Genomic DNA, 72,089 nt, shown 5'->3' on the forward strand with positions numbered 1-72,089 from the left:
CAATCGATTATACGGCTAGTAATGTCTGGTTACCTAGTACATAAATAATGGTCCAAAGAAACTCACAACAATTTAAAGAGTGATCCAGAGAATCATTAACCCTGTGGGGCCCAACAAAGTTAGGAGATGAGAACATCTTGTTATCTAAATGACACCACTCAACTCCTGAAGTAATTATGTATAAGAGAACACGATCTCCAAATTCTAATGCATAATTACTGATAACTAAAATGAGATAAACTAATTTTTAGTCTACCAAACAAGGCCCCAAGTTCTACATACATATCCTTGTAATTGGAACAAACGTTCTGTTTGGGTGTGATTAATCTAGGAAAAGGTTTCACAAAAAAAAAAAAAAAAAAAAAAATGATCCATGGGCCCACCAAAATTGGTATTGAGACTTAACCTGGGATCCTCTAAATTCTTGAGACCTGTAATCTGCCATCAGCCCACTAAACTTGCAATTCTTGTTGGAGCTATTTTGAATTGGCAAATTTCAAAGTACAAGTATGAAAAAAAGATTAAATAGAGAGATTAACAATTAAAAAAAAAAAAAAAGTAAATACAATGGCCAATCAATTACTTAACATAAACATAGCACATGAAACTCATATAATTACTTGTAACAAGCATAACAGTCAGACTACGGATCTGTTTTACATGCATTCCAAAATACATACAATCTCTATTTCTGCCTCTACTTAAACATCCATTTATAATTTAGCCTTCTAAACTCAACATAAAAATAGAGCTACAAACAGCTAGTAAAGTGATCATTGCTTCCTGAAACTTACTCATGAAGCATATCAGCTGATAAACTTGCAAGCAATGAGGACCATCCATGCTTGATCTGAAGAATCCCGTTTGAACACCAGATTTCCCACCCTTGACATAGAATTTGAGAGGCCTATTGCTTCATTTTCAATTTGGAGCCTGCCCTTACCTCAGAAGGTCTACTGCTTGATTGGGCCTGCATGGCTCATGGGTGGATCATCTGGTATGTTAATCTTATAAGCCCTATGGTGATAGGCAATTGTATAAATATCACATCAATTGGAAAATCCTATCCGTCTGAGTAAGAGCCTCCAAGCAAACGGGTGACGACAAAAATCAGCCATTTTTTATACAAACTGTATAAATATCACATTCAACAGAGAAAATTGGGCAGCTAGGATTCTCCTATCCACATGTTTTTTGTACAATCACCCACAAACAGTAGGTGTGTGTATATGCTGGTCTTCATGATCTGACTGCAACTGAAATAGGGTAGAATGGATTCTCCGTCTTCTGTACAATCACCCACAACGGTAGGGGCGAGCAGATGGATGGTGGTCTTGATGATTTGTCCATGCAGTCTAGTGGGCCACATCCATGAATGTATGAAGCCAAAGAGCCTCAATTGCAATGTAGACAACCTTTACTTCGACTTGCATCCCCCTTTCCCTCAAATACTTGAACATGGAAGGGACGAAAGGTATCAGGTCTGGCTTCTCTAATCCAAGCTATTGTATCAGATGGAAGTTTCATCGAATCTGTTCATAGAATGGTATTTTGTTGGAAGGTGCAAAATTGTAGCTGGGTCATCGATAGGAAGATTGGAGATCAAGATTCAACATGTATCTGAAACTTCAAGTACGTGGCATCTCTGCAACATAACAGTAACTTTCGATTAAATATTTTACCCCCAAACTATGAATGAATTAGTCATTATTCATGTAAACTAAGAAAACCATGTATGTACCGTTGAGCCATTGAAAAGTTGAGATCTTCACTAGCTCCCATATATTGCCATGATTAGTTAACTGCCAACAGTGATGTCTCTGTAGATGCTGCTAAACATTTCAGAACTATTTCTACTAATATTACCATTTGAGTTACTATAAAATCAAAACCAATAGATCCTATAGCCTTGATGGGAAGGAATGATGCATATCTTTGTATAAATAGATTGTTCTCCATTTTGATTATGGAGAATCTAATACAAGGAGATGCAAAGGCTCACAAATATATTATCATCATAATCTTTTTAGCCTTTGTCCCAGTGCGAGCTATAGCATACAGATCTTGAAAACAAAGAAAGCAGAATTACCTAGTGTTCTCGATGTGAATAAAGAGATTTCATCAGAGATTCTTCCATTACTCTGAATTGGGCTGCACTATTGACATTTCCTGACACGGTTCAACAGCTGCCAAAATAAATAAATTAAAGTTAAAATTAAAAATGCAATACCATGCAAAGTTTCATTATTCTGTTCTCATGCCAAGTAGATAAGGGATGGTCGGTAAAAAACACTTCATGCTCACACAAACATGTAGGCTACAAGTGTTCTACAAGTGTTCGCTTGTATGCATGAAATACAAACACAAACAATGCCACAACTCTGAAGACCAAGAAACTATAGCTATAGACAAAACTCCACCTCAATCTATACTTCTCATCTGTGACCATTTCTTGCAAAAGCTGTAACCAATTTTGCAAATCCTGCACATATCAATGATGCTATAACTGTTAACTGAGCTTCTAGAGAATGTTATGTTTACAATACATCAGTAGATACATTCCCATGAACATACCCCAGTTCTTTGGCTGTTGTGGAGATATTACATAAATAAAGTAAACATAGGATTGAAAACACTAGCAAGTGGATAGAAATTTTACATTTGAAGGAGTTAGTCCTTCTTGTGGATGCATTTCTACAGAGGACAAATATAAGGACCCTCACGTGTGCCAGTGTGGCATATGCATATGAGATCCATTCCATTCATGAGGTCTACCCATTGATGAAAGTGTCCCAGCGTAAAAGTTCGGCCAGTCCACTAATTTGGTGAATTAGTGGTCCACTCATGTACCATTAGTTATCATCTTATCAATCTTTTAAGCATCCACTTTCTCAATATAAGTGTGGCTCACCTGATGAATGGGCAAAACTGATAATAAGTGAAGACACATTCATCATGAGGCCAGTGTGATGAAGGGCTTGGATCACCAACATGTGTTTCAAGTTTTGACTTTCCGTGAGACAGTTGTATTGGGCATCTGCAGATGCATGCCTGCAAGTGGCATGCCTCTTGGGTTAGTGATTAAATATAACTCTACCTTTCATCAGAAAAAAGATTTTACATTAATCTTGTGATCCTACCTTCTGAATGATTTCTGCAGAATTGCCAGTCAAGAGATCCACACAACCACAACATTAGGCAAGGAATCATAAGGGAAAATAAGAAGCAAAGGACTATATAAAACACACCAACATATGTATACTCCTGATGGTCAAGAAAGCACAATCTTGATCTTATTTTCAGAATTCTATCATTCCTGTTGCAAGTAACTGAAAATATTTCAATATTCATGAATGCATTTCATTGGACAATTAAATGATAACAATTATGTTGCTTGTTGCAAATAAGATAAACACGTCACCTTTTTGCACTTTCTCGGGTACTTGATCCCCGAATATCAAGGACTACTCAAATCACTGAAAGAAGACAACCATAAAAGAGTAAAAAGAGTAAGCATTCCATTAGAACAAATCTTACACATTTTTAAAAATACAGGATTTAAAGAGGGCCAGTCAATATAACCAGAAAGCAATGTTGCGACACTGCAACATCAACATGCATATGTATACCTATTTTGGACATGGACAGCAGTGTGTTTTTGTTTTGGACAAGGAAATAAGTAGAAACAAGGTCCTGGAAAACCCACCACTCCCACATATCTGTGCAGATGTATAATGACATATGAAAGTTGTTTTATTAGAAATAGCTCATATAAGATCAATTTGGAACCAAGAATAGATATCCTAATAAAAACAAGCTGATAGACATCCACAGTTATCGCCACATTGGCGTGCATATTGTGTTTTGTGTGTGTGTGTGTGTGTGTGTGTGTGTGTGTGTGTCTGTGCGTGGAGAAGAGAGCATGATATTTCACCAATATACATTTTACCAAAAAGTAAAGAAACGTCTCTACCATGGCATTTAATAATGCATGTCAATAAGAGTATGTTTTTAAAACATATATTCTCTCTTGGTTCCAAACACCATATACATAAGAAACAGGAAAATGTATTCTAGTAGCAAAACTATGACCTAAACAAAATGTATATAAACGTTGCCAGAAATGGGTGTCAAATAATGCAGGTTTCTAGAAAATATAAACATACATATTTTTAAAATAATCAAAATGAAAGGAAACCCTGAACACTAATGAAGTATGGGTAGATAGAGGATTGGTTGATACTAAAAACTTCTATATGGGAAAAAAAAAGAAGTTTCCCTATAACTAGTCAAGATCTTGAAGGATCCTTCCATGGTGGGGCTCAATAAACAAATCATTTCGGATAACTAAGCCATGGACACCACTTTTACAAGCTAATGATCCGAGTATTCTCCTGAGTTAATTAGTAAAACTCAAGATATTCTCTGGCAATATTTTTCTTTTCCTTTTTGATAAAATGAGAAAATATATACTAATGAACAGCTTGGATCTCGCACATATGTGACTTGAATCTCTGCCTCTTCCGTCTGCCTGCACACGAATCGCCTTAGCATTTATCTATAGTTTTACTTTGCATGTGGTAGAAAAGATCATCTAACTGAAATCCATATAGGCCTTGCCAGAAGACTGCCTTCCAGCAGACATAACAGAACTTGGGAAGCTTGATGAGATTTTTCAATCGGATGGATGCCAACAGGGACAAAAAGGTCACGTTCGATGAGTTTAAATCTGCAGAGAGATAGTTCCTCCAAGATGTAGTACTCTCCTCCTTGTGGCCATAGGTGAGAAAGCTCTGCAAAGACATGTCCATAAGATAGATGGTCACCAAGGATATCTAATAGGCCTGTTGAACATATATAACAAGCATTTTATTTTGGTTACAACTCACATTGGGTGTGGGCAGCATTGCCATAGATTCAACTTTTCATGTACAAATAAGCTTGTTCATAGATGCTTCTATCCTTGGTGTTGACATTCACCAGCTATTGTTGCTTCTCATCTAAGGCATTCTAAGTGTCCGGTTCCTGCATGATGATATATCAACACTTGAACAACTTGGTGAGTCAGTTCAATATTAGATAAATATAAGAGAACTTACACATGTCATTAAAAAATGCAATTCGAATGGAAGTTCCTGGCATTAATGCTCCAATTGCAACCAAGCATGGAATATGAGAATAGGACAAAAAGATGAAGAGAGAATGAAATTGGTACCCAATGCAAGTCAAGAGAGCTTTCTTCAATGTGGAAAGATCTTTCTATGGTCATTCTCCATTGTGGGGATGCTGGCTGTCCTCGGACAATCATTGCTTCCCTCTTTTGGCCCATTCCTTTAATATTAGAACAGAGAGATGGATGCCTGATGTGGCTCACCAACATCATATCATATTTTTTGCTCATCATCAGCTGCGTATACAATGCCTCATTTACTTCATCAGTCAACTCAACCAAAACACATTTTGGGAAACTATCTTCATAATAAAGAAAAATACAAGAAAAGAATGCCAATTTTTGTCATAGATGCCTTGGATGTGAATTAGGCAAACTATAGCAATCTGATGGAATGTAAAAGGTAAGATTAAAATCTTGTATTCAAATACATTGTAGAAAAGATAAACCATGACTATAGAAGGGTGCTACTGTGCTTCTTGCACTCAAAACAGGGGAACCTTCTCTCTTTTTTCTTTTTCTTTTTTTAAAAAACAAAGGAGTGATCAACTTTTTGTTTTTTTGTTTTGGTTTACAGAGAAATGCTCTCTGCTGAGTATAGAAACACCTAGCAAACATGTTTCTGTATTATGTTCATAAACAGCCCATACAATGAATACAATTAGATGAACACTGCTCGAGGTGCACAGGAAGCAAAGCATGATAGGTAAAGGCACACTATGCTAATGCTCATGCCCAAAAATCATACTAGCCTACTATATAGGCAGGCCACACTTGTATGAGAAAAATGGACCATTGGAAAAAATGACCAGTGGTCCATATTCAATGTACATGCACGGCTTATCTGATGAGTCGACCAGCCTAATGTTTGTGTTAGTGCTTGATGATAGTGTTCCCTACCAGATGAATGCCCATGTCTATAACACATACCCTAAGTTGGCATGCGTGCTACGGCCAACCTACATCCATCACACATGACTGGCCAAGAAGTTAACTGCATAACAAGAAAAAAAAAATGAAATAATAAGACATTTAACCTTATTTAGGAGAAAAGTTATGGCTCCATAAAAAGCAATGCAACAAAATAGTGTCGATGTATCTATGAAAATATCTTACTCATGAAGGAAAAAGGAATTTTGGGAGCAGACCGAACCTTTTGCATTGTTCATTTTGCCTTTATTGTTATGAGTGGGAGGAGAGGAAAGCTTCATGGAAGAATGATGCAGCTCACTCACATCTTTGTACTGTCATGTAGATCAACAGTAGTTCAGGGGTCCCTCCTGATCTCTCCTCCTTTCCCCTCCCCTAAGCTGCATGCCCAGTTTATAGCTCGGTTCTTTCTTCAAAAAAATTCAAGCTATCTTGCAAAATAAATAAGAATATATCAGTAGTAGACATGTACCATCAGAACCAAAGTCAGATAATGCTAACGACTAGCCCTTCTTTCATAAAGTCAAAGTATTATAATAGATATGTTAAATGATAAATGCATCACTATGGCTAAAAACTGTAACAAGTTGTGAAGAAGAAAGGATAAAGATGTCAGCCAAGCATGAAGCCTCTGTTAACAAATAACAAAAACCATGCATGTATTTGATGTTGATCAAGGCTCACATGCCAAATTAACCTTTTTTTTCATTTTAATTGTGCATTAGATATCCACCAACCAGTCACTTAGGACATCAGACATCAGTTCCATATAGTTTATGGTTTATCACACATCTAAAGTAGGGCCTACAATTTGGATGATTTGATTTTGAGTCATACATGCATAAGAACCATCACACTCGTGCTATATTATGACCATTTTTCTCACAAAACAAACCCAAGTGACAAATAGCATATACAATTGTAAGCATAGTTCTAAAGGCAGTATTGGTAAAATCATATATTATAAAGCAAAGATAAGGATGAACAAGAAGTGATGCTTACAATTGGATGGCTATCCAATCTGAATATCTGGGATGTGTGCTATCTTGTGCCAATCGTCACCTTTCTTCTTCTTGCATCGCTTCTATAAATGGGGACAGCCAGAGATTTGTAGACATTCAAAGTTTGTTAAGTCGCAACCTGGATGGCAAACACTCCACTTACATTGGTTGCACCACATTTGTAACACAAAAATAAAAAGCTTGCAAAGAAAATAAATATTGATTGACATTCAATGTAAGCTTGTTTCTCACCTGATAAGCAGGCCGGCCTGATTTTTAGTTCAACCACCATGCTGCCCTTTGCACGTTCTCCTACAACTGTACAAGGATAGCACATGTGCTGCTAGGCCCCTTCTTCATCTCATTTGCTTGAGTCCCACTTTCATTCCTTGATTAAATTATGGTGCTTAAATGTTCTGTTTGCCAAACAAATCAGCCAACCATAGAAAGCAATTCAGTAACCATACAACACATCTAACAAAAAAGGAGGTGGTTGACAACGCCCTAACAGAATATATATATATGCTATGTACAGGTTTTCAATTTGCATAAATAGACCCATAGTTCTTTGGAATTTACTTCATTATATGGTAGGTATGTATAATCAAGATAAGTGTACTATTGAATAAAAACATCCTTCAATGTATGATTGTTGAGCTTGCAATTTTGGATCATCCAACAACCTCTACAAGGATGATCTGCTTGCCTGTTTGGATTGGTGGAATCCAAAAATGTATGTGCAGAAAAGGAGTTTTCCGCTGATGTGATGTTTTCCGCTGATTGTGCCAATAAAGTGACATCTTGGGAATTATTTTCCTTTCCAAAATTTTCCTTGAAAAAGGTATTTTCTTTTTCCTCCAAAAACCTTGATAATCCAATTTTCCATACTTTCTAAGAAACAATATCATTTTTAATTAGACCATTGATCATTTCACATTTCCTTAAAAATCATAAAGATTAAAAGAAACAACCTTTTCATAATTCTTTTATAGGTGTTTCCTTGTTTATGTATTCATGAGATGAGACATTTTCCTTTTCCAATTTATATTTTAGATTCCACCAAATTCAAACAGGTCATAAAATACAACTTCTAGCTATAAAACCATGATTGACCTACATGATAATATGATCAAATCATATAAAATAAAAAATAGTGAATTCAAGCATCGTAGAACCTACATGTGTGTGTATTATATCGAGGGTGTGAAATAGATGAATCCCACCATAATGTTCTACAAACAATAAATCATGAGTGTAACTATTGGACGCGTTGGATGTGATCCGCAGGAGTGGATTAGGTGTTACCTGGGTAACACTTTATTGGGTGTTACCCTTACCATGTGGGGCCCAACTTGATGAATACATTGTATATCCACGCTGCCTGTCCGTTGTTTCATCTCATTTTAGGACGTCATCCCAAAATTTAAGTAGATCCAAGTCTCTGGTGGACCACACCACTGTAAAAAGTGGCGAATGACCATTAAAAACTTATTGAAAGCTACAAAGTTTTGGATCAATCTGATCTTTGTATTTTTCCCTTCATACAAGTCTGATTGACCTTAACAACAGGTTGGATTGAAAATAAACATTACGGATCTGCTTATATGGGCTTGGGAAGTTTTTGATGGTGGGTGTTCAATCACCACTGTTTCCTGTGGTGTGGTCCACCTGAGATTTGGATCTACTAATTAATTTTTTGGATTACTTCCTAAAATGGGCGGGAAAATGGATGGATAGATTGGATATAGAACACATCATGAAGGTGGGCTCCACAGTAAGGGTAACCCATCCATTAAGTTGTTATCCGGGTAACACCTAATCCGCGGCTAACACAGATAGGGTTGAGTGAATGAAGTACTACTTACAATTGGAAGAAGAGGTAGGAAGGAGAGCGTTGATGCATTTCCTCTTCAACTCCAGCAGACGTCCACACCATTCGCCTTCTCTCCGGAATCGAGATTTGGGATATCCAATTTCAATATATGGGATGTGTGATATGTAGTGCCAATCCTTGCCTTTATCCTTCTTGCATCGCTTCTCTAATTGGGGACAGCTTATGATTGTTAGACGTTCCAGATTTGTTAGGAGTTGCAACCCGGATGGCAAACACTCCAATTTATCACAATTCCAAATTTCCAAATATCGAAGCGAGGAGAGGTTTCCAATCCACTCCGGCAGAGCCGTTAGACTTGGCCAACCCCCGATTTGTAGGTGTTGCAGGTTTGTTAGGAGTTGCAACCCTGATGGCAAACACGTCAATTTATCACAACCTATAAACTCCAAACGTCGAAGCGAGGACAGGTTTCCTATCCACTCCGGCGGAGTCATTCCATTGATTGATAGAGCTTCCAGTGTTGTGACATGTCGTAGCCCTTCCGGCAAACATGTCAACTTCTCACAGCTCCAGATGTTGAGTATTCGAAGGGAAGTAAGATGTTGCATATCCTCTGGTAAATATGCCAGCTCCGGACAATTATAAATGAGCAAGTCTTGTAAGGCAGTGAGGTGTTGCAGTCCCCCTATCAAACTCGTTAAGCTTTGACACGTGTCGATGTTTAGACGATTAAGAGAGCTCAAGCCTTGTAGTCTCAAGGACGTTAGACCATTGCAGTTATGAAAATGCAGCCGATGGAGAGAGGTGAGGTTTTGTAACTCCTCTGGCAACAATGCCAGCTCATCACACCCATAAATAGACGGAGACTTTAGAGCAGCAAGGTTTCCAAGCTCCCTAGATACAGACTCTAGCTTTGGGCATTCCCTAATACTTATGCTCGAGAGATGGGTATGGTTTTCAAACAACCCATCTGGCAGCGACCTTAGCTCCCTGAAACCTTGAACCTCGAGGGAAGAAAGTGAGGATAGGTTTCCCACTGAACCTAACAACATCTCATTACCATCCGTCAATTCCAATTCTTTTAGAGATGGCAGGCATGGAAGTGTTGTTAACTTTGGACATCCCCAGACAGTTAATCGGTTAAGGCAGGGGAGTACTCTTCCATTGGATCCTGACCACTCCTCTAAATTAGGCATATCTTGGATGGTGAGTTCTTTCAGTGATGGGAATGCCTCTGTGACATCGTCGCCATAGAAATGCTTTCCAATAGACTTCACAGCATCCATTCCACGTATCACAAGAACCTTCAGGAATGGCAAGTGGCTGAGCGGGGGGAGCTGTTCGCATCTTCTGCAATTAATCACTGAAACTTGAATCAGATTTGGAAGCGATGAAGAACACATCCAATAGGGAAATCTGACACCCATGTACTCTTCCACAGTCAACCTTTTGAGATTTCGATGTGGTCGGAGACCTTCAAGGGTTTGCTCGACATTTCCTTCCAACTGAAGATCAATATCCTGACCCCATGAAAAGCGTAACATACAAAGGTTTGGCTTATTCTTCAAGTTTGCTTCCTGGGCATCTGCTGCACACATCACATTCTCGAGGTTTCGAATAGTCAAGTTTCCTCCAAGGTTTAGACCTTGCAGCTCTCTTATATCACATCCGTTATCCTTACCTACTATGAATATTGTCAAGGTCTGAAGGAACTTTAATTCTCCCATATTAGCTGGCATATGGGTCAATTTATTATTATACGCATCTATTTCAAGATGTCTTAGGCTAGTCATTTTGCTCATGTCCCTGGGTAATTCTGCAAGATCAAAACACCCCGAGAGTATCAAGGTTTGCAAATGGTGAAGGGTGCTAATGGATTCATGAAGGGCTCGTATTCGACGACAAGAGATGTTGAGGTATCTTACATGCTTCAAACTGCTAATTGAAACCAACATCTCCGTAGTGACACGCGCTAAACTTAAATCTAACACCCGTAAGCACATGAAATGTGTTAAAAGATTACGAGGGATGCTAAAAGTCTGTCTTCCACCCAGAAGCAGTGCTCGCAAATGGTTTGCTTTCCTTGAGGCCTTTGGGACTGTTAGGACCCATTCATAATGCTCACCCAACATGAACAAACGGCGATGTATGTCGGGGATACTCACTGCATTCTTCACCTGTACAACTGAACATTCGTTCCCTGCAACAGAGCATGCAAGATCATGCACAAGGTCATGCATCTTGCACCATAATATATTCCCATCTTCATCTTTCTCAACATCCTGAAAGAAGGACCGCCATAATAGATTATTGAAATACTCTCCCCCGATATCTTCCATTTGTTTACTTCCATCAGATGGTTGAATGAAACCTTCTGCCATCCATAATAGGATTAGTTTCTTCTTATCGATTATATGATCTTTCGGAAATATTGAGCAGTATGCAAAGCATTGCTTCAAATGTGATGGAAGATGAAAATAACTCAATCTCAGAGCAGGTAAAATGCCACTCTCTTCTTCAGGTATATTCCAAATTTCACTTTCTTTGACAAACAGCCACTCTCTTTCATCTGTTTTAAAGCGCATCAAGCCGCCCAATGCCTTCGCTGCCAAAGGGACGCCCCCGCACTTCTTTACAATTTCCTTCGCATGCATTACGAGGTTTGGAGGTTCTTGTCTTCCATGCCCAAAGGCTCGCTGCATGAACAGAGACAAACAATCATCCTCTGAGAGTCTTGGCAAATGGTGCGGAGGGAGAGTGCCCATGATCGAAGCAACTTTTTCACTACGGGTAGTTACTATGATTTTACTACCCCTCGCACCTCCTCTGAGAAATTGTTTCAACTGATCCCAGTTCTCGGGATTTTCATCCCACACGTCATCCAACACAAGTAAAAACTTCTTCCCACGTAGCTTTTCTTGGAGGCGGCGCTGCAGTAAATCCAATTCTAGGAGATCATGTTTCCCATCCGTAGCAGACTCTAAAATTGTTTTTATTAGCCTCCTCACTTCGAAGTCATTCGAAACACAGACCCACATTCTCAGCTCGAAATGCTTTGCTACCCTCTCGTCATTGTAAGCGAATTGAGCAAGTGTGGTCTTCCCAAGGCCCCCCATACCGACTATGGGGATGATCGAGACATCTTCTTGAGTACTGACATGAATCAACGACTCTACTATTTTCTCCTTCTCTTCGTCTCTACCATAAACTTCTGACTCAATCACAAAAGAGGCGGTTTGTAGTCTCCCTTCAGTATTGCCTGGCCGATCTACAACTCCCTCTCTCAAATGGAACTTCAACCTCTCCGCTGCAATCCCATCTAATCTCTCCCCAATTTCCTTTATCCTACTCCCCATCCTCAGGAAAAATACAAGTGAGTTTGGAAAAGAAAAGAAGTTGCGTACCCGATTCACCGTAGCAGACTGAGTCCTCACTTTCCGCCGAAAAGCTTCTATTGCAAACTCATCTATCAAGTCATCTGCAACATAGGTTGCGTCCTTAAGCTTCTTTAGCCAATTCTTCACTGCCTCGTTCTTCACTTGCTGCTCCTCTGCATCTTGAAGCACCGCATGGATCGTTGACAACGTGCTCTCGAGCTTCCCCAACTCTTTCTTGACACCCCACGCTGATCCAAACTCTTGCAGAAGTAGAGAATTCAAGTTCCCCAATACTGTTTTAACAAAAGCAGAGAGAATTGCTTCTGCCGCCATCTTTTCTTGGTATTGCAGAGATGCTGAAGAACTCAAAATGGTGATAATGTAGAATGGAAGATAATGAAACTGTGAACTATGTGCTATTTTTCATGAAGTGGGAGGAGTTACCAGGGAAGGATAAAGAAAGAACAAGGAAAGCATCGAGAAGCTGCCAGTGCTGTTATTTTCATAACATGAATGTGGTGGGCCACCTTCGTTGACAATGCGGGATACTTGTTACTGCTCATATTTAAGTGGGAAAGGAATCTCTCCCTCAAGGACGGCTCAAATTGCGTTCACTATAATCTCCACCACAGACATTGCAACTGTCAATAAATGGGCCCATCTGGTTTGGTTTTTGTGCCATGGATTTGGTGATGGAACACAGTTAGAGGTACCACCATAGACATGCATGCTTCATCTCATGTGCGCCGTCAGGGAATGGGCCATGACCCAAAAGCTTCAATGATCAAATAATCCATTATCCAGCCTCTCCTTAACATAAATGGGTAATTGTCTTGCATGTGGCACATCTGTGGTGATTAAGATTGTTGGTTTGGTGGGCCACTATGTAGAGGTCCTAATTGGGTGATACGTGTAATTTTTCACTTAAGGAAGCTGCTGGTGATTTTCTCAAGTGGTGACTTGATGATCTTGACAAAATCTCATTCTATTTGCATTTTTTTCTTAAAGGAAGTTGCTGGTGATTTCTTTAAAGTATGCTCAAAAGGGCACGTTGACTTGACTTGCTGTCCTTTACTTGAAAGTATGAACGATCAAAATACCTCAAAAATCTCCCTTCCGTGATTCCTAGTCCACTTGCAACAATTTAAATAATGAGCTAGATAGCCATTAACCCCACGGGGCCCGGCCCACCGCAGTTGGGAGATGAAAATATCTTCCTAGCTGGATGAAACCACACCTTTGCCTCCTGCTGTTTCTAACATCACATAATGACTTTTACACATTTCTTGCCGATCGGTGCATTCCACCAGATGGACAGACTAGATCAATGCATGCATGTCAAGTAATTGAACAAAGACCTTGCAAGTTCCAACATTTCCAATAGATGAATGGCACCAGTGCCCAAGTCCAGGGGGCCCATCATGTTTTAATTACAAAATTTACTCTGCTAATTAAATTTTATGCTTGATGTTAAGTCTTGAGGTTAAAATAAATAAATAAATAAATCAACTAGATCGACAAATCAGATGGGCCACACCACATGGAATAATGTAAATGGGATGTAAACCATATATAGGTTTGTTTGTGGGCCACCATGTGGTATATCTTTCATCAACCCCGTTAATCAGGTTCACATTTCAAGGAATCTCTCTCTCAAATTGTGTTCAATCCAATCTCCACCATAGATATGCATGTCATCTTGATCGCAACTGGTTACTTGATGGGGGGCAATCTGGTTAGGTTTTCTTGCCATGAGTTTGGGACACAATTTAAGGTATCACCATAGATATGTATGGTTCAACTCAGGTTCCATCCCAAGGATTGGGCCATGGCCCAACTCTCTTCAGCATAAACAGCTAATTGTCTTAAATGTGGCACATAAATCTGGGTGGGGCCCACTGTTTTGTTTGTGAGAAATCTACTCCGTCCATACATTTTTTGAGATCATATTAGGTTACAAGGACAAAAATGAGCCGGATCCAATACTCAAGTGTGCTGAAAACATGAGGATTGAACATCCACGGTTGAAATATTTGTGGGGCCATAGAAGTTTTGAATCAAGCTAATACTCACGTTTTCAGCTCATCCCAGTAGGAATGGCGTTATGAACAGTATGGATGGCATTTAAACATCACTATCGACTCCAAGGAGGTTTCAAAGGTAGAAATTTCCCTACCCACCTTTTCCCTTAGTGTGGCCCACTTGAGTCTTGGATCTTACTAACCGTTGGCTTTAAAGTCCTAAAATTAGCTCGCAAAATGGATGGACAAGGTGGATTTGTCACGAAAACCACGGTGGACCCCACCCAGTTTTCAGCCTAGGAACTTCCGGCAACGGCTTTGGTAGGAAATCCGCGTCCCTTGACTACCGGCGCGGTGGGCCCCACAGTCAAGAATCCACCTAAGCCATGTCCATTGTGCCTTTTTATCTTTTAGGAAGTTGCTGAAGATTTTCTGGAAGTTTGGCTGGCCTAAAAGGACGTGTTCTTGACTTGACTTGGGGACCTTTGCATGAAAGGATAAACTTTTTTTTTTTTTAGAACTTAGAAAATTAAATTTTAAAATAAATGAATAAAAAAAAAAAACTACCTTCCCATCTAGGTACATAAATAATGGTCTAATTGCAACAATTCAAGTAGTGGTACAAGCAGCAACCAACCTGTAGGGCCCACCGAAGTTGGGAAATGAAAATATCTTGCTAGCTGCTGGCTCCTAAAATATCTCATACTTGTGATGACTACTATACATTTTTGTCCATCAGCATGGTCCACCAGATGGACAGATTGGATCACCCCATGCACATTTAGCACCGGAACAAGGACCTTGTAAGTTACAACATTTGGGATAGATGCCACCACCTGAACCATTCACTCATACATTTAGGAACAAGCCATGGTGTAATAATCACACTAGTCGGATGATCCTAACCCTTTGAATGGAGCCAATTTGCTAACAACCATCCATTGTTTACTAGCGATAATTCACATTGTTAGAATCATCAAATTGAAGTGTTCCTTTAAGATTATAATAAATAAAAAGTGGGATCCATCCACTAAATGTTTCAAGAAGATGATTGGACCTATTTTGTTTCTCCAATTAATTTGGACTGTCCACTGTCCATTTTCATGCTATTAATTGGACACTTAGAATCTCCTGATTTTGCACCATGGCTTGCTCATAATTGTATGAATGAATGAATAGTTTGGATCAACAATATGTCAATATTGCTAACACCTGAAGATGTTAGCAAACCCTAATTTATAATTATTATGTATTGAGTTGAGTCTTTTAGACTCGATTGGGTTGAAAAATGAATTCTTGTCAATTTTATTTTTATATTTTAATGCAAAATTAACGTAATTTTCACATCAAAATTATTTACTATTTAAAATTAATTCATTATTTCCATCCCACCTAACCTAACCAAAGAAAACATGATACAAAAAGGGTTGGCAATGAAACTGGATGGCTTCAAGCATAACCATCAATTAGTTGTCCAAGGGCCCTGACTCGGTCAGACTATTCTCAAGTTTTGAACTACAGGTGACAATGTATTGGGTCAACAGACCCGAGCTGCTCCTAATGAAGGTGGGACTAAGCCAAATGGGTATGGGTCTGAGTAGGGTTGAACCATATCCAATCTGACCTAACTCAGCCATATAAAAAACCAATGGGCTGGGCCAACATTTATGCATGTGACACATCTGCCGCATGTGCAACATGGTTGGTACCCTAAATATTCATTCACATTTACATGCAACACCTCCGTGCTAGGTGGTGTTGGCTCTGTGAGGCCCACCGTGGTGTTTTTCTTTTTTTTTTTTTCATCCACGCCGTCCATCCGTTTTTCCAGCTCATTCTGGGAGAGGAGCCAAAAAATAAAGCGGATTCAACGTTCAAATGTACCACACCACAGGAAACGGGAAACAACCGCAGTTGAAACCTTCGTAGGGCCCACCAAAATGTTTATATTTCATCCAACCTGTTGATAAGGTCACACTGACATGAATGAAGGGAAAGCACAAATATCAGCTAAATCCAAAACTTCTATGGTCCAAGGAAGTTTTTAACGGTGGGCGTTCAGTCTCTACGAGTTCCAATGGTATCGTTCACTTGAGCTTTTGACCTGCTTCAGTTTTTAGCTCACGCGTTAAAATGAGCTGAAAAAATTGATGGACGGTGTGGATAAAACACAAATGTCACGGTGGGCCCCAGAACGCCCAAGTCCACCCAGCTCGGTGGCATTGGGGTCACCAACCAATCCGCTTTATGATCGGTCCTTCAGTCCAATAGTCGTAGTGATGGATGGATCCTAACCATCGAACTGGCTTCTATCAAATGGATGGTTGATACAAAATGGTAAATGCTCCCTATTCCGTGGGATAGTTAAGATCATCAAACCAATGGGGATATTTTATCTGTGCTACGCCCACAACGGGATTCAATTTGAACGGACCAGATTATCGGACACGCGTGCCCATTGTTCGGTGGACAAACCACCATCATTCTTGAACGGGTGCTGAACTATCACCGTACATGAGACATGGACACGTCACCCATGCCCAATAAATATTGAAGAACTGATCACCTGCAGACAGGGGTATCAGAACTTTTGGTACAATACCGTCTTTCACGGCAACAGGCCACTCGTGCAGGACATCAGTACCATCAATGCGGTATGGCCCACCTCCAAGATCACGGAAGCAGATTGCGTGGAAGCTATGCGGACCAACCGTGATGTCTGTGAGAAATCCACTCCGCCCATCCGTTTGTAGACTTAACTTGCTGACTTTTGCTTGAAAGTATGAATGATCAAAATACCCTGAAAATCACCCTTTCTGTGATCCCTGGTCTACTTGCAACAATTTAAATAGTAAGCCGGACAGCCATCAGGCCCCCGACTCAGCTGAAAGTATCTTCCTAGCTGAATGGAACCACACCTTTGCCCTTCTGCAATTCCTGACGTCACATAATGTCTGCTACACATTTCTTTGCCAATTGGTGCGGTCCACCAGATGGTCGGATTGGTTCAATGCATGCATGTGGAGTGGTTGAACAAGGAACTTGCAAGTTCCAACACTTAGTAATAGATGAATGGCACCAGTTGTTGGAAATTATACAGATTAATGTATTTCTGCATAATGTGAAAATCGAAAAGTGTAAAATAATCAGAAATCAGGACAGGCTGAAGCACGTCTGAAACGCTGTCCTTAAAGCGTTATTTTCCCCTACTCAAGTGAATTGAGTATGCTGATAGGTTACAGGCAAACAACTTCTAGGATACGACGAGCCTGGTGTGGGTCTGCGTTCAGCAAACACGAAGGCCCACCAAATAGAACTCAATTACACACTTTCTGGTAGTATTACAGTATAAAGGAAAAAATCTCAAGAGAAGAAGAAAAGAAGAGAAAAAGTAGTTTCGATTTCTGCACAGGGCAGTTCAAATCTTCAACCACTGGTTCAGTTGAACCGTCCTAGACCACACTGTTGGTCTGTTCTTCAAGCTAAGGTTTAAGCCTTGCTACGTTGCTGGAAACACTAGAATATATGAGTAAAGAGGGGTTGGCTGTCTTAGTTCGTATGAGTTTGCTGGAGTGAGTTGAGATGGTTTGGAAATCCATCCAGGTCCTCCTTTTATAGGCTATGGTGGCTAGGGGGTTATGGTCCAGAGACTTAAATTCCATTAAGTCATTTCTGGCTGTTGGAAAACTAGTCGTTTTATGGCCATTTTCTAACTGTTGTGCATGGACTATTAAGCTGCTGCATGCTGACTGTTGTGAGACAACAGCTAGCCGTTTTCTAGCTGTTGGGCTAGCCATGCAGCAGTTACAGCTGGACCCTACACTAATGGCTCAGCTGTTATAGTTTCTACTGCAACAGCTCTTTTCAGTCCCTCTATTTATACTGAGAGATTTCTCTCTCAGTCCTTTAGTCTCTCTGCTAACCAGCCACCCGCCATAGCCACTTAGTCGCACCGCGACTCGTACACGTCTCGCTCTGGTTCGCTCAAGGTCGCGAAGGAGCGACCCTCTGCGACACGATGCGGACGTGCGAAGTGCAAAGTACGCCACTAGCGCCTCTACAGCCACACTGCCTCACATGCCCATGCCCTCACACTGAGCCCGGGGTCCGAGACCGAGCCCATGCCCGAGCCCGAGCGCGAGCACGTAGCACTGGAACATGCAAGGTCCAAAATATTATAATACTCCACATCCTTCATATAAACCACAGGTTTTTCTCTTCTCTTTTCCATGTGGGACTATTCCCAAAAACCCGCAGAAAAGTATTTTTTCAAAACAACTTTTTATATTATATATTATTTTATTATTAAAATATTTTTTATTAAAATCAATATTTTTTGCAAAAATCCCCCACTTGATTTTATAAAATTATTTTCTTGGTTAAACAATACTGCCAGAATAATCAGCTTATATGTATAAAAAAAGATATCTTTCGATTTTAATCTTTCCTTAGTATAAGTATTTCAAAACTCTGTCAAAATGACTAGTAGCCGCAGCTTTGAACCAGTTATTCCTAGATAACAAAATTGAAAATACCACGCACATATTCGCTATGTATTTGTTAGAGTTCCTACAATCTTGCTCAGCACAATTAATGGTCATGTGCTTATCCTAATTCGTGAACGATCCCGAGAGAAAACTCATAACTCTCATGAGAGACGGCACCATCTCTACATTCATATAGGTGAAATCCTTCCAGTGTCTCAGTTACTATAAGATACTTGTCCTTATAAACTGTATTTCATTAAGAGTTCTAAGACTCAACCCTCTATCGTAACGCTCAACACTTATCTATTATGGATAAGGTTTTATAATTTAGTGCTAAAAACTTTTCACATATCAGTGACTTATTCTTACCCATTAAACCCAAAATTAGAGATTTTCTGACTTTAGGTTGGGTTACCATCACTGGTGGAACTTTAGTTGAAGAGTTTCAACCCCATCCCTCTAGATGTAGCCTTTACTACCTCTCTCGGTAGAGGTTTAGTAAAAGGATCTGCCAGGTTATTGCTTGATTTCATATAAGAAATAACAATGATTCCATCTTGAATCAATTGTCTGACATAATCATGTCGAAGACTAATATATCTAGACTTACCATTATAAGGGCCGCTATAGGCTCTAGCTAATGTGGCTTCACTATCACAATGTAGTGACACAGCCGATATAGGCTTTACACAGAAATAGATTTCTAATATAAGATCCCTTAGCCACTCAGCCTCTTTACCTGTTATAGCCAGGGCTATAAATTCAGACTCCATAGTCGAATGCGTTATGCAAGTCTGTTTCTTGGATCTCCAAGATACAGCTGCACCTCCTAGGGTGAATACCCACCCTGTAGTAGACTTGTTGTCCCCTGCACTCGATATCCAGCTTGCATCGGTATATCCTTCCAATATGGCAGAAAACTTTGAATAAAATAGTCATGAGTCTTTGGTTGCTTTTAAGTAACCAAGGACTCAACTTATTGCATTTCAGTATTTAGTACTGGAGTTACTAGTAAACCTACTAAGTTTATTCACAGCATATGCAATATCAGGTCTAGTGCATTACATAGCATACATAAGACTCCCTATAGCACTCACATATTCTAATTGTGCAACTATTCTTCCAGTATTTTCTTTTAGCTTGATACTTGGATCAAATGAGATTTTTGCTTCTTTTATATTTAGATGGTTAAACTTGTTTAGTATCTTCTCAATATAATGAGATTGACACAAAGCATAACCCCCACAATGGTTTTTAACTTTGATACCAAGAATGGTATCAATTTGTCCAAGATCCTTCATTTTAAATACGGAAGATAGAAACTTTTTTGTTTCAGTTACACCTTCCATTTTATTACTCATTATTAACATGTCATCAACATACAGACAAATAATAACGATGTACCTATCATCTACTTTAGAATATATGCATTTGTCAGCTACATTATGCATGAAACCATAAGAAAGTGTTTTAGAATCAAACTTCTCATGCCACTGTTTTGGTACTTGTTTTAATCCATACAATGATTTGACTAATCTACATACTTTGTTTTCATTTTCTAGTAGAACGAATCCTTCAGGTTGTTCCATATATACCTCCTCGTTGAGGTCACCATTCAGAAATACAGTCTTTACATCCATTTGGTGGATGTGAAGATGATGTATGGAAGCTAGCGCAAATAATATCCTAATGGATGTTATCCTAGCTATAGGAGAGTATGTGTCAAAGTAATATATCTCTTCTTTTTGTCTAAAACCCTTAGCTACTAGTCGAGCTTTAAAGGTTTGGATAGTCCCATCAGTGTGATATTTCTTCCTAAATACCCACTTATAATCTATGGGTCTAGAACCTAGAGGTAAGTTAACTAGTTCCCATGTTTGATTTGATAATATAGATTCCATTTCATCGTTTATAGCTTCTTTCCAGAAAGCTGAGTCTCAGAGCATATGGTCTCTTTATATGTTTTAGGATCATCTTTTATATTCATTACTATAGGTATTTTTCTCATAACATTTTCTCTATCTCCTTCTACAAGATGGAAAATGACACGTTGTGACTCTATATAGTCATCTCCTAGACTCTTCTCTATTCTTGTCCTTTGACTTCTACGAGGTTCAATAGAAGCTTCCACCATTTGTAGAGCTGTGCTATCTGGTTCTCTATTAGGAGTTTAGATTTCATTATCCTTTGACTCCATGGATAGTGAGTTTTCAAAGAACTCAACATCTCTTAATTCTATTATTATATTAGACTCTATGTCTAAAAGTCTATAAGCTTTACTATTTTGTACATACCCTACGAATGCGCACTTAATAGCTCTTGGTCCTAACTTAGTTCTTTTTTTATCAGGGATTCTGCAATATGCAAGACACCCCCACACTTTTAGATATCCTAGATTAGGTTTTCTACCTCTCCATGTTTTATATGGAGATATTTTATATTTTTTAGACGAAATTCTATTTATTATATGGCATGCTGCAAGCAGTGCCTCTCCCCATAAACTTAGTGGCAACTTTGCTCTTATCAGCATTGAGTTGACCATTTCTACTAATGTTCTATTCTTCCTTTCAGCTATTCCGTTTTGTTGAGGTGTGTATGGCGCTGTACATTGATGTATCAGTCCATGTTCTTCACAGAAGTTATCGAATTCATTGGAGAAGTATTCTCCTCCTCTATCGCTACGGAGAATTTTTATTTTCTTATTCAGTTGATTCTTTACTTCTGCTTTATATATTTTAAACATGTTTAATGTTTCATCTTTGCTCTTTAATAGGTACACATACACATACCTAGAGCAATCATCTATAAAGGTTATGAAGTACCGTTTACCTCCATGAGTAAGAATGCCGTTTAACTCACAGATATCACTGTGCACAAGATCCAATACTTGAGACGATCTTTCAACACTTGGAAAAGGTTTCTTTGTCATTTTGGATCTTATGCACACTTCACATTTTTTGGTTTCATTATCTGTGTATGAGATTAAACCATTCTTAGTCATGAACTTCAAGATACTATAACCTATATGGGCTAGTTTATTATGCCACAGTCCAGCGGATTCAACCATATACGCAGAAGTGCTACTTTCATTCAGAGAAAACTTAACCATTCCGTTACAAGCATATCCCTTTCCGATAAAATTTTTATTTTTGGACAAAATCAGTTTATTTGACTCATACACCACCCGTATGCCTGGTTTTCCCAGAAACTAAGTTTCACTTCATGTCTGGGACGTGCAGTATATTAGATAGAATCACTTTCTTTCCAGAGATGAATATCAGTTCGACAGTTCCTTTGCCGACGACCTTCGATCGGACTTCATTACCCATTTGAAATTCTTGACCATCGGTCAATTCCTCATAGGTTTTGAAGGCTGATTTGTCGTATCACACATGTACAGTAGCGGCAGTATCATACCACCAACCTGAAACTTTACCTTGGATGGTATTCACCTCAGTGATCATAGCCACGATATCGCCTTCTTCTACTGCACTTGCCTCTCTTTTAGATTTGCGATAGCAGCATACTCGAGCATAGTGTCCAGTTTTTCCACAGACATGGCATGGGCCCTTGAACTTTCCGTTCTTCTTTTGGGTGTTCTTCTTGAATTTTTCTTTATTAGGTTTCAGAGAATCGTCCTTCTCGGGATGTTCGTTATTAGTGTTTTCTACAGCATATACCTTGGACGAGGTATTCCCGTTATTATTTTTTCTATCGCGGTTACGGGATTTTTCCTCAGTCCTGAGGTGTTTCTGGATTTGTTCCAGTGTGTAGTCCTCGGTTTTATGCAGTAACTTCTTTCTATAGTCTTTCCACATCGGTGGCAATTTGGCGATTATAGTCCCGACTTGGAATAATTAAGGAAGATCGATTTTTATCGCTTTGATTTTGTTTACTATTAGCTGCAGTTCTTGGATTTGGGGCAGCAGCAGTTTATTATCTACCATGCTGAAGTCAAAATACTTGGCGATGAGAAACTTGTTGGTACCTTCTTCTTCAGCCTTGTATTTGAATTCCAAAGCGGCCCAAATCTCCTTTGCTGATGATGTCTGTTGGTACAGATCGTACAGGCAGTCGGAGAGAGCGTTCAAAATGTGTCCTCGACACAAGAGTTCGTCTTCGGCTCTTTTGGTGCGGGCAACTACTTGTTCAGGTGTGTCTTTGTCAGATACTTCAGGTAGTGCTTGCAAAATTGGATCTAATATGTAATAGATCTTCAGCACCGTCAAGAGAAATTTCAGCTTGTCTTGCCATCTTGTAAAATTGGTTTCAGCGAACCGATCAAGACGTATTAAGTCCTGATTCATCAACTTGATGGATAAAACATTATCGGCTTCCATCAGTAAAATAATGCTTTAAGATTGTTGGAAATTATACAGATTAATGTATTTCTGTATAATGTGGAAACCGAAAAGTGCAAAATAATCATAAATCAAGACAGGCTTAAGCACATCTGAAACATTGTCCTTAAGGCGTTATTTGCCCCTACTCAAGTGAATTGAGTATGCTGATAGGTTACAGGCAAAAAGCTTCTAGGATACGATGAGCCTGGTGTGGGTCTGCGTTCAGCAAACACAAAGGCCCACCAAATAGAACTCAATTACACACTTTCTGGCAGTATTACAGTATAAAGGAAAAAAATCCCAAGAGAAGAAGAAAAGCAGAGAAAAAGTAGTTTCGACTTCTGCACAGGTCAGTTCAAATCTTCAACCACTGGTTCAGTTGAACCGTCCTAGACCACACTGCTGGTCTGTTCTTCAAGCTAAGGTTTAAGCCTTGCTACGTTGCTGAAAACACTAGAATATATGAGTAGAGAGGGGTTGGTTGTCTTAGTTCGTATGGGTTTGCTGGAGTAAGTTGAGATGGTTTGGAAACCCATCCAGGTCCTCCTTTTATAAGCTATGGTGGCTAGGGGGTTATGGTCCAGAGACTTAAATTCCATTAAGTCATTTCTGGCTGTTGAAAAACTAGCCGTTTTATAGCCGTTTTCTGACTGTTGTGCATGGACCATTAAGTTGTTGCATGCTGACTGTTGTGAGACAACAGCTAGCCGTTTTCTAGCTGTTGGGCTAGCCATGCAGCAGTTACAACTGGACCCTTCACTAATGGCTCAGCTGTTATAGTTTCTACTGCAACAACTCTTTTCAGTCCCTCTATTTATATTGAGAGATTTCTCTATCAGTCCTTTAGTCTCTCTATTAAATGCAAAGTGCGCCACTAGTGCCTCTACAGCCACACTGCCTCACATACCCACGCCCTCGCACCTTGCCCGTGCTCGAGATCGAGACCGAGCCCGTGCTTGTGCCTGTGCCCGTGCCCGTGCCGGAGCCCGAGCATGAGCGCGCTCGCGGGTGTTCCAGTGCTACGCACTGGAACACGCAAGGTCCATAGTCCATGGACTAGGTAGGTAAATATAATAATACTCCACATCCTTCATATAAACCACAGGTTTTTCTCTTCTCTTTTTCATGTGGGACTATTCCCAAAAACCCGTAGAAAAGTGTTTTTTCAAAACAACTTTTTATATTATATATTATTTTATTATTAAAGTCAATATTTTTTACAACACTAGTGACCAAGTCCAGGAGGCTCACCATGTTTTAATTACAAAATTCACTCTGCTAATCAAATTTTATACTCGAGGTTAAAAAATCAGCTAGATCCACAAATCAAATGGGCCACACCACATGTAAATGGGATGTCAACCATATATAGGTTTGTTTGTGCGTGGGCCACCATGTGGTATATCTTTCATCAACTCCGATAATCAGGTTTACATTTCAAGGAAGCTCTTCCTCAAATTGTTTTCAATCCAATCTCCACCATAGACATGTGTGTGATCTTGATCGCAACTGATTAGTGGATGGGGCCATCTGGTTAGGCTTTCTAGCCATGAGTTTGGTGAGGGACACAATTTGAGGTATCACCATAGACATGTATGGTTCATCTCAGGTGCTGGGCTATGGCCCAACTCTCTTCAACATAGACTAGACAGCTAATTGTCTTTAATGTAACACATATATAATGATTATAATTTTTGGTCTGGTGGGCCACTATGTAGATGCCCTAATTGCCTGATGTGTAATTTTTTACTCAAGCAAGCTACCGGTGATTTTCTCAAGTACTGACTTGACCTAGTAACCTTTACAAAATCTCATTCTACATGGACGCGGCATTGCTGGATCCTTGACTATGGGGCGTGGTGGGCCCCACAGTCAGGGATCCACCTAAGTCATGTCCATTCTTTGTGCATCTTTTTTCCTTGAGGAAGTTGCAGATGATTTTCTTGAAGAGTGGTAGGCCGAAAGGACGCGTTCTTGGCTTGACTTGTGGACCTTTGCATGAAAGGACAAACTATTAAAAATAAAATAAAAAATAAAAAATGAAAAACTCCCTATCTAGGTACATAAACAATGGTCCACTTGTAACAATGATAATATCTTGCTAGTTGCTGGCTCTTGAAATTTTCAATATCTCGTGATGACTACAGTACATTTTTTACCAATCAGCATAGCCCATTAGATGGATAGACTGGATCATCACATGCACATTTAGCACTAGAACAAAGACCTTGCAAGTTGCAACATTTGGGATAGATGCAGCCACCTGAACCATTCACTCATTCATACAATTAAGAACAAGCCATGGTGTAATAATCACACTGGTAGGATGATCCTAACCCTTTGAATGGAGCCAATTTGCTAACAACCATCCATTATTTACGAAGGATAATTCACATGGCTAGAATCATCAAATCGAAATGTTCCTTTAAGATCACAATAAATAAAAAGTGGGGATCCATCCACTACATGTTTCAAGAAGATGATTGGACCTATTTTGTTTCTCCAGTCAAGATCCATTTTCATGCTTTTAATCGGACGCTTAGAATCTCCTGATTTTGCACCATGGCTTGCTCGTAATGGTATGAATGAATGAATAGTTTGGATCAGCAATAGGTCAACATTGCCAACACCTAGAGATATTAGCAAACCCCAATTTATAAATATTATCTATCAAGTTGAGTCTGTTCGACTCGAACAGCTGAAAAATGAATTATTGTCGATTTTATTTTCATGTTTTAATGCAAAATTATCATAATTTTCACATGAAAATTATTTACTATTTAAAATTAATTCATCATTTCCATCCCACCTAACCAAACCAACGAAAACATGACACCAATAGGGCTGGCAATGGACGTGGATGGCTTCAAGCATAACCGGCCATCAATTAGGGCTGTCCAAGGGCCCTGGCTCAGTCAGTCTGTTCTCAGGTTTTGAACTACAGGTGACAATGTGTTGGGTCAACTAGTAGGTCAACGGACCTGAGCTGCTCCTAACGAAGGTTGGACTAAGCCAAATGGGTGTGAGTTTGAGTAGGGTTGAACCATATCCAACCTGACCTAACCCAGCCATATAAATTACAAATGGTTTATGCTAGTTAAACCAATCCAGCCTGACCCAATAGCCCCATGTTCCATTCTTAAACTTAGGGTTGCAACTTGTGTTTGGGTCAAACCAAACCCAATTGACCACAACTGAGTTCGGATCAGGTTGTCAAGGTCCTCTGTTTGGGTTAGGATTGGAAAATACCAACCTAATTTGCATTTGGGTTAAGCATATTCGGGCCAGGTTAAGTCAGGTTGGGAATAATGAAAACATCAACATGCCCAAGAGTCATACTTAAACCTTTGTTTGGTTGTCAAAGTCAGGTCTAGTGGATCTAACCCAACTGCACTACAATTAAACTACATCAACCTGCCCACGGGGTCTGTTTTTGAGGGCCCAGACCTGGATCTAATAGTGTTCAAGTTGGTAAGAGCACTTAGATGGTCAAGCATGCATGATGGATGGATCATATCGCACACTCCTGCTGCTTTTACATGTATATAGTGTGTAAATGGGCTCTTCATGCATGTTGGCTTAGCAAACCTTTAATATATAATAATAGTATAAAAATGTATTTAAAGAAATATTAATGCAGGGGCATTTTCATGTTAGACAGGCCACATGCCTTACACCGGGCTTGGGTGGGGTTGCCTGTAGGATGCAAAGGCACACTCGGGGTAGACGGCCCATGTGACGCAGGTGGCTCGTCGTGAGGCGGGCCCCATTCGTGTGAGGTGGGTGGCTCGTGTGAAGTTGAACCCATGTGAAGTGGGGGCCTCAGAGGAGAGTTCAGCCGAGGTACTAACCTATGAGATGTGGAGCCTGGGCTATGAGATAAAGAAATTAATTCACCATGCTCTATTAGTTTGATCTTTTGGAGTAACTGGTTAATTATCCTGCATTAAAGTGGTATAAGAGCAGGAAGTCTCGTGTTCGAGACTCCGGCATTTTCACGCCGGGCACGAGCGGGGTTGTGTGAGCGGGCCCCATCCATGTGAAATGAACAAGAACTCTAATACATAATTACTGATAACTAATGGGAAAGTTGTACTTTCCCACCTTAATTACACTTATATGAAGTCTCAGAGAAAAATAATAATTTAAAATGATCAATGGTTGTGATGAATCCAGGAAAAAGCTTCTTGGCATGTACAATCTGACATCGAGAGCATGGGACCCACCAAGATTGGGATTGAGGCTTAACCTGTGATCCGTTAAATTCTGGAAACCTGTAATCTAGCATTGGCCTTGTAATTCTTGAAAGCTTAAACAGAGAGATTCACAACCAAATAGTAAAAACAATGGCTGATCAAAGGAAATAGCACAGTAAAAAACAGCATAGCAGTATAGCACAGTAAAAACAATGGCTGATCAATTCCTTGCAATATAGCACAGTAAAAAACAGCATAGCAGTTAGGCTATAGATCCATTTTACATGCATTCTAAAATAAATACAACCTTTCTTCCAACACTCAAACATTCATTATATCGTTAGCCTTCTAACTTAACACAATGATAGAGCTACAAACAGCTAGTAACGTGACCCTTGCTTCTGAAAACCTATTTGTGAAGCCTAGCAACTGATGAACTCGAAAGTGGCAAGGAACATCATGCTTGATCTGAAGAATCCCTTTTGAAGACGAGATTGCCCACCCTTGACATAGAATTTGAGAGGCCCATTTATTCATTTTCAATTTGGAGCCGGCCTTATGCCTAAGGGTCCATTGCTTGACTGGGCCCGCATGGGTCATGGGTGGATCATCTGGTATGTCAATCTTGTAAGCCCTATGGTGAGAGGCAACTGTATAAATATCACATCAATTAGACAATCCTATCCGTCCATGTAACAGCCTTCCAGCAAACGGATGATGACAAAAATCAGCCAATAGTCCACATTCAACAAAGAAAATTGTAAAGCTAGGATTCTCCTATCTGCATGTTTTTTTGTACAATCACCCACAAACAGCGAGCAGATGCTGGTCTTCATAGTCTGACTATGCAGCAGAAATTAGGTAGCTCAGATTCTCCATCTTCTGTACAATCACCCACAACAGTAGGGGCGAGCACCATGGTGATCTTGATCATTTGACCATACAGTCAAGTGAGCCCCATCCATGAATGGACCACAGACCCCTCAATTGCGGAGAAAACCTTTACTTTGACTTGTATCCCACTTTCCTTCAAATACTTCAAGATCTAAGGGATGAGAGGTACCAGGTCTGGCTTTTCTAATCCAAGCTGTTGTATTGAATGGAAGTTTGGCCGAATCCATTCATAGAATGATATTCGTTGTAAGGGGTAAAATTGTAGCCAGGTCATCAATAGGTAGATTAGAGATCGAAATTTGACCTGTATCTGCAACATAACAGTAACTTTTGGATTAAAAATTTTACACTAAAACCGTGTATGGAGTAGTTATTATCCATATGCATTAAGAAAACAATGCATGTACCAGCCATCAGAAAGTTGAGATATTCACTTAAGCTCCCTTATATTTCCATGATTAAGTAACTGCAGATGGGGAATCCCAGTAGACATTGTTGAACATTTTCAGAAGTATTTCTACTAATATTACTGTTTGAGGTACTAATAAAATCAAAACCACTAGATCCTATAGCCTTGATGGGAAGGAATGATGCATAGCATTATATACATAAATCGATCTTTATTTTGGATTGAAAGAATCTAAAAGATGCGAAGGCTCACAAATCCAACCGAAACACATTTTGGGAAACTAAGTATCCTCATAAAGAACAAAAATACAAGAAAAGAAATGCCAGTTTTTGTCATAGATGTCTTAGATATGATTTAAGAAAAGAATAATGAAATAAAGAAGGTTAGATTAAAATATAATGTTCAAACGCATTTTAGAAAAGATGATGAGAACCACAACAGTACCAGGGGAACTAGTGCACTTCTTGCACTGAAAACAGGGGAACCTCGTCCTTTTTTTTTTTCCCGGCATGAATATAACGAAGGAGTGATAAACTTCTTGCTATTTTTCAGTTTACAGGAAAATGTTCTCTGCTGAGGTCCAAGAATGTTTCCCCTCTCGCTCTCCGATGTAAGGCTAGCCCAGCTTGATACAGAAACCCCTAGCTAGCATGTATTTTTATTATGATTCACAAACAGCCCATACAATAAATACAATTAGATGAACTTAGCTCCAGGTACATAGTAGGCAGAGCATGACAGGTAATGGCACACTATGCAAACGCTCAAGCCCAAAATCATATTGGTCTACTCAATAGATGGGCCACACTTGTATGAGAAAAAAATGGACCATTTGAAAAAATGACCAATGGTCCATATTCAATGTTCATGTCATGCACGGCCTATCTGATTAGTCAACCAGCCTAATGTTTGTGTTAGCTTGATGATAGTGTTCCTTACAAGATGAATGCCCATGTCTATAACACATATCCTAAATTGGCATGTGTGCTACAAACAACCCATATCTACCACACACGAGCAAGTCCACTTAGAATTCCTCGTACCATCAACTTTTGATATTTTGTAAATAATGACTGGCCAAGGAGTTAACTGCAGAGACAGGAAAAAAAAATGAAATAATAAGACATTTAACCTTATTTTAGAGAAAATTTATGGCTCCATCAAAAGAAATATAACAAAATAGTGTTGATATATCTATGAAAATATCTAACTCGAGAAAGAAAAAGGAATTTTGGGAGCAAACTGAAGCTTTCGCATTGTTCGTGTTGCCTTTATTGTAATGAATGGAAGGAGCGGAAACTCAATGGAAGAATGATGCAGCCCATTGACATCCATGGACTGTCTTGTAGATCCACGCTAGTTCAGGAGTCCCTCCTAATCATCTCCTCCTTTCCCCTCCCCTAAGCTGCATGCCCAGTTTATAGCTTGGTAGTTTCTTCAACAAAATTCAAGCTACCTTGCAAAATAAATAACATTATATCAGTTGGGATGCAAGACAGTGCATGGCGCAGAGGGCTCGACAAAGGATAAAATCATGGTATCATGGTGGATATCCTTCAGTAGACATGTACCATCAGAACCAAAGTCAGATATTGCTCAAAAAGAGCCCTCCTCTCATAAGGTCAAGTATTATATAGATATCTTAAATTATTATTCATCTTTCATGCATCACAATTGCTGAAAAATGTAACAAATTGTGAAGAAGAAAGGATAATGATGTCGGCCAAGCATGAACGCTCTGTTAGCAAACAATAAAAACCATGCATGTATTTGAATTGATGTTGATCAAGGTCCACATGCCAAATTGACAAACTTTTTCAATTTAATTGTGCATTAGATGTCCACCAACCAGCCAATTAGGAGGTCAGTTCTGTATAGTTTTTGGTTTATCACCCATCAAAGTAGGGCCTACAATTTGGATAGTTTGATTTGAGTTATACATGCATAAGAACCATCACACTCATACTATAGCATGAACATTTTTTTTTTCCACAAAACAAACCTAATTGACAAATAGCATTCACATTTTGAAGCATAGTTCTAAAACTCACTAACTTCAATTGAAACTCGGCCAAGTCAACTTGACTTGGTAAGATATTGAATGGGTTGACAGGAACTCAGTTCTAGATGTGGCTTGGTTCCAACTCACAGAGACTCATTGAGTCAATCTGCTGACTCAAATGACTCAACGAGACTCATGGTGACTCAAACTGAGTCATTCGCCTTGAAAAACGATTATTTTAAAAAAAATAAAATCAAATGACTGGCCACTTGTCCTCCCTTAACCACGTCCTATTCAGTTCTACTTGTTTGTTTTCCTATATTATATTATATTCAATATGCTAAATGTCAGTATTTTACATATTTACTACCAAATCTGTCCTGCTTTTGGGCTTCTCAAGTTAGTTGATCTGACAGGATCCAGTTTGTCCTGAATCGGCCTAGGCTTGGGAATTCTAGTCTTTGGTGAGATTTGGGGAGGGCTCAATTGTCCGAGTGTTGGGGACCGATCGAAGGTATCGCATTCATCAATCCCCGATTTAAATATTCAATTTGATGTGCTCCTTTGGTAGGCTCTTCCTAATCGGTCACCCGAGTCTAATGGATTGGGGATCCGGGAATCCAGGTCCCATGACTAGTCATATACCATCGGCGAGCTACGCATGAACTTTGCTTAAGTTCGAGCTCCTAGGTTTAGAGTTATGCCAAATTCCTCTACTCCATGGACTCGCGCGTGCGCATGCATGTGCGGACACTATGCTAAATCAAAAGATTTGCCAGATAACACCTGAGGACATATGATACCCGAGTATTGAAGAGCCAAGGTGTTACAATTATTCTATTCTAATGCAAGTCAAGAAAAGATAGTTGGTAAGAAACACTTCATGTTCACACCATGGTGTATCATAACGATATCAGTGGCCATAACGGCCACCACCATCACTATTATGATACATGCCATAATGTCCATTACGACCTTTTTTTGTTATAGAAAAAGGAACCTATATCGTCCTCATAATAGACCATTATGGGGATGTTATGAGTCATTTTTCCATAACGGCTATTATGACCAATACGACCCCATAACGTGTAACAGTTGCCACCATTACCATTATGTAACAGCTGTTATAGCACACTATGGCTCACACAAATATTTAGGGCACATGTGTCTGTGTGTATGCATGCAATACAAAAATAAAGAGTGAAATTAACAGCTTTCCACTCCTAGAAACTCCAGCTATAAACAAAACACCGCCTCAATCTATAGTTCACATCAGTGAGCCATTTGTTGCAACAACCATTACCAATTTCACAATTCCTGAGTTTAAGGCAATGGTGTTATAACTGCTAATTGAGCTTCTAGAGAACATTACATAGGTTGACACATTCCATTGTACATAACCCAGTTATCTGGCTACTGTGGAGATAATACATAAATAAAGTAGCAACAGAATTGAAAATATTAGCCAGTGCATAGAAATTTTACATTCGAAGGGGTTAAGAAGTGCTTCTTATAGATGTACTTTTGCAGAGGAGAAATAGAAGGGCCCTCACTTGTGTTGGTGTGGCATTTGTTTATGAGACCCTTTCCATTCATCAGAAAAAGATTTTACATCAATCCTGTGATCCTGCCTTCTGAATGATTTCTGGAGAAATTGCTAGTCGAGAGATACACAACCATAGCATTAGGCGAAGAATCATAAGAGAATATAAAAAGCAACAGACTAAATTTAAAAAAAAAAAAAAACATGTCTACTCCTTACAGTTAACAAAGCACAATCTCGATCTTACAGAATTCTGTCATTCCTGTTGCAAGTAATTGAAAAGATTTCAGTATTCATGAATGCATTTCATTGGAAAACAAAGGAGTAATCACATTGCTTGTTGAAAACAGATAAACCTATCACCTTTTTTCTTCATTCTCAAGGACTTATCCTCGAATATCTTTCAAGGACTACTCAAATCACTGAAAGAAGACAAACCTAAAAGAGTAAAGCATTCCATTAGAACAGATCTTACACATTTTCAACAATCCAGGATTTAAAGAGGGGCAGACAAGATAACCAAACAAGAATGTTGCAACAATGCAACATGAGCACAGATACATCTACCTGTTTCAGACATGTACAGCAGTGTTTTCTCAGGCAAGGAAACAAGAAAATGGACACAAAGTCCTCGAAAACCCACCATGCCGACATGTCTGTACAGGCGTATAATGACATTGCAAGTTGTTCTATTAGATATTACTTCATTTAGGGTCAGTTTGGAACCAAGAACATATATTCTAATAAAAACACAAGCTCATAGACACCTACCATTATCACCATGTACATGTGTATATTGTCTTTTTTGTGGAGGAGAGCATGATGTTTCCTCATTACACTTTTTACAAAAAAGTTAAGAAACTTCTCTGCCATGGTAGTTAATAATGGGTGTCAATTAGAGTATGTTTTTGTTAATATATATTCCCTCTTGATTCCAAACACCATATGCATAAGAAACAAGAAGATGTATTCTAATAGCTAAACCATGACCTAAACAAAAAGCATATAAATACTGCTAGATGTAAGAAGAAAATGGAGCGTGTGACTGACATGGGTGTCGAACACTGCAAATTTCTAGAATATAAGTGCTTATTACACATACAAATATATAGGTTGTGAAAAATCAAAATAATAAAAATGAAAGGAAACCTTGAAAACTAGTGAAGTCTGGATAGATGATTGGTAGAAACCAAAAATCTAAAACTACAACACTGAAATTTGTTTCCCTATAACTAGTCAAGATCAGAGTTACCACTCTAAGCATTCGAAAAAAGATTTCGGAAGAAGAAACTACCAATGTCCTGCAAAAAAGATGGTCAGCTTTCCGCGAGGAGTAAACATGAGAAGAACAATATCCATGTCGCATAGGATCGACAGTTAACATTGTTCAAGACTCCATTTCTCATTTAGAGAATGTGTTCTGCCTATCACATGCAGTCTCCAACATCACTATCTTAATCATGTTCTTTCGCATCTCAACACTTTCTAGTAATAGAATTACTCTCTATTACTCAGACAGCTTCGAATGAGCACAAATTACCTAATTCCCACTTGATTAAAGCAGGATAATTGAAGAGATGCTCTTTAAATTAAGGGTTCTAGTTTATTGAAAATGTAAAAGAATGAGAACAAAGGAAATGCTCCGGACAAAATCAGGTTGCGAGAAATAAAATCCAATTCTAGATTTGAGAAGAGAATTTGCGAATGGTTTCTGTTGTTTTCGATATTACATGTCCAACGTCAATTGATAGGGATACCAAATGAAGAATAAATTGTCTTTACCGAGAACATAATAAGATTGATATGGGCATTATCAGAAATACAAAAACAATGACAACAAAGGCAATAAATTCTACCAGACTAGGTATGCAAAAACAAAAATCACAAATCACAATTCTAGAATTATGAAAATCCAACTGCCTACAAAAAAAAAAAAAAAAAGTCTTAAAAAAAAAAAATCCCAAATGAATGTTCTTTTAAACAATCATTCTTTCCTAAAAGAAAGAAAAAAACAAGACCATGAATTCAATTGAATCAGGTCACAAGCTCACAATGCAGAAGAAGTATGAAAAAAACAAGACGATGAATTCAACTGAATCAGGTCACAATACACGACCATTTCACAATTTGGGAGGACAAGTAAGACAGGTTCTATTCTTTTCAACAATTCGTCTGAACTGGAATTGGAAAAAAAAAAAAAAAAAAAAAAACCTGTGAAGTTTGCAAAGAAAATAACTATCGGTTCACATTCAACTACACTTGTGGCATACTTGATGAGCAGACTGGCCTGATTTTCAGTTCAATGACCAACTGCCTTGTTCGGCCTCCACAAGTGTAGCACGTTGGCACGTGTGCTACTAGGCCCCTTCTCCATCTCATTTGCACAAGTCCCACTCCCATTCGTTGATCAAATGATGGCGTTTAAATGTTCTGTTTGCCAAACACATCGGTTAACCATAGAAAGCAATCCAGGAACGATACAATGCATCTACCACAAATGGAAGTAGTCGACAATGCTCAGACAGAGAATTTTATTGCACATTTAAGTGGGACCCATAGTTCCTTCAAAGTTACTTCATTTTAGGGTATGTATAATCATGATAAGTGTATAATTGAATGATAGCATCCTTCAATGTATGATCGCTGAGCATGGAATCTGGCCTATCCAAGTACCCGAAGAAGTGTCCATAAAAGGACAATCTGCCTGCCTGTTTGGATTGGTGGAATCCAAAAAATAACTGAAGAAAAGAAATAATTTTCTTCTGAAGTGACATTTAGGGCCAGGCCCACTGGATGGTTAGATTGTCCTGATTTTTTGTCAGCCTAATCAACATGGTGGGATGCAATTGTTGGACGGGCTGGATGATGTCATACTCATACCTCACTTCACCACTCTTTTGTTTAAATGAAAGATGAAGTATTTGGGCCATTGTAGCCCCCAAAAAGCACTTTCTAGTATTTAAAGTTCGCCAAGGCAGCGTATGGTAAAGTCATGTTAGTAAGGAGCCTAGCGGTAAAAATCCCCAAATTATAAAACAACGAAGCATTCACTTTTGGTAGAGAGTTGGGTGAGAACTGTAACTTACAATGGGAGGAAGAGGTAGGAAGGAGAGTATTGATGCATCTTGTCTTCAACTCCAAGAGATGTCCACGCCCTTCACCTCCTCTCAGGAATGGCCATCCAATCTCGGTACGTGGGAGGTGTGCTATCTTGTGCGAATCCCCACATTTCTCCTTCTTGCATCACTTCTCTAAATGGGGACTACCTTGGATTTCTAGATGTTGGAGATTCGTTAGAAGTTGCAATCTGGATGGAAAACATGCCAATTTATGCCAATTTAGACTTAGCCAATTGCGGATTTGCAGCTCTTGCAGTGTTGTGGCGTGTCTTAGCACTTCCGGCAAGGATGTCAACTTATCACAGTCCCACATTCGAAGTTGTCGAATTGACACGAGTTGTTGCATACCGTCTGGTAAAGAAGCCAGCTCCGGACATATCTTAATCGACAAGGAATGAAAGGCAGTGAGGTGCTGCAGCCCTCCAATCAAGCTCGTTAGGCTTCGACAATCAAAAATGGTAAGATGATGAAGAGAGCTCAAGCCTTGTAGTCTCAAGGACGTGAGTCCATTGCACCCCTCAATCCACAGAGAACGAAGAGAGGGGAGGTTTTGCAATTCCATTGGCAATAATAGCAGCTCAAGGCAGTAAGAAATTGTGAGGGACTCTAGAGAAGCAAGGTTTCCAAGCTCCCCCGATAGAGACTCGAGCTTTGGGCAGCGTCTAATTGATAGCATCGAGAGACGGGTATGGTTTCGCAACAAGCCATCAACCTTAGCTCTTCAAAACTTTCAATAGTGAATGTCGAGTACTAGAACAGGTACCTAAGCTAGTTACAACATTTCAGATAGATGCATGGCATAAACCCTAGAGTTCTAAAACACTGGATCACTTGTTTGTGGGTCCTCTGTGGATGGTTAACAACTTGAAAAAAATCTCCTAAATAGGATAATATCAATTCCTTACCTTTCGATCTGTGGCCTGTCAATACTAGGCTGTGGTGGCCGAAAATAATAATAATAATAATACTGCAAAGGCCCACATCCAACTGCAAAAAGCCCAACAATGGTTGCCAGGATCTTCTGCAAGGGATTTAAAAGAAAAAAAAAAAAAAACTGCATAGGCATACCTACAAGGTTTTTTGGGCATGCTTCTTCATTGTGGAGCCAAATTGGTCAATGGTCTGGATTGCCGACCATAGGCCTCACTTATTCAAACTCGAACCCAAGATTTTATGTGCAATGAGTCTTGCTAATCCAATTTGTATGACGGTAATTCATGTACATGCCACCACATGTACCCACCTAGATCACGTGTGAGAAATCTAACCCAAAATGGTCTCATGGCCGCATTGTGGTATTAGGCCACTCCACACATAATGGGGACCACAATGTTTTACACAGATGGGGTGCCTCAAAAAAACTGGGCCAAGATTATTCAGCTGTTCATTTTTTTTCCTAGACTATAATACATCACATATCAGTCAACCAGCCACTGGTACTGATGTTCCTCATCAAAGAAGAGGAGAGGCTTGTTGAGGAACCGCATAAGCACACAGAAATAAATCAAGCAAAGTACTTCTAATCACACAATTAAGTCCAAATATAAATAATTTAAATTTTACATGAAAAACTCCTGAGAAAAAATTACGGCACAAAATGATAAGTAATGAACTATGAAAACAGAAATTACTAGAGATAAAGTATTAGCTATTCGAACAAGTCTCGATTTCACTTCACGAACCTAAGATATGCTCTTAAAATCTTTAGGAATGAATTAACAAGCGTTAGAAGTCTTCTATTCCCTACCAAATCCCGATAACACCTATTTTATATATATATATATATATATATATATATATATATATATATATATATATATATATATATATATATATATATATATATATATATAATGTCATTCTGCGCTCGCTCAATAGGACCTTTGACGGGACTTCAATGGTATCGACAATCTATCGATAGCATTAAACACCTTTAATAACATCGAGTATTAATAACAAACTGCTCTAGCAACCAACATGTATTTTTTCAGATTTCTCCGATGACATCGACTTCTGCTTGATGGCATTACTTGGTATATCGATGGCATTGACAAACTTTATTACTTACAGATTTAACACATCAACAATAAGGCTTGTACGGTGATTTGCTAAAATTCAAATGCATGTAGAGCCCGGTCCATCATAGGCTTTGCCGTTAATGAGATTCGAGCTTTCCATGAGGTGGGCCACACTAATTAAATGTTCTAACTAAAATAAAGACTTTTCACTCCTCTGGTGAGGCAGAATTTGCAAAACAAGTGGACAACTAACAATTTTTTTCTCGCCATACATTTGTACACTATGGCCCACATGAGGAGTGAAGTTAGATTTTTGGGCAAGAAGATCTAAACAGTATAGCCTAGCTCACCTGATGGAAGCTCAGGCCTCTCACAGTGCTCCATGTTGGCATGCATTTGCATCTTGACACACACAGCTCTAAACAACGTGGGTTAGCAATCATCAGCTCAATGGACTTTCTTTCTTGTACATTGTGGTCCGCTTGAGTTAAGCTGGATTTTCGGGTAGAAGATCTACACAATATATGTTGTGGAAAGATGCCCTGATCACGTGATCAATGCAGACTATGCCAATATATATATATATATATATATATATATATATATATATATATATATATATATATATATATATCAAAAAAAATAAAAATGAAAAGCAGACCAAAACAAAATACCAGAGAAGGATTTACCTGGCACGACAATATGCCAATTCCACATAAATTCTTGGAACAAAATGTAAAGTATTGTTTCATATGTGTTGGCAAATATGAGATTCGTGGACATTTACTAGACAGTTGGAAATCACGGCTGTGAATGGGCCGGGCGTAGGCTTGCATGAGCCCATGTACATCTCCTACAATTACAAATGGCTCCGGCAGACGTGGGGCCCACTTGATGCATGCGGGAATCCAACCTGTCGGTCACATGAGTCTCTCATGCTACCCTAATGGGCCTAGTCTGCTCTGTGAATCAGGTGGGCCACACCACATGGGCCAAGTTGTGACTGAATGTCTACCCATGATTTGATTGGAGGCCCCAACGCATGGTGTATGTGAAATCCAGGCCATTCAGATCCTTCATGTGGTCTGGATGAAGGGTTAAGTCTAAAATCGGACTACTTTAAAATTCTGGTAGGCCCTGTGTAAATCAAAGGTGGGCATCCCTTCTCACATTGCTTCCTGTGCTGTGGCTCACTTGAGCGTTGGATCAGATTGATTTGCAGCATTTATACTTTGAGGTGATAAATCTGATGGATGGGATGGATGAACTTCATACATAATATGAGTCCTACACCTATCCGCTGCCACCCGCAGCATTGGGATGCGGATCAGGTGTGGGGTTGCCCCAGCGGTGGTGTGGTGAACCGTTGGGCTCGGTGGGGCTCACCGTGATATATGTGTTTTATATCCACGCCGTCCATTAATTTTTTCAGCTCATTTTAAAGCGTGAAATAAAAAATACAGCAGATTAAAAGCTCAAGTGGACCACACCACATGATACAGTGGTAATTGAACGCCTACCATTAAAAACTAGGACCTAGCAAAGATTTGGAACCGTCTGATATTTGTGTTTTCCCTTTAGCTAGGTCGACCTGATCCTACCAACAGGTGCAATGGCCGATAATCATGGGTCCTGACAAAGTTTCAATGGTGGGTGCCATTAGCCCCACGGTTTCCGTGGCCTTGTCCACTTAGCTTGGGATCTGCACCAGACACGGAAACGGATTGGCTACTCTCCTGCCACCGGCCAATGGCTGGTGTTCGGTACTCTGTGGGCCCCACCATGATGTATGTGTTTCATCCATGCCGTCCATCTATTTTTCTAGATCATTTTAATTACCCGACCAAAAATTAGGTATATCCCAATCTCAAGTGGAACATTACAGGAAACAGTGTTGAATGAACGTCAATCATTAAAAACTTTTTGGGGACTATAAAAGTTTTGGATCAAGCTGATAGTTGTTTTTTCCCCTTAATCTGGGTATTTCTGACCTAATCAACAGACTGGATGTCCAATAAAAAGTACATTGGGCCTTAGGAGGATTTAAACGATGGATATCCAATCACTATCTTTTTCTTGTGATGTGGACCACATGAGATTTATATCCCTCTCATTTTTTGGGAATAAGCCTAAAATGATCTGTAAAAATAGATGAGCACAATGGATGAAATACATACATCATGGTGGGGTCCACAGAGCACTGACCACCACTCACCGCAGGGGGGGGGGGGGTAACCAATCCGTTTCCGTCCTACGCACCATCAAATCCCTGCGGGGATAGTGTATACAGACTAATTTCATTTTCCCATGGAGAAGGGGCCACAACTTGGGTGGGCCCATTGTTGTGTTAATGTAAAATCAATCGGGTATGTCACCCCATGTTAGATAAAGATCTCAAATTTCATTCACATCCTTAGTTTAAGTGAACCACACGATTAAAAATAGTGTACATGGAAAGGTTCACCCTCTAAACTATTTTACTCCTTGTGGCTCCCATGAATCATCTGTAGACCTGATTTTTAGGACCCAAGCTTACTTTTGTGTGAAATCTAATGGCTGAAATGAATTTTACAGTTTTGTTATAATGGGCCTTGTATAAATCAAGGGTTGATGTCTTTTTCCTAATTGTCCACATTAGTGTGGCCCATTTGAATCACAGGTTAGCCTGATTTCTTAGCTTTAGGCCGGATTACACATCTAATGGTTGGAGTAGATCTTATTATATACATGTAAGAGCGGGCCCTAAAAAATCAGAGGTTGGAGTCACGTGTGTCATCTGTTCCCAAAACACTGACACTTGGTGTAATTTAAAGTGGTAATTAATCTTCATGATGCTGACAGAAAAGTGGCATATTTTGGTAATTAATCCTCATAATGCGAGTGATTTAAATGCAACCTTGAAAAAGAGGTGCCCGTTCATGAAAGCAATGCCAAGGCGCATGGAAACTTTGGATGCGGATTTCCTGCGAAAGGCATGCGCAGGAACTTCCTGCGAAAGGCACGCGCAGTGTGTTCCAATGAAAACATGCCATTCGTATGGATGACGTGGCAAGATTTAAATCCTGTTAACGGAGTCTCCGTTAATGGTGAGACTCGAGCACGTACGCTGAGCACCTCTTCGTTTTCTATTTCCTGCCAAAGCATTTGGCCTCAAGTAAAATTCTGTGTGAGCCAGTGCGATGTTTTTTTATAAAGTCACTCCGTCCATCTGTTTTTCGAGCTCATTTTAGGACATGTGATCAAAAATAAAGTATATCCAAAACTTAAATGGGCCACACGAGAGGAAACAGTGAAGATTTAGTGACCACCGTTGAAACATTTAAATGGGCCACAAAAGTTTTGTACGGTTTAGCTTCTTAATATTTTCACTTCATCTATGTAAAAATGACATTATAAACGATTTGGATGGAGTATAAACATCAAGGTGGAGCCTAGGAATGTTTCGACGGTGAGCACTCATTTCCCCACTATTTCATCTCATACGGGCCATGTGTGCAGGATATGAACTCATTCATCAAGATATGAACTCATATGGACCACTTGAGTTTTGGATAATATTCATTTTTTATTGAAACTCCTAAAATGAGCTCGAAAAACTAGATGGGCGGGTTGGATTTCTCATTTGGATATTGAACTGGACGGAAAGCATTTTGGCCATTAAATGTTCTTCAAATGCTATTATCTTCTTGGCCATTAACCAAAAAATGTCCACTTTAGACAACTTTAACAATTTGTTCTAGCCTATGGATCAATAGCTTGCATTCAACTTGATTCGAGAATTGAGTTCGAGTTATCGATGAGAAAAATGCTGAATATATTGTTCGCTTCTATGACAGAGGCCAAAACGCTGACCTGAATTTAAGAAATGGACGCAACTAATGAGTAAGTTAATGTGGCTCATTTGTGCAGGATCTTGCACACATGGTCCCATGTTAATGTCAGCACTTGATGAATGAGTTCATATCTTGCACACATGGTCCCATGTTGGCACATGTGACAAAAGAACTTCCTTTTTTACATGTGCAGGGTCTATTACAAGGGCTCAGTGTTGCGTGTGCTAGTTGCATCAATTTGGTGTTATTATTCACATGTTCTCATTCGAATAGTTGTTCACCATTTTTTCAACATAGTCACACAGCTATAGAGTGAAACGATCTAAAATTTAGGCCAAATTTCTAACTCATATAAACCACCTAATCGAAAGCTCAGGATCTCATACACATGTGGCATGTGGGGGTGTGCTTGCTTGAGGATGAGCACTGATATTTGTGCCTGTACTTCATAAATGAGCTCATATCCTACACACATTGTCACACATTGGTGCATGTGACAAAAAGAGCCCCCTTATTTACATGATGCAAGGGATCACTATGAGAGTTCGGAGTTACAAGTGCTAGTTGCATCAGTCTGGTGGTGTTATTTCACACCTTATTTTCACAACATGTGTTAAATGGGCCACTCATCAAGGTAGCACACTCATATTCTTCACTTAGTTATCTTTGTATAGAAACTGATCAAGCTTCTAATATAAGATTAGAATGCAAAACATAACAACCCAAGAGTTCAAATAGGATTTGAAAGAGTTCCATATCTCAATGATACAAATACCATTAATCACATAAAAAAAAAAAAAAAAAAAAAAAAAACAGAACAGAACAATGGCTTTCATGAAACCAAGCCCACAACATACTCAAAAGAATCATAACATACACCTACCAAGTGAGTGATAACTAAATTTTCCTTTGTTTTTTTTCCTTTCCTCTATTCCCTTTCCTGCATAACATTCTTTACACACAAAAAATAGCCTGTACGTCTATTTAGGCAGACTGTACAAAAATAATAGGAAACCATGCCTATTATATGGAAGAGAGGTATACAAAAATAACATAAACAAACAAAATAAGATAACAGGCGAGAGGTCTAAGCACTCAGACAGCCTCGACAAAACTGCCACACAAACTATCAATCTAACCAACAATGGGCAAACTCGAACACACTAAAAAAACACCACCTCTGAACTAAAGTGGAATAGCTTACAAACCCTAGCACAAGACCAATAGTAAGCTCCACATCTTACAACAAGAAATGATGGAAAAGGGCTATCCTCGCATTCAACAAATCCAACATGCGCAAAAGGTGAGTAGACTTGCATACAACAAAAAGACCCCATACATCTATAGTACAATATCTCATATTCTGCATCCAAGAAATCCCCCATACATTCATAGCACAAAACAACTATTCTTCCCTTCAAACAGCAATGCAGCTAACATTGACATCGAACCCGCTGCCCTCCAAACTGCAATATAATTAACAACTCAATATGTAATTACTAGAATGCTGAACAAAAACAAAACCATACACATTAGTCAAAATATTTGTAAGCTTATATGCCAAGAAAAAAAAAATTAATACATGTTACAACAATTCATACCTTAGGCAGGCGCTGATCCTCAAATAATTTTGTTGTTACCAGTTGATGCCTGTTTGGCACTCACAAGAGGCAGATGGTGTGCATTCATGGATCCACTGGTGCCAGCTACCCAACTTCCACCAGGTACTCCAAAATAACTCCCGCTAGTAACAAAGCTACCCTGACAAAGAAATAACAAAATAACAGAATCACAGTTCCTGAGCACATGTTGTGAGAACCACATATGATATATTTTAGTTTTAAAAAATCTCAAATTTACCTGAGATCTGATGCTCAAGGAATTTTACTGGTATATGTTAATATTAGGTTGATGGTACCCATAATAAGCTACTGGTAATCCAAAAGGACTCACTATAGGAACTTTTTGACCCTGGTATGAAAAAACAAAGTATAAAAAACTGTAATGTGGATAACAAATGTTATGACAAGTTTAGTAAATAAAATGTCCATAATACCTGATTGACTTGGCTTAGTTGAGAGAATACACTTGGACAATGTGAAGGGTGAAATGAAGGAAGGTGAAAGATATTTGGTGCTTGGGTTGAATCATTTCTCTCTTGATTCATTTGTAGCTGAATGGATTCGGTTCGGGATTTTTTCTTCCTTCCTTTATCTAGAGGATTTTTAAATGTACGGCGATCACCTACAACTTTAGGCTTCATTTTAATCCCACTTACAATTTGCGAGCGGAGACTATCAATGAAAGTAACTTTATTATCAGTCGGTTGATGATGAATACTTTCGGTATCTACATTTTCATCATTAATTTGAGATGTCATAATTGGCATCTCATTGTCAGTCGATTGACGACAAACAATTTCAGCATCTACATTTTCATCATTAGTTTGGTATGTCATCAATGGAAGTTTCTTGATCCCTTTTATACACTCTGTCAATTCATCATGAAATTTGTCTGAATATCTATCAGCAAAATCAAATGCATCTTCATATTCCGCAGCCATTGAAGCAATTTTAACAAACTTGCGACACAAATAGCTATAACGCTTCCCTAAAGAAATCTTAGGATCACCTTGTATGGTAAACCCAAGATGGTCCTTCACAGCACCAACTTTTGCATCTCTTTGCCATCTTTTCAAAATATAATTGGAAGGAAGCACCTTTATATTATAATAATCCAGAACTTTTAGTGCATGGCTACATAGTATCCCGACAAACTCAAATTTCTTACAACTACATGTGACGGTATTGTTTGATGTGTCAAATTTGACAAGACGGCCTCCAACTTTGTCATTACAAACAACTTGAAACTCTAACACTGTATCAAATTTACCACTATTGTATGACTAAGAAACTTTTTGTACTCATTTTGGAACATTTTAAATACTTCCGGAGTGTATGCTTTTGCGCTTCCATCAACATCTCCACATCAACATACAATATTGGGGTACTTTGCCTCATTTTGAAATCAGCTTCCAATTCTCGATATCGTTGATCAGCCACTACTCGTTCATAATGTGTGAAGAAACACAAAAGATTGTATTTGGAACTTAAATATTTCTTCAAAACATTATTCATGCTTTCACTCCGTTGTGTGCTCTTCATATCAGCGCAGAATGTATTTTTGCCATACACCAAAGCCCATTTGTTTCTTTCTTTAAACAACGCTTGTAACCATTTATTATGCATCAAATCATATTTCTCAAGCATATTATTCCATGCAATTAGAAACTCTTCCTCTTCTTCATAATCATACACACATCTACTGAAATCATATTCAAAACTTTTTGAACCATGAAATACATTACTAAGGTGCTTTGCAGCATTTTGGTATATATGCCAGATACATAGACGATAGTATGTTTCCGGCATCACATCAGCTATTGCATTGCCCATTGCAGCACATTGATCTATTAAGATTGTCCTTGGTTGCTTTCCAGACATTTCCTTTAAAAAAGTTTCAAACAACCACTTAAAAGATTCAGTTGTTTCATCATATAACAAGGCTGCACCAAATATGACTGTTTGTTTATGATGATTTACCCCAATAAATGGGGCAAATGGATGACCATAGCTGTTTATCCTGTATGTAGTATCAAAGCAGATCACATCCCTAAAATAGCTATAATCCATTATCGACTTTGCATCTGCCCAAAAAATATTAGTGATTTGATCATCTTCATCTACCTGTATTGCATAAAAAAAAAAAGATGGATTCTCTATTTGTATTTTTGTAAAATATTCTAAAACAGCTCCTGCATCTCCCCTTTCCGTCGCTTTCATTCAATTTTTTCGCAAGTAATTTTTGTAATCAACAGGTTGGTATCCCAAATTCTCTCGACCTCTAGCTTGTTTGCTCATAAATGCCATAGTTGTTGATAGTGTTATGCCTGAATTGTTTGCCATATCTGCTACAGCTGATTGAGCATCAGTTAAACCTCGTTGTGACCTTAACATGTGTACTTTTGATGGTGTAACGACCTCATGGTTTTGCTCTGCAACAAATTTAGTGACACTGAATCTACCATTCATTTGAAGCCTAATAGTCATTTTTGCTCGACATCCTGTTCTTATATTCGGACGTTGATACTTTACTTGATCAGTTTGTTTATCTTCCTGTCTTCGACCTTCTTTATAACAACAAAATGTTTTTTGAATCACGATACCATTATCTGATTTGTTACACGATGATCTTCGAACACTAAACCCTATCTTCCCAGCATATTTATTATAAAACTCATATGCACTCTCTTCAGAATTGAACTCCATTCCAAGGTTTGGTTCATCTAATTTCCCACTCATCTCAACCAAAACTTCATGTACTATTTCCTGAACATGATGTTCCTTTGCAACATTGAAGTCCAACCTTCGACATGATTGGGGAAAATTTTGGCTATCCGAGGCACCCATGTCATCCATTTACCTACCAGTATAAAATTGTCAAAACATAAATGTAAATATACATATGTAATAGTGAAAAAATCTTTTTTTTTTAAAAAAAGGCAACACATTCTTACAATAGAAAAAGTAACAGTGTGCCATTAAATAAAATAAAATGAAATTGTCAGTGTATTCATTTAAATAGGAAAGTGCAAAACCAAGAATAAAAATTATAAAATAATTCATTGAAGTAAAAAAGTAAGCACACTTTCTACATTTTCCTAAAGTAAATGCATATATACAAAATCTTTAGGAGCTTCACTTGATTAGGGGTGGCAATGGGCCGGGTTCGGGTTTGATTAGGATCAGCTCAAACCTGACTCATTTATTAAATAGGCCACAAATAATTCTCACTGATCAAGTTGGGCCATATCTTTGAGAAAACCAGGTCTAGAATGCTGGTGGCGGCATGACTAGCCAAACCGCGTCCGGTTAGAACATCCCAGCCTTGCCAAGGTGGGCCATATCTTTGAGAAAACCGGGTCTAGAATGAGAAGAGAACCTACCACAATGTGTAGCACCAAGCCATCTTTTCTGCAAACGTGGCACCTGTTAAGGAAATCAGTACCATGAAAATGATAGGCCCCACCACGAAGTCCAGCTTTCCAGAAAAGCAGGCTGATCCGTTCAGTAGGTGGGCCAATATTTTATGTTAAGTCCAACCATTAGTTGTAAGTTGATTTCAACAATGTGGCCCACCTAATTAGAAAAACAGCCTGATTTTCCGGTCAGATGATTTTCATGGTGGGGTCTATAACTTTGATGGTACAGATTTTGTAGTACTTCACCAAAAGTTAGCGGTACCTTGCCTTGCCTACGTGTTCACCAGCAGGCATTATTTATGTGAACTTTCGCAAACAGGATGATAATAAATTCTTATATGCCCCTAAACTATGAAAAAAGTGAAAAAATTCTTACATTTTCAGATTTCAACAAAAATTAAAAAGAAAAAAAGAAAAAAAAGAAAAGAAAAGAAAAGAAAAGAAAAAAAAACTCCTAAAATTTGGTGGAGGAAACTCTAAATAGTTACCTATTCAAATGGGAGAACGTATGCAAGTTCTAGATTATCTCCTTGCCAAAGTGTGGTGTCTCAAAATAAAAGCTTGGCAAGTGTTTTTTTTCAGCTTCCGGTTTAGAGGGAAAGAAAGGGCAGGAGAAGAAAGAGAAAAAACGAAAAAGGAAAAAAGGAAATGCGAAACGAAGAGGCGCCTCGTAGTGCTCGATTCTCACCGTTAACGGAGACTCCGTTAACAGGATTTAAACTTGCCACATCATTCACACAATTGGCGTGTTTTCATTAGAACACGTCATCTTTCGCAGGAAGTTCCTACGCGTGCCTTTCGTAGGAAATCTTTATCCCATATATTTGGAAAAAGAGGCTCACACACCACTAATTGGACCGTTCAACTATTTGAATTAATTAATACTAATTAATATTGAGAGAGAGAGAGAGAGAGAGAGAGAGAGAGAGAGAGAGAGGTCTTTGTTTCACATTAGCTTTTAAAGAGGTCTTTCAAAATGATCATTGGCTTGGGCCGTATTATGGTATTAATATAAAATCCACCCCAATCATCAAATGTGTCACTCCATGTTAGACTTAAGGACTGAAAATCAACACTATTGGTGGTTTACATGGACCACACAATTGGAAAGAGTGTGCTGAAATAGATTACTCTCCAAGATGGTTCGTTTGATAAGGCCCACTTGAATCGTGTATGGATCTAATTTTTGGGTCCCATGCCTAACCTTTGATGTCGCATCTAATGGCTGGAGTGGATTTTACAAACTCATGATTCTATAAAAATTAAAGGTGGACGTCTCTACCTCAATTGTTCCATTGGTGTGGCTCATCTGAATTACAAGTTTGCCTTATATTTTGGATATAGGCATAAAATGACATTGCACATATGATGGTCGTAGTGGATCTTCCATTTATGATACAGTGGGCTATATAAAAAAACCAAGGTCAGCTTTTTCTCCTACAGTTAAACTTCTTCCGATTTCAAGAGAAAAGGTGCGTGTGTGCCTGTTCCCAGGAGTGGATTAGGTATACCTGTACTCACATATAGGACTGTGCATCCCTGACCCAGGGGCCTACCTTGATAAATGTTAAATGCCCTACATCCATATTTTTAGCTCATAATAGGACATGATTCGAAAAATAAAGTTGATACAAATCTCAGGTGGGCCACACCATAGAAATAGTAGTGATGGGCCATTAAAAACTTTTTGTGGGCCAAAAGTTTTGGATCATGCTGAAATCTGTTTTTTTATTTTTATTTACCTTCATAAAGGTCTTTGTGACCTTATTAATAAGTTGGGTGGCAAGTAAAAAATTACAGTGGGTCTTAGGAAAATTTTAATGATAAGAGTTCAATATCCACCATTACGTATGGTGTGGACTACTTGATATTTATAACTACTTCATTTCTTTTTTCTGGGTCTTTACTCTTACCCGGGTGGTAGACTCCCAGGAGTCTCACCACTGGGTCAAGGGTTCAAGTACCCACCAGTGGTGAAATCCCACAGCCTGCATGTGTGGAGTGTGTGTGCGTGTGTTAAAAAAAATAAAAAATAACTACTTCATTTTTGGATTAATGAGCTGAAAAAAAAAAAGAAAAAAAAAAAGAAGAAGAAGAATGGCATGGATATACAATACCCACATCAAGGTGGGCAACAAATTTTTTTTTTTTTTTGGGGTTAGCTTGTTAGTACACACCCATGCCAGTACACACACTCCATGTTAGCCACCCTCACTAGGGATCGATACCTAGCGGGCAACATGGTCAGGACAAACCGTGTTGCATGAGGAAGGGTTGCACTTAATCCACTCTTTCTTTTTTCTTCTTCTAATATTGACCTTTTTCTCTTGGGATCGAGTGGAAGAAGCTTAATCACATAAGAGGAATGCCTAACCTTATTTTTATTGGGCCCATGGTGATGTCATGATGTGCATGTGAGATCTACTGTATGTAATCTCATTCTACGTCTCGAGACAAAATATCAGGCTGACTTTTGATTCAAGTAGGCCACATCGATAGGATAGTAGAAAGAGAGATGTTTACCTATGAGTTTTACAAGATCCACAGTCATGAGTAAGTGAATCCACTCCAACTATTAGATGCCACACCAAAGGTTGGATGTAGAACTCAAAAATCAGCCCATGACATAGAAAAGCGGGCATAAAGAACATTGTTCTGTATTTGGGTCAGTCAGTGGAAGACCGAGTGCAAATCAGGGAGGTAGCACTCCACCACTTCGTCCATCAGTTTACGGCTCGTGAGTGCGCCAGCAACTCTCGCCTCCTAGACGCAATCCCAGAGCTGATAACTCAGGAGGCAAATGAGATGTTAATGGCTCCTCCTTCGCTATTGGAGATCCAGGTTGCAGTGCAGTCCATTCCTCCTGACGGGGCCCCGGGGCCAGATGTTTTTTCAGGGGCGTTTTACTCGTCTTGCTAGGATATAGTGGGGCCAGATCTTCTCAAGGCAGCAATTTTTCTTTTCCAAGGCGGGAAACTCCCCAGGGTGGTCACTGCATCCCTCATCTACCCTTCCTAAGTCAGCCTCCCCGTCAAGGTTTTCGAATTTTCGTCCGATCAGCCTATGCAATTGTTTCTATAAGATCTTGTCGAGAGTTATTGCGGCTAGGTTAAGTCAGATCCTTCCTTCCATAATATCGCCAGAGCAAGGGGCGTTCATTCAAGGAAGATCGATTTCGGAAAGCATAGTGCTTGCGCAGGAGATTTTCAGAGACATTAACAGAAAAGTCTGTGGCGGGAACATAGTCCTCAAACTTGATATGGAGAAGGCCTACGACAGAGTGGAGTGGGCCTTCCTTAAGCAAGCTCTTTCGCGATTTGGGTTCAGCTCCAGTTGGATACAGATGGTGGAAGGGTGTTGGGACAATGTTTGGTTTTCCGTTCTAGTTAATGGTGAGCCAGCAGGTTTCTTTAAGTCCTCAAGAGGTCTTCGTCAGCGAGATCCTCTATCTTCAAGCCTATTCATAATTGTTGCAGAAGTCCTGAGTAGGGGTCTCAAGAGTTTGGTGGAGCAGGGCCTCTGCCAGCCCTTCAAACTGGCCTGCGGGTGTCAGCGATCTCTCACCTCCTTTATGCGGACGACATTCTGCTTTTCTTGAACAGAGGCAAGGCGTCCCTTCGGGTGTTGAAAGCTTTTTTGGATGACTATCAAGCAGCCTCGAGCCAATCTATCAACCTCCACAAGAGCTCTTTCTTCGCATCCAGTAAGCTTCCTGTGTCCAGAGCTCGATCTATTGAGAGCTTCTTGGGCATTCCCAAGTCGTCGGCCTCTCTTTTGTACCTTGGCGTCCCTATGGCTGCAGGTAGAGTGAAAGCAAGCAGTTTTCAGCCCCTTATAGATAAAATTGGGGGCCGCATTCGCAGGTGGCAAGCGAGATGCCTCTCGCAGGTGGGTAGAGCAGTGTTGGTGAGACATGTTCTTGGTAGCATCCCGGTCCACACTCTAGCTGCCACTCACCTCCCGGCCTAAGTTTTAGCATCGCTGGAAAAATGTTTTGTCGATTTTTTCTGGGGTTAGGCTGATGGAGAGAAGAAGTTGCATTGGAGAAGCTGGAAGTCAATGACCCTTTCTAAACTTGAAGGAGGCCTTAGTATCCGTAAGCTTTCGGAGAGCCATCCGCATCAAGATGGCATGGGCCATTCAATTCAAAGAAGGCGTGAGTCTGTGGGGCTCTTTCATGAGCTCCAAATATGCTAGGGATTTCTCCCCTGCCCCCTCCCCATTATGGAAGAAAGTTCGTCTTTGTTTCCCCTTGTAGAGGCCACGGTTCAGTGGAAGCTTGGTTCTGGCAGCTGCAATCTTTGGAGCACCAACTGGACGGACCTGGGCCCCCTTCAAAGTCCGGTGATGGCTCCAATTCCTCCCAGATTTCGGCCCTGGCAGGTGAATCAATTTCTAGGCACAAATGGCCCTCATCCTCCTTTAACGGTGTTCAAATTCCTTCCCCAGGATGTAATCGACTACATTTTCTAGGAGGCCTTTTGCATATCAGATGGCCCAGATGTTCCTTTTTGGCCTCTCACCCCTTTGGGATGCTTCTCAATCAGCTATGCTTGGTCGGTTAGCAGAGAGCCTCGCGCGTGGAAAGGTTGGGCGAGATGGGTGTGGCATGTGAAAATGCCTCCTAGGATCTCACTTTTCCTTTGGAAGGTGCTGGATAGGGCCATTCCGGTTGATGACGCGGTCCAGGCCTGGGGAATCCAACTCGCGTCAAAGTGCGTTTATTGTACTATTAGCTCAGCGGGGAGAACGTCGGTGAAGTCCATCATGTTGGGGGCCTTGCACAAAACCTTAGGATCTAGCATTCCAAAACAAACCAGAATTATGAGATAATAAAGCAATGAAATAAATCAATGCATAAACCACGCCACACAAAAGATTTTTACGTGGAAAACCCTCAAAGAGGTAAAAACCACGGGACCTCGTCCAGATCAACAATCCACTATGAAGTAGAACGTTACAACCTTCTTCACTCACGTAGGAGTGGATAAACAATGAGAGAAACAAAGAAAACGAAGAGATCTCACCGATTACAAGGACGTGGAAGCGTTGAGATATGGTAGATCACCTCTACGAGCATAGCCTCCCTTCCATAAGCTTCCTCTCTCTCTCTCTCTCTCTCTTTTTCTCTCTTTCACCTTTGATAGCCTTAAACCCTTTAGCAAACCCTTGCAAAGATTTAGAAAACCCTCTTGCCTTACCTCTTGAATACCCTAGAAAATCCTAGGGGACCTCTTATTTATAGTTTAGGAAACTCTCTTTCGCACCCTTGCGAAAGCCGCCTCAAAATTTCGAATCCTACACAAAATCGGACTCAAATCTGCGTAACCAGGACTGGTCGTGCAAGCTGTAAGACTGGTCGAGCACTGTTCACTCGACTGATCGAGCATTGTTCACAGAGCTCGCTGGACTTTGAGTCGAGTGACCAAGGACTGGTCGAGCACTGTTCACTCGACCGGTCGAGCAGGCTGCATGACTGGTCGAGCAGTGCAGGGATTCCACTGTTTGTGGCATCCTAACCGCACCTCATCTCCTCTGACCTGAGGAGGAAAACCCCATCAAATCTCTCCCTTTCCAACTCAGGAGGAATTCACCTTCTTCAAGCCAGTCATGTTTCTACAAACCTCAAACTTGCCCTTAAGCAAAGCCTTGGTCATCATGTCTGACCCATTATCGTCTGTGTGGACCTTCTCCAGATGTAACATCTTCTGTTCTAAAGTATCCCTTATCCAGTGATACCGAATCTCTATGTGCTTCGACTTGGAGTGTTGACTTGGATTCTTACTCAAGTGTATAGCACTTTGACTATCGCAATAAACCACGTGTTGTTCCTGCTTCAGGCTAAGTTCTAGTAAGAACCTCTTCATCCAAAGCATCTCTTTACATGCCTCTGTGACTGCAATGTACTCGGCCTCTGTCGTCGACAATACAACCTTCTATAGCTTGCTCCACCATGAAACCGCTCCCCCTGACGTGAACATGAACCCCGATATAGACTTCCTAGAGTCTATGTCGCCTACCATATATGCATCTGTGTAGCCTTCTAAAATAGGTTTTCCATTACCATAGCATAAGATCAACCCGGATGAGCCTCTTAAATACCGCAGTATCCATTTCACCATTGGCCAATACTCTTTGCTAGGATTGGCAAGATACCGGCTGACAACACCAACAGCATATGCTATGTCTGGGCATGTACACACCATAGCATACATTAAACTTCTTACAGCTGACGCGTAGGGTATCTTCTGTATCTCTTCCACCTCTGCACATGGAGTACTGATCGACTTCGCTGCATTCATATTGAACCCCTCTAGGACTTTCTTGATATACCGCTCTTGTGACAGTCAAAGCTTCCTGCTGCTTTTGTCACGGGTTATCTCCATTCCTAGGATCTATTTAGCCAGGCCTAAGTCTTTCATCGCAAACAACTTCCCCAACTCCTGTTTTAGCCTGTCGATCTTCTTGATGTCTTTTCTCATGATGAGCATGTCATCAACGTATAACAGCAGAACTAAAAAATCACCATCTGAGAACTTGCACGTGAACACACAGTGGTCCGACTCCGTTCTGTCATACCCATGCTGTAACATGAACGAGTCAAACTTCTTGTACCATTGCCGTGGAGCTTGTTTCAGCCCATACAAGCTCTTCCTCAACCTACACACCATATGTTCTTTGCCCTTGACTTCGAACCCCTCTGGTTGGTGCATGTAGGTCTCTTCTTTCAGGTCACCATGGAGGAAGGCAACTTTAACATCCAACTACTCTATCTCCAGATCCATGCTAGCCGCCTACCCAAGCAACACCCGTATGGATGTCATCTTCATCACTGGTAAGAATATTTTCTCGAAGTCTATACTTTTTCTCTGACCAAACCCTTTCACCACGAGTCTAGCCTTGAACCTTGTCTGTGAATTCTTCTGCTCAACCTTCTTTCTGAACACTCACTTATTGCTCAAAGCTTTCTTGCCCTTAAGCAATTTCACTATATCATAGGTGTGATTCTTATGCAAGGATTCCATCTCCTCTTGCATAGCTTTCAACCAATCCCCCTTATACTTGTCGACTAGGGCCTCGGAATAGTCTTCTGGCTCCCCCCATCAGTGAGCATAATGTACTCATGCAGCGAGTACATCTTGGACGGCTGTCTGTCCCTAGATGACCTCCTCACCTGTGTCTCAACAAGTAAATCAAATAGGGGCTGCTCCCCTGGTCCATCTTCTGTAGGAACTCCCTCGTCCTCTACACCTTGCTGTACTCCCCCATTATCAGGCACCACGAGAGGAATAATCGGATCCATGTCCTCTAGCTCACCTGAACTAGGCTGGTTCTTCTCTGGCTTACCAATGTCTTCTATACACTGATCTTCAAATAATATCACATCTCTGCTCCTGACGAGCTTCTTCTCGATCAGATCCCACAATCTGTAACCAAACTTTTCATCACTATACCCCAAGAACACACACTGTAAGACCCGTATCCTAGTCCATACCGTTCCGTAGGCTCCCGCGGTCCTTCCGGTCGAATTCTGGCAATCCACGACTCATATCCGACGTTTGCGCGCGATCCTAAGCTGGGTCCCGCATACCGAAGTCAGCTCGAACCGAAACTTGTATCTTTGCGACCGCGCCGTCGTCGCGGTTCCAACGTCGTGACTTGCGCACCGAACCGATACCCAAGCTAGAAGATGAGGACCCGTGTTCATTTAAAAGAAAACGCCATGCGTTACGAATTTCGAGGGAATCTCTACAACATGTCCCATCAATCAATCAATCAATCAATGTCAAGTACAACCATACCTCAAGTACAAGGCCCATCCCTCCTTTTCCCTTAAGTCAACTCTCTTTCCACCTCACCATTCCCCTTTACAAAAATTTCAACCACAACCATACCTCTTTTACAACTTTTCAACCCAACCCATACCCTTCCTTACATCACCCCATCCATATCATTCCCATCACCTCACTCCCTCTCTCCCATTTCTCAAATCTTCCCAAGCAACACACGTCCAAGCTCTCTCCCTCCCAAACAACAAGTGTAGCCCACTTTCGCTACCCTCTCATCTCACATCTCAACCATTCATTCATCATCTACCACCGTCAAACTTGAAGGCAAGGAGCTAAGGAAGCTAGGGGAGCAAGAAGGAGGCCTAGAGGTAGGTGATCTTTGAATTTCTACTGTTGATTTCATAATTGGGGACCCACTTGTATGAGGGACCCAACTTGATGTATGTGTTGCAATCATATGAGGGACCCATAGTGGCGGGGTCCCTCCATCTACACCGCTTATTTCTCTCCTTTTCTCTTTCTCTTTCTCTCTTTTTTTTTATGATGGGTGTGGCCCACTAGATCCACATCGATCGTGGACCCACCATGATGGATGTATTTTAGTGATGCCGTCCACCTGTTTTATCCAGGCCATCTAGTGGGCCTGTGTTGAGGGTCAAATATTGCATATTAGACCCAGTTATTGCTTGGATTTATGAATATGGTACCGTTTAATAGCCCATTTTAATCATGTTTGTGTTGCAAGGTGTAATTGCGAGCTTGGACTGGATTGGGATGCTAAAAGCACGGATTTAACGTTCAGAATGCACCAAGGCAAGGGACAGACTCCAAGGGACCAAGATCGACGGAATTACACACCAGGGATTCGAGGAAATAAAGCCGTTCACGTTAAAGAGGCCCGAAACTGGTGCAGAATGCAAGATCACAAGGTTCTCGCTATCCGATTGGCTCAAAACTTTATACATGGCTCGAGGACCAAAAACTAACCGTACACGTCAAATTTCAGCCATTGGATCCCTTTGAAAGTGATTTGGGGCCCCCCTGGTATCTGAAAATGCTTCAATCTTGGGCTTAACTCATTAAATGAGCTAACAAAACAAATGGATGGATTGGATCTTACATATACATCATAGTGGACCCCATCTGTCTTTGCAAGTGCACGGTACTGTGCACTCCGGCCGCGCACCGGTTTTGCGGACGTTAGTGGGCCCCACAGTAACTTTTCGGATGATCCAAGCCGTCCATCGTGTAGAGGGCCTCGAATACTATAAAACCTTACTAAAATTTTACACCCATGCATGCACATGTGCCTGATACAGAGGCCACAAATAGGCAGTCCTACAACGTTCAAAATGATTTTAGGCGTGATTTCTTCTCTGGGCCTCGTGAATGGACGTTCAAAACCACCCATTCTTGACTGAAATTTCATCCTGAATCCAATGGACAGGGTGGATTTTTTTGAAAATACCTCTGTGGGGCCCACCGATCACGACAGCAAAGAGGTGCGGAAGCTTTCGCACATCCGTAAAAATCTAGATTTCCAGGCGGTTGTGGCCCACCATCTTTCATCATATGGTAAATCTGAACCGTCCATCATGTAGAACACTCAAAAACGTCCTAAGGGACGGTGTTTCTTTGAAAATTGATCGAGAAAAGTGGCAAGTTTGAAGGCTCCGAAGTTTGTTGCGAAAAAGCTTTCGTTGCACGTGTGTAGCTGCTGTGACAGCTTCTCCACCGGCCCTAGTAGCTATAAAAACGTTCTAGGAGAGCTGGAAAAAGGGGAGTTTTGAGGAACAACTAGGACATGAAGCACATGAGAGAGAGTTTGTCTGTTTTTCCTATTCTTTGTATGTTTTCTTCTTCTTCTTCTTCTTTTCTTTTTGAGATTTAGCCTAATCATGTTTATGTGTGGCTAAACCTCTTAGCTGGGGCTAAGAGGGGAAGCTTGTGGCGTGATGGGACTGACTCTATGCCTTTGATTTATGCTAGACTGATTGATGTTGATTTTAGTTCAATTAAGAGGAATACTTTCAGTTTATTTTAATGGTTTGTTGTGACTGAAATTACAATAGATCTGCAATGGCTTTGAGTATTTCTTCCTCCTTTTGATGTTTATGACGTCAGGAAGCCCTGTTGTTCACCATCGTCTCATGGGCATGGTTGGATGACGGTATCCTTCCTAACCTTCATGCATTGTTGAGTGGTTGGTAATTAGTTTAATTCTGTTGGTTGCTTTGCCTCCTGGGCATGGTTTGATGATGGAATCCATTCTAATACATATACCTTTCATCTCTTTAAAACTATATTAAAAGAATTTCAGTTTAATTTTCATGGTGATGGCATAAGATCTCCCTGATCTCTACAAGTGGATCCTCTGAATCCCCAGTTTCCCTTCCCTGAATTGTTTAAGTTTTCGATAATTATTCCACAATTATTCCTTAAATTCTATTTGATTTATATTACATCTTAGTCCAGTTCTAGTTCTACTTAGTTTCAGATAACGTACAGGTATCAGTCCCTTGGGATTTGACCTCGGTCTTACCGAGTTTATTACTACATCACAACCATATACTTGGGAAGTGAACAAGTTTTTGGCGCCATTGCCGGGGATTAACGGCTACGTTTTTCTGAAATTAATTAGTTTTAGAATTAGGTTAAGATTAGGATTTTACTAACTTAGGGTTAAAGGTTTTTATTTTATTTTATTTTTAGAAACTAACCTGTTTTCCTGTTTTGTAGGATCTTGAAATAACTTCTAAATTGGTAATCCCTTTCTAATTCCTCTACTTTTTCTATTTTTAAAATTATTGTTTAAGTTTTAGAAATTTTCTTATTCTAGGCTTTCTTTTAATTTTAGAAATTTTCTATTTTCTAGTATTTTTCTATTTTTAGGAACTAGTTTATTTTTAGAAACTTTCCTCTTTTGTTTTTAGAAACTAGGTTAGTTATTTCCCTTTTTAGAAATTCTTTTTAATTTTAGAAACTAACTCATATTTCCTTTATTTTATTTTTAGAAACTTCCTTTTTAAGAATTAGTTTATTTTTAGGTTTAGATTTTCTATTTTAGAAACTTTCTAATTCTAGATTTTCTTTTTTGAAACTAACTTAGCTTTTAGGTTTAGGGAACTTTCTTTTTTAGAAACTAACATTCTATTTCAATTGTAGGAACTTTCTAACTTTAGACTTTGTATTTTAGAAACTAATCTCTTTTGTTTTTCTTTTTTCAGGGTCTTAACATAGGAACTTCTCATGCGGTACCTTCTTTCTAACTTCTCCTCTTCTTACTTTACACATTGTTGTAGGATCTTTTCTTCTTTTTTTTCTTAGGATTAAATTCAGATTAAGGGTTTCATCATGTATATGCACGAGTGGGAACGTCAGTATGCTGAGAAGAATAACCTATTTTGGGATGATGAAGATATAAATCAACCTATGTCTCAAAACTTTTCTGAAACTATCAGTGAGAACCGATCAGAATATAAAGATCCACCGGCTAAGAAATCCTTACGTAATTATATGCAGGAGAACAATTACACCCCACGGATTAACAAAACAGTACGTGAGTGTTAGGGTTATCATAATTATGGTTGTGAGAATTATTATCACCCATCTGATAAAAAGAAAACAATGCGTGATTATATCATGAGTGATAATAAATATTACCGACCAGCAGATTCTCCCACCTATGATCAGCATGACTATAACCGGTGGGAACATCAAAATTGGGTAAATGAACCATCAACATGTTATAATAATTCTCTTGGATCCCATACCTTTGAAATCCAACCAAAAACGACCCAAGAGGATTCACTTCAACATGACATGGCCTGTCTTGCGGAAATTAGAAAAGCAATGGAAACACTCACTTCGCGCCTCGAAAGGATAGAGGAAGCTTTCTCATTCCAACCACAACCCAATCCAAAAATACAATGCAAGGAAAGTGATCCTCACTCACTTTTGAAGGAATTTGGAATTTGGAATGAGGAGTTGGATTCCATTAATGAGCATGCGGTTCAATCTCCTGATGAGAAGATCTCGATGACTGTTCAAAGGAATGGTGAAGATACATGGGTGTCTTTTAAATATAGTGATGATGACACACCTTCTTTACATGACACACAGGATTTCAATGATGAGGTAAAGGTTAGTTTATTCGAACCTCAACCAAATTTAGGAATAGAATGTGAGGAAGGCGATCCCATCCCAAATGTGCACTGCACTGAACTAGAATATGATGAATATTAGGACGGCGATCCTAAATGTGTAGCCACAGTTCCCTTGGAATCCATATCAAGGTTGGTCCAGGTTAATGATCAAGATGCACACAAAGTGGTCGGTCATTATAAGTCACTCCCCTCACCTGACATGTCTGATTTAAAGGTGGAGGAAGAGCTCCTTACAACCGACCCCTTTAACTCTTGTGAAACATGTTTGGACCACGCCTCTGAATCAAATAATGATGTGATTCAGGAGAAGGACGAGTTGCTCGCTACGACCCTGGAATTTAAAACCACTCAATTGAGGCCACCATCTGAGCTATACACATTTGACAATTCAACGCCTCGATTGAGTAGTCTCAATAAACAAAATGATCACATCGATGCTTATCCTATTGATTTTCAATCTGTCTGTGCAGGACTGGAGGAAGAAAGCATACATCTGGCTACTGTCAAGGATGATGGTTTCCTTAGGCAGATCATCGCGAGCTACAATGGGAAAAATAAGTCACACTCAGCTGAACTTTCCAACTCTTTGGATGATTGCTTGGCATACTTTGTAGATTCAAACGATCCCATGTCAAAGGATAAAGTGGATGCCTTGCAAGACGACATCTCGGTAGTCATCACTGACCGAGAGAACCCTTATTCTGAAGCCCCTTCTTCCCCTGATCTTTAATGTCTACCAGTAAAGGAAGAGGAGTTGAAAATTGAGCCGAAGTTTGGAACTTCGGAATGTGTTGAGACTACATCACTTCTTAAAAAGTTTTCTAAACTTTATTTACTTGTAGTCTTTGATTCACCATTGGATACTAACATTGAAACTTCGTTTGTCACAGGTGAATCATATATACTCTGGATACCTCAAGCAATTCAATGAAAAATTTCTTATGAGGTACATAAGTTTCTCTAGAAAGTCATGCTCCAGAGCGTCCAAGCCTATTGCAAAAAGGGCTTTTGGATGATCCTGTTGAGGAACTTACTAAGAAACTTATCAAGATATTGGCCGGAAGAGGAACCTTGCGGTATGATCGAGTAGTTTTTCCCTGCTTTCATAGGACTAGGGTAGTTTGTTTTATACTGCTTTAGGATAGATGATAAACTTAGCACTCCTAGCAGGCATCCTAGCTTTTCATTCCGTTTTATTTTCTTAGTTCAATGTTTGTGGGTAACATTGCTGTAAACCCTCACGAGACTACAACTCGTCCACTAAGGGCAACCTAGGGGTTTAAAGGCTTGTTGCATACGCTAAATGCAATCGAGAGCACCTGCGAAAGTGGTATAGGTAGGATTTTATCTTTATTTTTGTTGGTTTCTCTCTTGTACTGACCCCCTTTCACGTAGATATTTATGGAAAGCCTCTTGATTCTTTCGTTCAGGTATTATCTTCCCATCACTTCTCATTTACTTTCATTATCCCATGTGCATTGCATGCTTATTCTTTTACATTGAGGACAATGTAGATTTTAGGTTGGGGGTGGGAGACTAGGTTTCCTAATCAGTGTTTTCTTGGGCTTGAGCAAGAATTGTGAAATTTTGTAAATTTTTCTGGAATTTCTTGTGAATTTGAAGTGATAATGTATGACTTTTGGATTCAACCGTCTGTTAGATTTTACAATTAAGTTTGAATTGTTAATCCATGATTAAAAGTTGTAAACATTGATTGAGTCATGATTTCACATATCACATCTCGCTTACACACTAAGGTTTCGGTTCAATAATTGAATGATTAACTTGGTAATCACTAAACATGAAAGGAACCAGCCTAAAAAAAAATAAAAAATAAAAAATAAAATAAAAAAATTAGCATCAGTTCAGTAAGAAGAGTTGAAAGGGTAAGTCGCATAATCTTCACCATAGGTTTACTCCCTATAGGTGTAGATTTGATCCCCCATGGTTGACATTTAGAAAAAAAGTTAGGCGACAAGTTTTCATCATAGGTTTGCTCCCTATATGTGAGGATTTGATTCCCTTCCTTAGCATTACTGTTCATAAAAAAAAATAATTAAAGGCTGATAGAAGGAAAAGTTAATCTGTAAGGAAAGTGTTGGTTTCAGTTTTCATGAATTCCGTTGTTAATTACCAATGATATCATGTAATTAACGATTAGATCTTTTAATGATCGTAAGCCGAGATTACACTATACACTCACGGAACTTAATGTTTAGAACATTCTAATTAATGGATTAATAGTTTCCACTTGATTATGAAGTTTACTGTAAGCTTGATTCCAGAAGAAAATCCCACTCACCATTCATGAATCTTAGAATTTTCACATCTCGATTTTTCTGCAAAAATCACTCGAGTTTATAGAGATTGTTCTGTAATTCTCAACTTACTTTTCCCATATTTTGCTCGGGACTAGCAAAATGCTCGATGATGAGAAGGCACAAATATCATGTTGATTTGAATAGGTGGGCCACGTGCATGTGGGACCCACCAAGATGCCTGAGTTTATCCATGCCGTCCAGCGTCCAGGGACGCTGGACGTGAGTGTGATGAACATGGAGTGCGTGGACTGACATGGGTGTGTACTGTCAAGCCTTTAAAAAATAAATTTTAAAAAGAGAGAGAGAGAGAGAGAGAGAGAGAGAGAGAGAGAGAGAGAACTTTTGGGGTGGGCCGCTCCTACAGGCCTCACCTTGATGTATGTACTTAATCCAAGCCGTCCATCCTTTTCCTCAGATCATTTTAGGCGTTGAGCCGAAAAATGAGGCTGATCTGGTTCCCTGGCGAGCCATAGTATAGAAAACAGTGTTCCTACCATTGAAATACTCCCTGATGTTTCTGTACATCAAAACCCGTCCAATATTGGACTCGATAGGTTTGTATCGAGCCACAGGGACCAATGGCTGGGTTGGATTTATTTGAGGTGGGCCCCGCCTACCAAAGACCACAAAATTTGTGATTTCAAAAAAAAAAAACTAAACTAAACTAAAGGCAGCAGCGCCTGCTGCTGCCGCCGACGACGGACGGACGAACTGGCTGGGAACCACGGTCCCAGCCGTGGGCCCCAACATGATGAGTGTCGATCATCAATACCGTGCATTTCATAGGGCCCCTTTTTAAGCAGTGGGCCCCCCAAACTCAGCCATATACGGATGCTCAAGTGGCCCTTACGGCGAAAACAGTGAGGATTAAACGTCTGCCATTGAAACCCTTCCTTGGGTTGCAGGAAGTTTTGGATCAGTATGAAATTTGTTTTTCCTCCTCATCCTAGGTCCACGTGACCTTATGAATAGTTTGGGTGGCAAGTAAACATCACCGTGGGCCCCTGGTCCACGTGACCTTATGAACAGATTGGATGCAAATAAACATTACAGTGGGCCTAGGTTGGGTGGAAAATAAACATTACTGTGGGCCCTCAGGTCTGAGTGACCTTATCAATGGGTTGGATGGAAAATAAACATTATGGTAGGCCCCACATGGGACCCACTGATATATGTGTTGTAATCCACACCTCCCATTAGTGTGGGCCCCACCATGGGTATGTACCTCATCTATGCCGTCCATCCTTTCAATCACTATGGGATCCACCATGATGCATGAGTTTCATCCAAACCGTCCAACCATTTTAGAGACCATTTTAAGGCCCATTGTGATGTATGGAAGGCCCATGTAACTAGGCCCATCTTGATGCATTTGTGGCCCGTCGTTGAGGCCCACCTTGATATATATACGAGACCCATGTATGAGGCCCATTTGATGTACTGGAGGCCCATCGGTCAAGGCCCAATAGGATGTACATAAGGCCCATTGTAGTGTGATTCCACCATGGTATATGTGTGATTTTATAGCGGGCTATACCTTGGGAGCAATGATGGTTTGATGTCCACATTGTAAGGATGATGTTGGTTAAATGTCCGCATTGTCACTCTCCCTTAGGCCCATTAATAGGCCCATACCTGTAGCGTATAGGCCCTCTAGGCCCACCTTCGTTTTGATCAGGGTCCATCACCACATAACATGTATAGTATAGATCCATGATTCATGATCATACGCATCATATGTATGCCTAATATGAGAAGTGACTGATCATAGCATATGCCTTCAGGCAGATCGTTTATGGGCTCCCTGATAGGCGGAGTTGCCCCACATGAGCGCTCGGTACGCGCAGGATTGTTGCATGTCTGATAGTATGATTCATGCACTTGTATTTGTGTGATTGTGATTATTATATGCCCTAGTGACACCAGGGCCATAGCCTCCACAGACACATCGTGGGTGGCTGGATTGGATACCGAAAATATTGTTACTAAGCATCGAGGCGCCATAGATGTCTCTGGGTGAAAATTCTTAAACCTGATGGTATCGGAGGATGACTCCAACGTCGAGGACCAAGTGGATATATAAGCGCACGAGGGCCGAATACTAGGAGGCTCCGTCTCCCACTGTGTCGTGGTCGGTTGGAAAGGGGTGTGGCCTTACTCACTCGAGGGTAGGGGGCAATACTAGGCTGAGTTTAACCAGCTCGCGAATGGGTCCGCTATTGACATGCCGGATAGGTATTGGGAGACTATTGGTTAGGCGGATAGTGAGGTTTCTTACGCTTACTTGGACCATGTGACTAGGAGAGCGACGGTGCCATTTAGAGTGTACTAAACCCCGACGATTATCCATAATGAGAACCGTACTGATATATGATGAGGATTGGCATACTTGAGCTACATCTTGCATTGCATGGCCGTGTTATGGCCGATAGCATTCATATCTTGCACCGCATAGCTTTGGTACGGCTGATTGCTTTCATATATTTATCAGTATGTTTCCGCATTACTTTGACATTGCATTCTAAGCACGCATATATTGCGCACACACTCACACCACCCTCTAAGCTTTCTATAAGCTTATGCACGATTAATGCGTGCAGGTGATGCCAGGACACAGCCGTAGCATAGTAGCAGCAGGAGCATGCGGTCGAGCTTTGGAGTTTTCGTTATTTGCATTATCTTGTATTTCCCTTCAGATGCACTGTATTCCAAAGTTTTTAATCGTAGTGGATTTTGTGATGGTGTTCTTGTGGTTATTGTTCGTGGGTTATGCTTTTGGTTATGCTCATTACAAATCAAATTGATGATTAGAAATTCTCCTTGTAGCATCCCAGGATCGGAACCTGGTGTATGGGTGCCGGAAGCCGAGAATGGGGTACTACGGAGGCTGTCGGCGCCGGATTCGGCTATCAAAAATTTTATGAGCCTGGTTTTCGAGTTTGAGGCGTGACACACACTGCCTGATCTTCATATCGAGCTTGGACCTCTCGTCCTTTGGTACGTGAACGGATGCCCTGCATCCAAACACCCTGAGATTACGGTACGATGGATCCTGTCCAGTCTACACCTTCTTAGGCACTTCTCCATTCATGGGCCTAATGGAGACCTGTTTATCAGATACACTGCTGTGTGCATTGCTTCTCCCTAGAACGACTTGGGTAATTTCGCATGGGATAACATACATCTGATTCTCTCTACAATGGTGTGATTCATTCGCTCAGCCACACCATTATGCTGAGGATCTTAGGAACCGTCTGTTCATGTCGTATACCCAGGGACTTGCAATACTCATGAAAGTCACCAATGTATTCACCACCATTGTCAGTGTGGATGCACTTCAATGATCTACCTGTCTCTCTCTCAACCATAGCATGAAACAATTTAAACACACCAAAGACCTCGTCCTTAGATTTCAAAGTATAAACCCAAACCCTCCTAGATGCATCATCTATAAAAGTGACAAAATACAATATCCCACCCAAGGTTTTTGTCCTCATAGGACCATAAACATCAGAATAAATCAAATATAATGCATGCACTTTATTAATATTAAATCAAATCTAAAGCATGCACTTTATTAATATAAGAAACAATTTTAATAAATGAAACTCAATATTGTTTCCCTGATAAACAATCAATACAGGTTTTGAGAGGTATACCTGTCACGTTTGGAATGAGTCGCTTCCTCGCTAATAGCTGAAGCCCTTTTTCACTCATGTGGCCTAGACGCCTGTGCCGCATGTCAATAGCTGAATCTTCCGCTGCATTCAACCCACCCTTGCACACACTGACACTTTCCTTGTAAAGGGTGCAACACTTCTTTCCTCCGGCTGCGATCAACAAACCCTTGATGAGCTTCCATTGCCCACTAGTAAATCGGTTTTCATAGCCATCATCATCTAACCTTTCCGTCGACATCAAGTTGAGGCGAAGGTCTGTGATATGCCTCACATCCTTGAGAACCAATGTGCAGCCCACATCGGTCTTCACACAAATATCATCGACCCTTTGATACAACAGAATTTCTCATCTTCACGGTCCCATAGTCACCTGACTTGTAGCTTGTGAAAAAGTTCATACGTGGAGTCGCATGAAAAGAAGCTCCCGAGTCAATTACGCAGTCGGTATCCTGACTCGTAGCCGTGAGACATATATCATGATCTGCTTAACGAATAACTACAATGTCGCCATCTAAAGCAACTGCAATGAAATCTGATTCATCTTCCTTCTCCTTTCTTTTTCCTTTCTTGTCCTTATTTTTACGACATTCATACTTATAGTGGCCCTTCTTGCCACAATTCCAACATTCAACATCTTTCCTGGTACTCGACTTGCTTCTTGATTTATCTCGGGCCTTCCCGCCCTTTCTATTCTTTCCTATCCCACGTTCCTATGTCACAAGGGCCTCTTGCTGAGTAGACCACTGAGACTTCCTCCTTGTCTCCCCATTGAAGAGACAGCTAGTAACTTGTTCCATAGAAATCTTTCCGTCTGGCGCGGAGTTACTTAGAGACACTACCAATGTCTCCCAACTGTCAGGCAATGACTAAGCAATAGCAAAGCCTGCAATTTATCATCCATGACCATCTTCATAGAGGAGAGTTGGTTCACTATATTGCTAACTGCATTCATGTGCTCGGCCACAGAACCACCATCTTTGAACTTGAGATTCACAAGTCACCTTATTAGAAAAATCTTATAACCGGCTGTCTTCCTCTCATACAACCCTTCCAATTTCAGCCATAGGCTAGTGGTTGAGGTCTCCGTAGATACATGGTGGAATACGGAATCGTCCAACCATTGTCTAATAAACCCCACCGCCTTCCAGTCCATCTTCTTCCAATCATCATCAGACATATCCTTGAATTTTGCTGATATGCTTAAAATTGGAGAATACAAATCCTTGCAATAAAGCAAGTCTTCCATCTTAGCCTTCCATATGGTCTAGTTAGAACCATTAAGGCTGATCATCCTTGATGAGCCACCTCCCATAATTCAAAACCGATCCTACCCGTTCAATGAACTTAGCTCTGATACCACTTTGTTGGGGGCCTTGCACAAAACCTTAGGATCTAGCCTCCCAAAACAAACCAGAATTATGGGATAATAAAACAATGAAATAAATCAAAGCATAAACCACACCACACAAGATATTTTTACGTGGAAAATCCTTAAAGAGGTAAAAACCACAGGACCTCATCCAAATCAACAATTCACTATGAAGTAGAACGTTACAACCTTCTTCACTCACACAGGAGTGATAAATAATAAGAGAAACAAAGAAAACGGAGAGATGTCACCAATTACGAGGACGTGGAAGTGCTAAGATATGGTAGATCACCTCTACGAGCATAGCCTTCCTTCTACAAGCTTCCTCTCTCTTCCTCTCTCTCTCTCTCACCTTTAATAACCCTAATCCCTTTAGCAAACCCTTACAAAACTTTAGGAAACTCTCTTGCCTTACCTCTTGAATACCCTAGAAAACCCTAGGGACCTCCTATTTATATTTTAGGAAACTTTCTTTCGCACCCTTGCGAAAGCCGGCTCAAAATTCTGAATCCCGCACAAAATCGGACTCAAATTTGCATAATAAGGACTGGCCGTGTAGGCTGCAGGACTGGTCAAGCACTGTTCACTCGACTGGTCTAGCCAACCCTCGACTGGTCGATTACTGTTCACAGAGCTCGCTGGACTTTGAGTCGAGTGACTCATGACTAGTCGAGCACTGTTCACTGGACTGGTCGAGTAGGCTGCGGGACTGGTCGTGCAATGTGGGGATTCCACTGTTTGTGGCATCTGAACCGCACCTCATCTCCTCTGACCTGAGGAGGAAAACCGCATCACATCAATCACTTACAGCTAGACAGTGATCTGGTGAGTCAGGCTTGACATCTCTTGGGCATCAAGTTTGGGATCAGCGTGCTGCCAGCTACATCGGTGGAAGCCAGGCTTTTGCAGTGGTGGGGTGTGCATTCTACCAATAACAAGTCCTCTCAGGCTTACAATCTGGCCCCGGGTTTTCTACTGTGGGAGATTTGGAAATCCAGAAACGCAGCACGATTTGAAGGGAAGTCAACATCCATCACTGCCCTGTTGGTGCGAGTCTGACAAAGGTGGGGAGTACACCTCAAATGCATTTCAAGATTATTGCAGGGAACAAGGAATCAAGCAGCAGCACACTGCAACATACATACCATAGCAGAGTGGAATTGTGAAAAGGAAAAACCACACCATCCTCAACATGATGAGGACCATGTTGAAAGAGAAATGCCTACAGAAGAGCTTCTGGGGAGTGGTAGTTGCATGTATTGCATATCTGCTTAATCGATGTCCGACTAAAAGCGTCAGATTTATGACACCATAGGAGGCATGGAGCGGCTACAAGCCAAGCATGTCATACCTTAAAATCTATGAGTGTGTTGCCTATGCTCAAGTTCTAGAAGAAAGAAGGAAAAAGTTCAATGATCGTGGCAAGAAGTGTATCTTCATCGGCTATAGCGAGAAGTCAAAGGCATACAAGCTCTACAACCCACTAACCAATAAGCTGGTGGTGAGTAGAGATGTGGTGTTTTGTGAGGAAGAAACGTGGAAATGGAACGAGGAAAATTCGGCCAAAGTAAAGCAGGTCGGGGTCGAAGAATACAAAGAAGAGAGACATGAGAATCAAGAGTAGACGCCCACAACACCTTCGACTGAATCGTCTGCACACAAAAGTCCAGGAGTACATTCCATCTCTCCTAGAAGAAATCCATCAAATCAAAATTCAGCCAGCACATCTTCATCTAGCTCTCCTTCACCTTTGGATCCTATCAAAATGAGATGCCTCAATGAATTTACACCAAAACTGAGGAAGTAAATTTTCTTTGCCTATATGCGAATCATGAGCCTCTTATGTTCAAGGAGGCAGTGAATGAAGAATGCTGGAAAACAGTTATGGAAGAGGAAATCTATGCCATCGAGAAGAATCACGCATGGGAGCTGACGTCACTTCCTAAAGGCCAGAAGACCATTTATCTCAAATGGGTGTATAAAATCAAGTGGAATAGCGATGGTAAGATCGAATGGTGTAAGGCAAGGCTCATAGCAAAAGGCTACAAATAGAAATACGGGGTAGACTATGAAGAAGTATTTGCCCTTGTTGCTTACCTTGACACTGTTAGGATGATCGTCTCCCTTGCAACACATCACAGTTGGATGATCTACCAACTGAATGTAAAATTTGCATTTCTAAATGGAGTACTCGAGGAAGAAGTCTATGTTCACCAAGCTGAAGGTTTTGTCATGCAAGGGAAGGAACACAAGATGTATCGGCTGAAGAAAGCTCTATATGGGTTGAAGTAAGCCCCACAAGCTTAGAATGCACGTATCGACGACTATCTTCAAGAGAATGACTTTAACAAATGTCTGTATGAGTATGCAGTCTACATAAAAATGAATACTCATGACGATATGCTCATAGCCTGCTTATACATTGATGATTTGCTATTCACTGGAAATAGCCAGGTGATGTTTGAAGAATTCAAGCAGGTTATGTTCAAAGAGTTCGAGTTGACTGATGGAGGCCTGATGTCATTCTTTTTAGGCATTAAAGCGAAGCAATAAGTCGGTGACATTTACATATCCTAGAAAAAGGTACACAAAGGAACTTCTTGAGAAGTTTCAGATGGTTGACTGTAAAGCCGTAAATAAACCCATTACAATAGGCCTGAAGCTCACAAAAGATGGAAAAGGAAGAAACGTCGACTCAACCCTATTCAAAAGTCTAATCAGAAGCTTAAGGTACCTCACAATCACTAGGGCAGATATAGTCTACAGTGTTTGGCTTCTAAGCTGATATATGAAAGCCCCAAAAGAGTCACACTGGCTAGCTGCAAAACGAGTACTGAGGTATTTCAAATGGACTATTGAATTCGGTCTCTTTTATCCGTACGATGATGAGGCGATGCTATATAGATACTTTGATAGTGATTGGGGTGGTGACCAAGATGAAAGAAAAAGCACCACGAGCTATGCTTTCTATCTTAGGTCGATGGCATTCACATGGAATTCAAAGAAGCAGAGTGTGGTCGCCTTGTCCACGTGAAGCTAAATACATAACAGCTTCATCTACTGTATGTGAGGCGATCTGGCTAAGGAATCTGCTAAAGGAGCTGAAACATCCATAGGAGGAATCCACTGTTATGTACGTGGACAACCAGTCGGCAATCGTGCTTGCCAAACATCCAGTTCAGCGTGGAGGGAGTAACACAACGACACAAGATATCACTCTCTTAGAGATCAAGTAAAAAAGAAATTGGTAAAGTTGAAATACTATTATACCACTGAACAAGTGGCAGACATCTTCACCAAAGCATTGCCAACTGACACATTCAGGAAACTTAGATCAATGCTCGGAATGAAGTCGGTTTTGGTTTGAAGGGGAGTGTTGGAAGCGGTAGATTCTAGCAAATCCAAAACCGTGTAGAAACCATGTCTAAACTGTGTGTGCTAGCTATGTTAAGATTGCAACAGATTTATTTCTTAAATTTTTTCTATGTTTTTTTTTTTTTTTTTCTCGAAAACTTGCCTCGAGGGCTTCTCATATATCGTAAAAGAAACCAATTACATTCAGGAGACCCCTAGGAATAAAAGACCCTAGGGGTAGCCTATCATAATTCAAGCTAATTGTGCAAAGAGCCCAAAAAAGGAAAAAGAAGAGAAAACGAGGGAAACAGATTCAACCCCTTGCCGCCCTAGCACTTTCTCTAAGAGAACTTAGGCCCACCTTGTCAAGAAAAAGGATACCTCTAACTTGGGCCAGAAGGTCCGCCCGACTGCTCATCATCATGGTTGTTTGATCCCTACTTCCCAAACAGGCCATTGCATCCGCTGCCCCATTGCCTTCCCTAAAGATATGCCGAAAAAGGAACTGCCCCCAACACCTAAGTCACTTGATCCTAGCAATCCAATACCCCCATTTCCATCCAGGGCTAAGGGACCCACTCAGGAAGTTCACAACGAGCTGGGAATTGAATTCCACCTCCACCCTCAACAAGCCACTAGCCAGACATTTCTCCATCCCGTCGTGGATAGCCTTCAATTCCGCATTGACGTTAGACCCTACTCCATAGGCCGAAGCGAAGCAAACAGGAAGCTGCCCCTGTCGTCCCTACAAATACCCCCTCCACTTGAGTTGCCCGGGTTGCCATTGTCGACCCGTCAACATTAAGTTTCACCCAACCCTAATGAGGTTTAACCCATCTAACCACCATTGGGTAGTTGGTAGAGGGATACTGCCTTCTACCTGCCAGATCGCTATTAGTCAGTCCCCTGAGTCGGTCAGGATAGCTAGACGAATCATAGAATGTGGTACCCTAGTTGACAGCCACATTACTATGCAACTGACCATTCTTAATTACCGAGAACCACCACTTACTCCTCGCAATCACGTCCACAGCCGATGCGCTCTTATTGTCAAAAACAGCGGCATTAATTCCTGCATTTCCAAATACTCCACAGATTGATGCAAGGAGCCACCTTATGCAGAACCGAGCGTGACGCGCTGGTAGCCGCTGCCCCCCACCATTAGGCTAGCCGGGATTCACATAGATGTCAAAGATGTTTCCAAAATAACTCCAAGCAGCCCCAACAATCTAGCTGTTAAGAAACAGGTGGGATATCGATTCGAAGGAATGGCCATGTGCCACTTCTGCCTTGCAGCAAGTGCACTTGGACGCCAAAGAAATGCCGCGACCTTGAACTGCAACATCGACTACCGTCACCCTCATTAAAACTCTCCAAGAACCATCTAGAGAGGGGTATTCTCAGTCATTTCACATGAGGTAAAAGCCTATAAAAAGACAATCTTGTAAATGTTTTCATCATTCCAAGTTCAGCAAAAAAAAAAAAGGGTTTTCTCTCTCTTTCATTGTTTATTTTTTGTTTCAAGTTGGCTGCAGCCATAGGTTAGAAGAGAGTGGGTTTTTAAACCCAACAGACCTCACGTAATTTTTTGTCAAGATGACGGCTCGTAACTTCATCATGCCTGACAAGGATTATAATGCTTGGAACCAGAAGTTTGGCATTGGGCCGATCCTTCCTCGCCTTTTCATTTTTCATTGGACTTATCGCTACGCCGGATGCTCGGTGACAGCCTCATTGACAGATGATTATCATGTAGAGCAGCAGGAGATGGATGGCGATGACGATTAATACGTGGGTCACATTTACCTGCTACCTTTGGCTGGGGTCGTCCTTTTGTTTTGTTTTACGTACGACTCTTGAAGCACCTACATTCTATTTCTGATGGTTTAGATCCTCTTTATCATTTATTTGTGTGGCTTAAAGGGTTCTCATCAATGAAGTATGCTTTTTGATTTCCTGTTTCCACCTTATTGATACTTAACCTTGATATTTTGATGCTTGAGAGAGATAATGGATGGTATAGATCGCCATTTCTTTGCACTTTAATGGCCTACCTTGCCACTTGGCCCTTCTGGTCAATGGTTCGCCGCTTCAAGTATCTGCCGTCATGGAACTATAGGTTGGAGATCCAAACCATCCAATGGAATGACACAACTATATTGATGCCCTAGAATCTGCAGGTTGGCCGACTGGTCAGGTTGGCCACAATTGGCAAAACAAATGTACCATTCTGAAAATCATTTTGGCCAAAGTTTTCTAATCCATCAAACTATTTCCATTATTTGGTCCACATGATGATTGTATTAAATTTTGTTGGGCGCAGTAATTCATCCATCAGGTTAGTCCGACCTTGTACTTGCTGGTCGAATTATTATGTGATCCCCATTATTGGAATTGTAAAAATGGGTTATAAAAAGTTTTTCAGAGCCATGCTTTTGTACTGTAAGCTGGGGTCTACATTACCAGTGGATCAATCTGATTATTCAGCTACACTATTAATATAGTTGTGCTGTTCTGATGGAATGTAGCTAGAAGTAATTCATTAGAAATGTTTTTTTTATCCCTTTTCAGCAGGCATTTGTTTGCACCAAATATCACGAAATTTCATGTTTAATCAGTCTAATTACCGCAACCAAACAGACACTAAACAATGTCAGGTAATCACAATTTAGGTTTGGGATCATCTGACATGAACTACTAAACTTTGATGCCTCTTGATATAGGAATTTCCTCTCTGATACCAATTGCTTTAGCCTGCTAGTAAAAATTCAATAGCTCAACCATCCAGCAATGATTTGAGCTTTTTTCGTCTTCTACAGGCAAGCACCATGTACGTGGTGGATTCACCACAAGCGGGCCTGCATTACTGTCTGATTGGAGTGTTTTTTATTTTTATTTTTGAAATCTTGGAGACATGTTTGTATGATAAACAGGCCTTAATACTTAGCTCTATCTGCTGCAAGGGCCTGCAATACTGTGGGATTGGAGGTGTTTTTTTAAAAATAAAAACAAAAAAAAAAAAAACCAAAAAAAACCAAAACAAAAAGGAAAAAACTTAAGAGACATGTCGTATGATAAACTGGCCTTAATACTGCAAAGTTTTCAAACCACAAGCTAAGGACGCAAGCAGACTTGCGACAGTTTGTTGAAGCAAAGAAACAATAAAACACACATAACATATGATAGTATAG

At 40.3% G+C, this 72,089-nt stretch overlaps 2 protein-coding genes and 3 long non-coding RNA genes across 8 annotated transcripts in view; all 5 read right to left on the minus strand.

Annotated features, from left to right (window-relative positions):
• Positions 1-558: 558 nt before the first annotated feature.
• LOC131227537 (uncharacterized) lies at positions 559-3,430 on the minus strand. Of its 2 annotated transcripts, none has more exons than XR_009162344.1 (6): positions 3,235-3,430; positions 2,912-3,051; positions 2,421-2,482; positions 2,090-2,186; positions 1,742-1,820; positions 559-1,645 (listed from the first exon to the last, which is right to left on the minus strand). It is a non-coding gene; the product is annotated as an uncharacterized LOC131227537 (long non-coding RNA). The 2 variants fall into 2 exon arrangements; XR_009162343.1 differs by having other exon boundaries at positions 3,141-3,430.
• A 746-nt stretch (positions 3,431-4,176) lies between these two features.
• On the minus strand, positions 4,177-9,705 carry LOC131227539 (uncharacterized). 3 transcript variants are annotated; one of them, XR_009162347.1, is made up of 8 exons: positions 8,967-9,705; positions 7,354-7,517; positions 7,103-7,240; positions 6,287-6,527; positions 6,101-6,164; positions 5,216-5,407; positions 4,890-5,025; positions 4,177-4,793 (listed from the first exon to the last, which is right to left on the minus strand). It is a non-coding gene; the product is annotated as an uncharacterized LOC131227539 (long non-coding RNA). The 3 variants fall into 3 exon arrangements; XR_009162346.1 differs by having other exon boundaries at positions 6,287-6,531; XR_009162348.1 differs by lacking the exon at positions 6,101-6,164 and having other exon boundaries at positions 6,324-6,531.
• Positions 9,706-9,712: 7 nt separating this feature from the next.
• LOC131228133 (putative disease resistance protein RGA4) lies at positions 9,713-12,769 on the minus strand. The gene is made up of 2 exons (XM_058223965.1): positions 9,842-12,769; positions 9,713-9,758 (listed from the first exon to the last, which is right to left on the minus strand). The coding sequence occupies exons 1-2, from the start codon at positions 12,643-12,645 to the stop codon at positions 9,713-9,715; spliced, it is 2,850 nt and encodes a 949-aa protein (XP_058079948.1). The 5' UTR covers positions 12,646-12,769.
• A 17,215-nt stretch (positions 12,770-29,984) lies between these two features.
• LOC131227505 (uncharacterized) lies at positions 29,985-32,904 on the minus strand. The gene is made up of 4 exons (XR_009162320.1): positions 32,571-32,904; positions 32,427-32,469; positions 32,150-32,321; positions 29,985-30,118 (listed from the first exon to the last, which is right to left on the minus strand). It is a non-coding gene; the product is annotated as an uncharacterized LOC131227505 (long non-coding RNA).
• Positions 32,905-71,968: 39,064 nt separating this feature from the next.
• The window catches only part of LOC131227786 (very-long-chain aldehyde decarbonylase GL1-4-like), a 25,251-nt gene continuing 25,130 nt past the window's right edge, over positions 71,969-72,089 (minus strand). The window contains exon 10 of the mRNA XM_058223611.1: positions 71,969-72,089. This exon is cut by the window's right edge and continues 255 nt beyond it. The gene's annotated coding sequence lies outside the window, so the exon portion shown is untranslated.

This window comes from Magnolia sinica, chromosome 15 (assembly GCF_029962835.1).
Source record: "Magnolia sinica isolate HGM2019 chromosome 15, MsV1, whole genome shotgun sequence".
NCBI lineage: Eukaryota > Viridiplantae > Streptophyta > Magnoliopsida > Magnoliales > Magnoliaceae > Magnolia > Magnolia sinica.

Bases quoted from the DNA above. Each gene is read 5' to 3' on its own strand.
- LOC131228133 (XM_058223965.1), bottom strand. From the start codon at position 12,645: ATGGCGGCAGAAGCAATTCTCTCTGCTTTTGTTAAAACAGTATTGGGG. The intron at 9,759-9,841 runs GTCTGTATCTAG...CATTGTTGCCAG, and splicing joins AGGGAATGCCCAAAGCTAGA to AGGAGTTACAAAACCTCACC.